Source organism: Uloborus diversus, chromosome 2 (assembly GCF_026930045.1).
Source record: "Uloborus diversus isolate 005 chromosome 2, Udiv.v.3.1, whole genome shotgun sequence".
NCBI lineage: Eukaryota > Metazoa > Arthropoda > Arachnida > Araneae > Uloboridae > Uloborus > Uloborus diversus.
In genome coordinates this window covers 51,069,969-51,142,057 of record NC_072732.1, presented here as the reverse complement: position 1 = coordinate 51,142,057, position 72,089 = coordinate 51,069,969, and the positions used below count along the sequence as shown (strand labels likewise).

The 72,089-nt window shown below is 32.8% G+C and overlaps 2 protein-coding genes and 1 non-coding gene across 3 annotated transcripts; 2 read left to right on the top strand and 1 right to left on the bottom strand.

Annotated features, from left to right (window-relative positions):
• The first annotated feature begins 12,623 nt into the window (after positions 1 to 12,623).
• LOC129216312 (dynein axonemal light chain 1-like) lies at positions 12,624 to 13,205 on the top strand. Its single transcript, XM_054850521.1, has one exon. The coding sequence runs from the start codon at positions 12,624 to 12,626 to the stop codon at positions 13,203 to 13,205; it is 582 nt and encodes a 193-aa protein (XP_054706496.1).
• A 10,857-nt stretch (positions 13,206 to 24,062) lies between these two features.
• LOC129216311 (cilia- and flagella-associated protein 299-like) lies at positions 24,063 to 47,730 on the top strand. Its single transcript, XM_054850520.1, has 6 exons — positions 24,063 to 24,164; positions 29,561 to 29,691; positions 29,871 to 29,961; positions 41,902 to 42,044; positions 45,126 to 45,258; positions 47,623 to 47,730. The coding sequence occupies exons 1-6, from the start codon at positions 24,063 to 24,065 to the stop codon at positions 47,728 to 47,730; spliced, it is 708 nt and encodes a 235-aa protein (XP_054706495.1).
• Trnat-ugu (transfer RNA threonine (anticodon UGU)) lies at positions 46,719 to 46,790 on the bottom strand. The gene has a single exon. It is a non-coding gene; the product is annotated as a tRNA-Thr (tRNA).
• Positions 47,731 to 72,089: the final 24,359 nt, after the last annotated feature.

The following is a 72,089-nucleotide window of genomic DNA, read 5'->3' as shown; positions in this document are numbered from 1 at the left end:
TTACTGATGTGTCACAGTTGATTATACTGTTTATATCCACTAACGTTCCAGTTTGGAAAACTACGGGAAAGTTTTGTGACAAAAAAAAAAGATCCTTAAATTTAGCGTTTAAGTGAATAATTATTACGGTTTTTTTTTTCTTCAATTTTTTGTGTTTTGCCACTATTTATTGTCACTGGTGAACAAAATGTCGCTTTGTGTGACAGACAAAATGGTCATAATGTCCTTCACTAGTTTTAAGAATTCATTGAACAGAAACTGATACACTTAGTCATGCTCTTGTTCTGATATCTTGCAGGGCTATTTCACAAAAAAGTCAACCCCTTGTCTCACACGTGACGGTTCATATATTTCATTAGAAAGTAATAATTTTAAAGGGTAATGACGAAATTTTTTGCTTGAGAAATCATACATAAATTTGTAATTTGCTAAACAGAAAAGTTTTGTACATTAATATTTTAAAGTATCATTTTAAAAGAAATTTATGTGGCGTCACGTACGAAACAAAATGGCCGTTTTCCGTGGAATGCCCCTGCAGAGGCATCCATAAAACTCATAATAAATCTACGTTCATCAGTAAATTCCAATGTTAACAAGTACGGGAGCTCGAGGAATATCAAAACACCTTTTCACTTCTCACCAAGCATAGCTCTACATTCGGGATGTCACACTAGATGCATCATCTGTGAGCCAGATCTTACCCTTTTACCCATTTGAATGCATTCAACTAGTGCTGGTGTTTCTCATGCACAATTTATAACAAATCAAATGGAATAATATCGGGTGAACGACAGTTTAAATGTTGAACAATACGTGGCAAGAATTTAAATGCCATCTTGACATTCTTCGGACTTTTCCCTTGCGTGCTCACATTGAAATTTACTGACCTAAGTAGTTCGTTAAAACTTTATAAATGTATTTACATGATATTAAATCAAACATGTGCTCGTTATGTTTATAAGAGGTATTAGTTTTTTTTACGAGGATTTCGTCTATTCTGGAAAATATTTTAATTGTTTTCAGTAAAAAAAATCTGTTTTCTAAGCGAACGAACAGTTTAGGGGAGTAAAATAGACTAACTGGAGTGGAAAGCTAAAGTGCAGTAACTGCAAATTTTTCGTTTTTCATTTCTTTGTATTTCTGTCTTCTATTGTACTTAACCTTTGTTCTACAAGCTTGCATGTCTGGTTTTCGCTGAAAATAAAGCACAAAAAAAAAAAAAAAAAAAAAAAACCGTCAGACTCCAACATTTTCAAATTGCTACTTTTCCGCATATACTGCGCTTTACCTTCCCATGGCAGTATAAAAGCAGGTATCATAAGGTTACCTTTTACTAATGATGATGCGATAAAAATGGATAAGCTCGAAAAATTATCCCTGAAGTGACAAAACTATGAAACTTTCAAGCAGCACAATTCTTCATATTATTATTGTTATTATTATTATTATTAGTTATTATTATTATTATAATTGGTTATTATATTATTATTATTATTATTATTATTATTATTATTATTATTATTATTATTATTATTATTATTATTATTATTATTATTATTATTATTATTATTATTATTATTATTATTTGTTATTATAATTATCATTATAATAATAATTATTAATATTATTATTAGTTATTATTATTATTATTATTATTATTGATTTATTCCTTAAATTTGAAATGCAGTGAAACCTGTGTAAGTTGACCACTTGCGGTGCAGTACTTTGGTGGTCAAATTATAAAGGGGGTAATGATTTCTTTTTTGTCATTTCTTGCACCATGTATTCATTTTTTGAAATTGACACTTACTCTTTCTGTTCAACTCACTTTCATTGTTTAGCATTACTTTGAAACAATAATTTAAAATGTTATTCAAATATTTTTAGAGATTATTTTCCCAGAATGACGTATAATGTATCATGCAAATTTAAAATTTCAGTAAATTGATAAAAAAAAAGTCTTATTGTTTTTGAAAAGTTACTCATTTGATATTAATAGTTCCTAATAATTCGGAGCTAATCAAAAATTACAAATTTTTCGCTTCATTTTTTTCTCATATACATTTATAACCCCATGATGATCTACTTTTCAACAAAATAACTCCTTATTGAAATTTAGTGCACTTAAGTAAAACCTGTAAAGTTGACCACCTTTGTAAGTTGACCACCTGTCTATGTTGAACGCTTTTGCCAGGAACGGATTTAATCCTGTCTTATATAATGAAGGAAAACCTCCGTATCTTGACCACCTCTCTATCTTGACCACCTGTCTATCTTGACCACTGATGAACACCAAATTTGGTTTGGAGTATTTTAAAAAACACTTTGTAAGTTGACCACTTGGTTTATTTTTTTTTAATTTTATCAAGCAAATTATTATTTATTATTATTATTATTTTTTTATAGATTTCCAAGAATATTTTTGATGCCAGACCAGCATTTTACCAACTAAATGAAACAGTGTCAACTTTACAGGTTTTACTGTATCTCCAAAAAGTATGATGACAGCTCGAGAACTATATTAATTATAGACTATCATCACATATCTAATAAAACTTAACACATACGAAAGAATTTCCGTCGGTTCATTTCAAGTGGATTTGCTAAATATAAAATGAAAAGAAAGCAACATGTTGGTAGTATGTTTTAAAGTGTATTTCTTCCTGCTTAAGGTCCGGCAGTGTTATCATAGGTTTGGCATAAAATGTTTATGTAAACAAAAATGATGAGCTCAGTCATTAAAAAAACTGATCTACTAAAGCTCCAATACTCTCAACAGTTTTGATATCAATGTTCTCATTAGAACACAGCTTTCTTTATGCCCATAAATCTAAGTTTCTTTTTTGATGTTTCAGGAAGTACAAATGAAGTTGATAAAGATATATTTTCATTTAGTGTCAACAATGTTATCTACTCTCCGTTAAAAAGAAAGTTGTTTGAGACGAAAAAAAAAAATGCTATGGTTGCATAGATAAAACAACAAACATTTACAATTGTATACAGTATATATGTCACAGTCAAAGCCGAAAGTTTGGCCAGTTTACCAATTGGAGGGTAACTAACTTCTCACTTTGCGGAGAAATGTGAACAGGTCCGATGAGCTTCAAATAACGAATACATGATGCTTCGGGCAACCACTGCATGTATTTAAGAGAAATCTCAGGACAAAACGCGATATGCTAGTATAAATGTAATGCAATAAAACTGAAATTCAGTTTCTTAAATTGTTCTACATTTTTATCAGCAAATTTTAACCGTTAGTGACCTTCTTATTTGAAACTCTTTGACATTCAATGATTCAGTTTGACATTTAAAAGTGCGATTTTACGAGAGGTTAATTTAAGAACAAAATTACAAAACATTATTCCTTCCAACATGCAATTTAGAATTTGAATAAGCAAAAAACAAACAAACACATAAAGTAAGAAAAAAACATTTTATACAATCCTGAGGCACATTATTTGTTTTTAAATAAAAACATTTTTTCAATGTATAAAATAAAATAAAAATTAAAAGTACATCCAAGTAGTCCTTCTAATCGAAAATAAAATCTCTTGCAACTCTTTCTTTTTAGTAAACAAACAAAACACTTTACCGAATGGGAAAAAAAATTGCACTTAAATAAATAAGTTTCATTAAAATAAATAAATAAATAAATAAATAAATAAATAAATAAAAATAAAAAACTTGCACTTAAATAAGTTTAATTAAAAATAAAATTTTTCGCAAATCAGATGTGCAGGGTCATTTAGTCAGATGTGCATACTAAAGCACATCTGAATTAATTTCCGTTTCCAAAAATAAAGAGTTTTAATTACAACTTTGAAATAAAAGTTCAAAAATACAAAAAAAAAAAAAAAAAATCTTAGCAAGCATTTATAAAGGTTTTGAAATTCACTTCATTTAATCAATTTTTTCTTTCTTTCGATACACATTTTTTTTAATTAACTTTATTCAGGGTTCAAACGGTTAGCTTGGAATGTGTGCGACAAAGCAACAAAAATGCTTGACGAAATCGCATAAAATATCAAACTTACGAAATTGTAACTGAAATACTCAATATTTTGCGCTTTTGCTCAACAGTTTAAACAGTATGATGCAGCCCATATTTCACACTACACTTAGAGTCCCCATTTGTTTACCACTATAATGCCGTGGGCAGATAAACGGCAGTACCTGCAGAACAATAGCGAAGTATTGGAATTAGACGTTAGTTTCGCGCCTTTTTTCAGCGCAAACCAAATGAGCAAGCTTGCACAAAAAGCTAACATACAACAGATAGCAACTAGTATGTTGTGGCCATCACGAAACTTTCTTCTATATTTTTCTTTTTTTTTTCTGATCCCTCCCCATGCTTGACGAGGAAGCAATATTCCCATCAAAAACAAAATTACACATGCAAAAACTTGACGACCATCCCAATATCTGAATTATTGCAAGAGCAAAGCAAAGAGCGAAAATTGAAAGTTATTTTAAAAGCCTTGCTTGAATTAATTACAAATATTTTATTTGTTAACAAACATAAGATGGCAACAGTTAAAAATTTTAAATCATTGAGATAATATTTCCGATCATTTCCGTACAATTAAAATCACGAGAAATACGCAGACGACAATCTATTACGATTTATCTTTCTTATTGTTGCCTTAATAAAGCTATTTTTATTCGCAAAAAAAAAAAAAAATCAACACCTCTTGGAGCGATTGGCGTCAAAATTGAACCAAAGCCTGTTTACGCATGGATTCACATATATTCCAAATTTCAACCAGAAAGTAGCATTACTTCTTGAGATAGGGTACTCACAATGGAAGAAAAGAACGGGCGATTGCGCTACCCCCTTTTTAGCTGTTGACACCAAAATAAAATCAGCTCTTATACCCACTAAGGGCTACTTGCCGATAAATTTTTCTTTCATTCCGTTCATTATTTCTTGAGATACAGCAGTCACAATTGACGACAAAAAAACGTTCTATAGCTCAACCCCCGTTTGAGTTATTGACACCAAAATTGAATCAGCACCTGTTCCTGTTAATGGCAACATATGGACCAAATTTTGTTTGATTCCGCCAGTTACTTCCTGAGGAATAGCAAGCACGCGTAACTCAAAAAACGTCCCATTGCTCCACCCCCCTTGGAGGAATTCGCGCCAAAAACCAATGGGCACAAGTTCACATACGGGCACATATATGTACCAAATTTCGTTCGATTTCATGCGGTAGTTTTTGCTGTAGAGCGGCCACAAAAAACTGGTCACACACAGACGTGACACACATACATACACACACACATACATACATACACACACACATACATGCATACACACACACACACAGACAGACAGACATTTTCCAAAAATAGTCGAAATGAACTCAGCACACCTCAAAACGTTCAAATCCGTCAAAATTCGAAATTCGAAAATTTGCACGAATCCAATACTTTCTTCTATATATTAGATATAGAAGAAAGTAAAAATGGAAAAAAAAAAGAAAGAAAGAAAGAAAAAATGTTTTGCAGTTACTGCCCTTTACCAGCCTACGGCAGTGTACGCGGATTAATCGGTAGGACGGGGTTCTTATGACAACTCTGTGTTTTGACCCAGACCAGGAGTCAAACAACCCCCTGAGCTACAACCCACAGAATTATTGATTTGGAATGAGAATTTTGATTCCTTTGAAACGATGACAAATTTAACATGAAACAATCGTTTGTGAACACGGTGGATGTTTGACGGGCTGGCATTGAACCTGTGACCCTCCAATTATGAGTCGAAAACTTTGCTAATCAGGTCAAAAAGGCTGCACATGTTTCATTTAAAAAAAAAAAAAAAAAAAAAAAAAAAAATCAAGCAAACAATGATAATAAACAAAAAAAAAATATTTTCGCCGCTGTACCTAGGACGAAATGCGATGTTTCTTTTCTTAGAATTCTATTCTTGGGATGAAATAAAGTCTCCCCGATTGCACATTATAATGTAAACTCTACGACAGCATTCCAGCTAGCAATAAAGCACTTTCTATTCACTTTCTCATATGTTTCAAAAGCATTATCATTTTCACAAGAGAGGCGAAGTCGATTTTACATTTTAAATATTTTTAATATGCGCTATTAATTCCTGATTTGAAGTGAATTAAATTAAAAGAATAATATTTTAAATTAATTGTTAAATCTATCATTTTTCCTAAAAGGTTTAGTCCATTTTTTCGTCAACGTAATACTATTATTTAACTAATATTCTAATCCTTATTAGGTATGTATAACTCAAATATTTCGTTGTAACATGTTTAACATTTCAAGAGAGCTTTTAATGCTATTCAGTGTAATGTCTGATTAGTAACAGTGTAATGTTGAATATAATTATAACATTAGGGTAAATTATCATAACGGCATATTTTCAAAAATTTCGCCATAATCAAAACAAAGCAGTTATCTGCTTTTCACGTCAGCTTGTTTTTTTATTTGATGGTTTTTTTAAAAACTACTATTTATAATTTGATTTAATTATTCTCTCTATTCTCTTTGATGGAACTGACAGTCATTTTCAATGCCTTATTTCGTTTAAAAGTTCATTTATAAGAAAACAATGTATATGGTATCATTAGACAAGTAGTTTCTATGCTACTTTGATCAAACATGAAAATAAATAAAACGAAAACAATCGCCAAGGACAAAAAGAAGCCCTGTGTAAAACTTATGACGGGAGAATATAAAGGGGGAAGGAAATTTTGGGAAGATTTCGATGATTGGGGATCAAGTGATGTTTCTTCATTGGCGTCAATTTTTTGGCTCCAGCGCCTAAGCGATAGATATTTTTCGTTGCAAATCTAAACAAAGTCATCGGAAACATCTATTCCCATAGTGTTACTATAAAGCAAAAGGGTTACCAATATAAAATTATTTACGCCAAAAATGAAACGACCGTGCCAGATTTTCAATTATCGAAATATCTCTGAAATTTCGTGTCGGCGAAAAGTAGGGTACACCATTTTTGTATGTTACTTACGGAGTTACTGAGAGACAAGGAGACAAAATGGCTGCAATAAACTCTGAAAATTTAGGCTTAGTGTAAATATCAACTTCTAATACCGATAGGAAAGCACAGTTTTTTAACTTCTCGCTTTGTATTCATTCATAAATACGCATGATTTAATGAAACATTTTTATTAAAATCTGTGACACGTGTTCCACTACTGATGATTTGCTTATTTTGCATAGAATTATCCCCTTGGGATTGTTGAAATGTAAAATTTAATATTTAAATTTTAAACCAAAGTTCAATAAACATGACTCAAGGTTATATTAAAGTGAAAAAAATACCGATAAATAATTAAAGTAGTCAATTAAAAGTGTAAAACAGTCCACAAAATAAATAAAAACAAGTCGTTAACTAACATGAAAAGCTGCATTAAAATTCAAAGCTAAAGTATGAAAAGAAAATATGGCAGCAGCTATTTCAGTGTTTTTTTTTTTTTTTTTTTTGCCGATTTGATATGTTTCACGTAATGATAATTCCCCACATATTTCAACAATGAATATTAAAATTTGAATTTCTATCAGCTAGCACAAAATTAGGATGCAATTCAAAAGAGTTGCTTTTTTCGTTACACAGTGGCCGCCGCTTATACGAATCACGTTCGTTCTAAACAGTTTTGATACCAGAAAGCTACTGATTCAATAAAGCGGCTAATTCAACAAAGCTGGATTTTATTCAGTTTTAGAGAATTTGATTCATTAAAGCGGTTGATTCAATTAACCGGCGTCCACTGTACCCGCAAGCTGCGTTGTCTTTCGGTTCGGAAGGTGTTTTTAAAAAGGAACTCAAAAAGTCGATTTCTACTATTCTAAGAATGCGAGTAAGATTTTTGAAGTTACTATGTTGTAAGGAAAAGAATCAGCGAACGTAAAAATAATCTTCGATAGCACGCAAACCTTTAATCGATAATATAACAACATGAAGCTGTATCCTGGATATGTAACACTGCGCAGAATTGAAGCATTTCGTTTTTGCGTTCTGTTTCCGTATTTATAGCAATGTATAAATTCAGCCTGGTACTGAACAGCTTTCACTACTGATTTTTAGTAAGTATGCTTTTACTTGTCACTTAGGACAAAAAAAGGAGGTTGAAACTGGTAATTATTTTAACTTATAACAGCCAAGCATGACGACAAATAATTTAGAATTTTTTCACAATCGAAATAGGAGAAACCATATTGTTATTGGCCATCATGCAGTTACTAGCTATTTTATCTTTTGTGCTAAAAAACTGGAAACCCTCTGGTCAAAAACTATAAAAAATATGTAAATGTATAATAAGTGTTGAAAATAATTCAACGTACGAGAAGTAGGGGACTACGTTAGGCTAGATTTTTTTCAACCTTCTACGGCCTACTGCTCTTGAGTTATGCGAGATACATACGTACAGACAAGAAAAATCTCGTGATAATTAACTTGGGATGGTCAAAACGGGTATTTCGGCTATCCATACTTTCGGAGGCATCTATACACGAACGCTTATGACGAAAAACTGGAATATCATTCTAGTTATTTTCTTCAAGTTTATTTTCGATATTTTTTTTAATGGCCATTAAATGTACGATTTCATGGCCGATAACTGTAATAATGTAACCAACTATTACGCGTTTGACATCTGTATTTTTGTGTTGACTTTATTCAGATAAAATATAAAAAAAACTGCTTAAAAACTATATGATTCATAAATACTTTAATCTCGTAGATATCATTTATGTATTTTAAATTTATGTGAAACTATTTTATTGGTTTTAAATTCTAACATACAGTCATGAGCTCGTTTAAGTGACTAATAACTATATACTATTTCCTCCTTTTTTTAGGAAAATGTTCGATTTTTTAAGTGAAAGACCGTGAACTTGATACACATTAGTATAATTACTGTAAAAAATGCTTTGAAAATTAGATGATTTTTACCCTTTTAATTTTGTGACACATTGTAACATTAATAGAGAAGACGCTGTTAAAACGAAAAAGTACTCTGCAGTAATTATGAAAGAGCCCCACTATCTCTATACTTTAATTGGGGCACACCTAATCTAGCAGCGTTGTAATGTTACGATTAGGAGCTATGTAGCCTCCGCAATGCTGCCAGGTTAGCTTTGCCCAACTATAGCCAATTGTAGCAGGGGGAAAATTCTTATTCAACATTTTCACAAATTTAGGCTTTGTGATGAATAAAGCAATATAATCGCGATAGAAGCAGGAAACGCAAATAAATTTGCGTTTCATTTTACTAAGAAGCTTATATGTATTCTAAAATATTAGTTATTGTGGTTATTTTCGATTACACGCTGGTCACTTGTCAAGTAGTAGCGACTTGTTGGATGTTACCGATTTCTACTAGTAAAAAGATCTTTCATTGTTTGCAACACACTATAATGATTTGGAATATTTCAATACACGAAAACCAACGATTTGAAGGAAACCTTTTTTCAAGAAATAATGTCTTACTATAAGCAAAACTATAATGATGGCATCTCAGGGAGTCAAGACGTAGAATAAAAGTATTGTTCAACTGTTCAACAATGACAGCTGTTTCAAACTGAAGGCTAAATTCTCTTTAAGCTCGAAATCAGTTGAAAATAATTATAATTCACGTTCTTGCTACCTTGGAAAATTTGAAAAAATTTCATCTCATCCAGAAAAAACAGGTCCTTTTATCGATATGTAATTTTGTTGTTATATGAGTATTTTTTCACCCACATATCAGAAGATCTTTGAAAAAACGATGCTTAAAAGTGGAATAAACTGATTAATAGAGATTAGATAACTAATCTGATTATAGAATATTGAGTTGTCACCAGTTATGAGAGGTTGCATACCAAATTTTAAAAGAATACGAGTACATCAAGAAGTACGTAACGTGAATTGAAAGATTCTATCACATACACAAATAGATAGATACTGTCTGACCACGGATTGTATAGAAAGACAAACATCCGTTTTACTGCCGTAAATGGACGAATCTTACTACTATTATACATGCGAAAGTTAGTCTGTATGGATGTATGGATGTTTGTTACTCTTTCACAAAAAAACTACTCAACGGATTTTGATGAAACTTTACAATAATATAGCTTATGCATCAGAATAACACATAGGGTAGTTTTCGTCCCGTTATGGGGGGCAAAACCCCCTTAGGGGGGCAATAAAACACAATTTTTGTATAAATTCTCTAATATTGGGATGAAAAAATACTTGCACATATTTACATTATATGTCCATCGAAAGCTCTGATTTTTCTGATGAAGATGGCACCTGTTCGATATTGCTAAGTAGAATAAAAAACGCGTTATGAGCTTTTTAGTTCCATGTTCGAAGGCTTTCCTCAACTCAATACAGTATTTAGTGTATCATCTCAACTGCCTGTCGATAGCGACAATTGTTGTATTGTTGACTATCTTTGCTTTTCGTGACTGTTCAAGGCTTTTCTCAAGTCAAATCTTGAAGTAAGATTTTTGCACAAGATTGGCAAATAATACATGATTTGGCTGATCATTTTCCACTTAAACGGAACTTCAATGCAATTATTGGTTTTTATTGTTATTTATGCTGATTGAACACTTACTCATTATCCAATCAACCAGCAGATCGCCAAAATTTTTGCAGAAAGATTTCCGTAACTGATGCATTTGGCAGTCTTTTCAACGTCGCTGTTTTTGAAGCCGAAGACTACGTCATAATGTTTCTCAGATTTCACCATGTAAACAAAATATCGCGAATCAAAGAATTTTCAAAAGACTTTTTTTACTGTGTTAAATAATCCAGCAACTAAATTAGGCAAATCCATAAACAGCACAAAAACTTCCATTAATTTTCCTTCTTGCACAATTTCAAACAATCACCAAATTTTACTACTTATTTTGGAAACATTTTGGATGAAACTGTTTAGCGCCATTTTATGGTGACCAAAAGTATCTCAGCATCTGGCGACGATATCTTTGTAACAGAAATTAATATCATATCGTTTTACAAAGTAAGGAAAGAAGGGGGGAGCATCATCGAAGGTACCCCAAAACGACTTTCGCAAATTCGGTAAAATCGCACCAAGAGCCCACAATGATTGAAATTTCCCAAAATAACTAAAGCAAGTATAAGGGGATTACGAGCGCAACTACTTTTTTTTAATCACTTCGTACTTCATTAGCCATACAGAGAAGATTTTAGACTCCATGTTTAAAAAAAGTATCAACAGATTAATCTTTTTAAACATGATAAGATTAATTTCATGTTTTGGAAAATTGTATATGCTTAAATATAGTGCTTTCGTTTCTAAATCAATACTATTTTGTTCTTTATACTTATTGCTATTTTAGTTTTATAGGTAAGGAAGAAACTCGCTTTTTAATCACGTCAAAAAGATGTGTTTTAAATTCTTTCACTTAAAACAGAAAAAAAAGCAAGTAACGATTCTTTCTCCTAATTATTACTGACCCAGGCAACGCCGGGTATTTTTACTAGTCTATAATATTTTACCGATGTCAGCTTTTGCAGAAGCAGAGTCTCATTGAAATGAGCGGAATACGCACATCAAATTTTTACTTTTCCCCCTTATTCACATAGATTCGTCTTTTCTGGACATTTGAAAATTCCATGCAATCCGTGGTTGGACAGTAGGTAGTTACAGTTGAGGCTGTTGTAAGCATGTTAAAATTTTGTGGACGTCTTTGGCAACAGCTTGCGTGTAGTATTAAATGTTTAAGGAAATATTGAGACAAGTCACAATTATTAACAAATTTAAAAAAAAATGCATCAATAAAAGCCCAGATTTTTCTGCAAGAGATAAAGTTTTTTTGAATTTCCCAAGATAATTAGAACATGAGTAACTATCGTTTTTAACTGTTGTCGAGCTAAAATGAAATCGAGTTTTCAATTAGAAACAGTGGTTATTATAAAATGCGGTCACTGTTGAACCTTTATTCAACGTCACGTTACTTGATCGATTTGATTGGCTGCTGCACGACGCTATCATTAGATTTTTATGCTCTAGTAAGATCTTTACTAATAATAAAGCTGAAAGCTCTGTCTGGATATCTGGATCTCTGTCAGGATCTCTGTGACGCGCATAGCGTCTAGACCGTTCGGCTGATTTTCATGAAGTTTGGCACAAAGTTAGTTTGTAGCATGGGGGTGTGCCCCTCGAAGCGATTTTTCGAAAATTCGATGTGGTTCTTTTTCTATTTCAATTTTAAGAACAAAACTATCATAAGATGGACGAGTAAATTACGAAACTATCATAACGTGGAACCGTAACATGGGCACAAGCCAATTGGCGAGATACGAAATTATCATAACGTGGAACCGTAACAATAGTACAAGCCAACTGGCGAGAAAATTCACCCTACATTATTTGTAAATATACAGGCGAACCAAAAGACCTTTTAATTTTTCTATTACGGGCAAAGCCGTGCGGGTACCGCTAGTACTAAATAAAAATTCAGTTACCCTTACCTACTTATGCTTCTTATTTTAATGCTAACGCTGAGATTTTTTAAAGATTATTTTAAAATCTTTGGTTCAAAAATATATTTCTACTTTTCAGATTTTGTTTTCTACACTTTTTTATTTTTTCATAAAATAAAAAGATCAGAACATGGGAAAAGGCATAGCAATGAAGGAAGCTTTGAAGAAATGGTCTGAGAAAATGGGAGAATCTCCTGCGGAGGCGAAAGTGGTAAAAGTCAATGGTTGGATTCCTCCTATTGATAAACTAGATGCTTCTTTAGGCACTTTAAGCAACTGTGAAAAACTATCTCTTTCAACGAACATGATAGACAAATTAACTAATCTGAATGCCTTGAGCAAAATTAAAATTTTATCCGTTGGTAGAAATAACTTGAAGTCGCTGAATGGGGTTGAAGCTGTTGCCGAGACGTTAGAAGAACTTTGGGCTTCATATAACAGCGTTGACAAATTGAAACCTGTTTCAAACTTAAAGAATCTTCGTGTTTTCCATTTGGCTAACAATACACTAAAAGACATCAATGAACTTAAAAACTTAGCAGATCTGAAGAATTTGGGGGACTTAGTATTGAAAGGTTGTGCTCTAGAGACCATTCTTGGTGAAAACTACAGAACCAAAGTTTCAGAAGTTTTGCCACAGCTGAAAAAGTTAGATGGAGTTGCTTTCGGAGGCCAAGCGGGACCAGATGAAGAGGAGACCACTGATGAATAAGATTGCTTTTTTCTTTTATACTCTTTGGAAAGTTTTTCCTAATTAGGTGAGTCTTAGTTTTACGTCTGAAAGACATTTCAAGCTTTGTACAGCAAACGAAGCAAGTTTAAGTACCTACTTATTTTCTCTTAAGAACGTTGCAAAGTTTTGTTTACTTTTATAATTTTTATTTTCGTTTCCTTGCGGCAATGCATTTAAAACTATTGAGAGCAAGTTGCAAAACTACTTAAACACATTGTAGCATTTTGTTCTCATAATGAAATATTATCCGATACAATCATATTAACAAACAATTGTTAGTTATATTGTGTTAAAAATGTTTGTTCAGAATTCTTGAAAGAAATGTTAAATATTAATAAAATTTGAATGAAAATTACTTTTTACTTTCTTCTATATCTAATATATAGAAGAAAGTATTGGATTCGTGCAAATTTTCGATTTTCGAATTTTGACAGATTCGAACGTTTTGAGGTGTGCTGAGTCCATTTCGACTATTTTTGGAAAATGTCTGTCTGTCTGTGTGTGTGTGTGTGTGTGTATGTATGTATGTGTGTGTGTATGTGTGTGTGTCACGTCTGTGTGTGATCAGTTTTTTGTGGCCGCTCTACAACAGAAACTACCGCATGAAATTGAACGAAATTTGGTACACATATGTGCCCCTATGTGAACTTGTGCCCATTGGTTTTTGGCGCGAATTCCTCCAAGGGGGGTGGAGCAATGGGACGTTTTTTGAGTTACGCGTGCTTGCTATTCCTCAGGAAGTAACTGGCGGAATCAAACAAAATTTGGTCCACATGTTGCCCCTAATAGGAGCAGGTGCTGATTCAATTTTGGTGTCAATAGCTCAAACGGGGGTTGAGTTATAGAACGTTTTTTGTCGTCAATTGTGACTGCTGTATCTCAAGAAATAACGAACGGAATCAAAGAAAATTTTTTTGACAAGTAGCCCTTAGTGGGTATAAGAGCTGATTTTATTTTGGTGTCAACAGCTAAAAAGGGGGTAGCGCAATCGCCCGTTCTTTTTTTCTATTGTGAGTGCCCTATCTCAAGAAGTAATGCTACGTTCTGGCTGAAATTTGGAATATATGTGAATCCATACTTAAACAGGCTTTGGTTCAATTTTGACTCCAATCGCTCCAAGAGGTGTTGATTTTTTACTTTCTTCTATATCTAATATATAGAAGAAAGTATTGGATTCGTGCAAATTTTCGAATTTCGAATTTTGACGGATTCGAACGTTTTGAGGTGTGCTGAGTCCATTTCGACCATTTTTGGAAAATGTCTGTCTGTCTGTGTGTGTGTATGTATGTGTGTGTGTGTGTGTGTGTGTGTGTGTATGTATGTGTGTCACGTCTGTGTGTGACCAGTTTTTTGTGGCCGCTCTACAACAAAAACTACCGCATGAAATCGAACGAAATTTAGTACACATATGTGCCCCTATGTGAACTTGTGCCCATTAGTTTTTGGCGCGAATTCCTCCAAGGGGGGTGGAGCAATGGGACGTTTTTCGAGTTACGCGTGCTTGCTATTCCTCAGGAAGTTACTGGCGGAATCAAACAAAATTTGGTCCATATGTTGGTATTAACAGGAACAGGTGCTGATTCAATTTTGGTGTCAATAACTCAAACGGGGGTTGAGCTGTAGAACGTTTTTTGTCGTCAATTGTGACTGCTGTATCTCAAGAAACAATGAACGGAATGAAAGAAAAATTTATCGGCAAGTAGCCCTTAGTGGGTATAAGAACTGATTTTATTTTTGTGTCAACAGCTAAAAGGGGGGTAGCGCAATCACCCGTTATTTTTTTCCATTTTGAGTGTCCTATCTCAAGAAGTAATGCTACGTTCTGGTTGAAATTTGGAATATATGTGAATCCATATGTAAACAGGCTTTGGTTCTATTTTGACGCCGATCGCTCCAAGAGGTGTTGATTTTTTTTTTGCGAATAAAAATATTTTTATTAATGCAACAATAAGAAAGATAAATCGTAATAGATTGTCGTCTGCGTATTTCTCGTGATTTTAATTGTATGGAAATGATAGGAAATATGATCTCAATGATTTAAAATTTTTAACTGTTGCCATCTTATGTTTGTTAACAAATAAAATATTTGTAATTAATTCAAGCAAGGCTTTTGAAATAACTTTCAATTTTCGCTCTTTGCTTTGCTTTTGCAATAATTCAGACATTGGGATGGTCGTCAAGTTTTTGCATGTGTAATTTTGTTTTTGTTGGGAATATTGCTTCCTCGTCAAGCATGGGGAGGGATCAGAAAAAAAAAGAAAAATATAGAAGAAAGTTTCGTGATGGCCACAACATACTAGTTTTTTTTTTAGCTTTATTAATGCAACAATAAGAAAGATAAATCGTAATAGATTGTCATCTGCGTATTTCTCGTGATTTTAATTGTATGGAAATGATCGGAAATATTATATCAATGATTTAAAATTTTTAACTGTTGCCATCTTATGTTTGTTAATAAATAAAATATTTTTAATTATTTCAAGCAAGGCTTTTAAAATAACTTTCAATTTTCGCTCTTTGCTTTGCTTTTACAATAATTCAGACATTGGGATGGTCGTCAAGTTTTTGCATGTGTAATTTTGTTTTCGTTAGGAATATTGCTTCCTCGTCAAGCATGGGGAGGGATCAGAAAAAGGAAAAATATAGAAGAAAGTTTCGTGATGGCCACAACATACTAGTTTTGTTTTAATGTATTCAGTACTCCCCCTTTGATCCGATATTGAAATAAGAAATTGTAAGACTCTAAATTCGAATTAAGAATTGTTTAGATTTTTTTCTCCATTTTGGATACACAAGTCCATCAACGTCATTTGTTACATTCTTTTACAGCATATAAATAATAGAAGAAGGTACTAATACGTGTAAAAAGTTTCAAATTTTGGTTCGTTCGTTCGTTTTGAGTTGTGCTGAATCCAATTTTACATTTTTTGGAAAATGTCTGTATTCCTGTGAATGCATTTTTGTGCCCACTCTAGACCAAAAGGTACTGCATAAAATCGAATGAAATTTAATACACAAATTTTCGTCACGTGAATTAGTAATGAATAGTTTTTGGGCACCAATTCCTTTAAAAAAGGTGTTGCAATTGAATGTTTTCTTTTCTGAAGACAGTGTTATCTCACGAAGTAATGCAGGGATTCAGATAAAATATGATTCATTGGTAGATCTACAAGTATCCGAGAACACAAGTAAAAAATACAGGTGCTAACTCCATTTTAGCGCCAATATATCTAAATAAGGGAAACAACTGAACGTTTTTCCTCGTCATTTTTGACAAACTCGGAAGGGATAAGTGCAGATTTATTTTTTTCCACTTGTATGCTCGAGGGTCGAGGAGGGTGGTGCACTCGAACGTCCTTTCTCGCTCATCGTGAGAGCTATATCTCTAGAAGTAGTGTCAGAACTCAAACGAAATTTGGTAACACTAGTGAACCTACACTAAAACAGTCACTGATCCCGTTTTAGGGGCCAATCACTTCGAGGGGTTGATTTTTGCCATCGTTTGCGGGATAGTTAAAGCCATCTTAAACAAATTGACCAAAATAATCAACGTAGAAAAGGAACTAAATTCGAGGGGATTGGTTTTTGCCATCGTTTAAGGGAGAGTGAAAGCCAGCTTAAACCAACTGACAAGAAAACCAAAGAAAAGGAACTAAATATAAATATTTTGACTTACAATTCCTTCGAGAACGGCAGAAAGTTGGGGTTCAAATCGGTACTACTAATAAAAGCTGTAATTATTTTTCATTTGGGGGTATCTTTAGAGATAATTATTGCTGTTCTTATTCTATTTGAAAATTTTCGGACCTGTTGTATTTACAGATGATTTATCTAATGGTGCTTTTGTGGGCAGTTGGAATTTGAATGTAAATTGTAGTTTACGTTGATTGAAAACTAAAATCCCTATTTTGATAAAGTATTTAGAGATCATTATTCTAACTGTAACGGCGGGTTATAGAGACTGTAGTAACCCTGATGCTCTTCTACTTATTATGGGTATTTTTAGGAACTGTTGTCTTTATTCTAATAGGGATTTTAGGGGCAATAGGAGTTGTTTTTCTTTTGGTTTTGGCTTTGTTTAAGTCTACCAATATGCATATTACATTTTTTTCTGCGCCTGGCACAGCGGATCCACGTGCTGTCAGCTTAGTTATTTTATTTTTTCGAGCCACAAAGGGTTGAGGAATGTTAATCTTATCAGAGATAGTTTTCATTTAGTTTGGAACTGTTTTTTTTCCTTTGAAGAGAATTTTCGAGGGACTGATGATATTGTTCAAATGATTCTTTTATTAGCATTTGTTTTCATTTTAATGGGAGTTTTTAGATTATTTTCGCCAGCTTTATTTACCGTCGCTTTGCTGTATTTAGTCTATTACTATACATGTGGAACAAGGTAAAATCATTCGTACTAATTTTAATTTAAACATTTTATTAATTCTTTTTTTTATTTGCAAACATATATATTAGGTGTTTTGCTAGATTTGTTCAAATAAATACTTCAATAGTGCAAACATGTTACGTTGTTGACGGAAAGTAAACCCTTCGTTTTGTATGTATTTTAATGAGATACTGTATTTCTGTTGATGTAAATTTCAGGTACTTCACGACTTTTCACGAGACTTAAAACTTTTAAACTGGCAATCCTCTGGTGGGAATACTTTTTGTGACTTTTTCCATGAAATAAATTGAACGCACGCTTTTGAAGATCAATAAAATAAAATAGGATGCATGTAAATTTATGTGTTCATTTTCTTTTAATAAAACCGCACATTCTACGCCAAATGTTCACCAACTTTTGTACGAGCACTACCCACTTTAAATTTTCTGCGTGATAGAAGCATGTTATGTAGGTCGCCAAAACTGGTGACTTAAAATTTATTATTTTTTCCCTCATTTTATACCCTTTTTAAAGCATGTAAAAAACTGCACCGTTTGAAATTGTTTCAAAGTTGTATAATAAACGAAATTGAAACGTTTAACTCAAGTTGCCTTCCTTGAACCGTCAAATAAGCCGTTCATGAGTACTATTGCAAAAAAAAAAAAAAATCAATGACATAAGGTTGGTGAGCCATAGTTAAGCTTTGATGAGTTTTCATAATTTTCTGTTTAGATGTATTTGGCTGAAAATTTTATGTTGAATTTTATCTGTAACACATATTAAGAGCAAGTTTTTTATAAGATAAAATAAACTGTTCTTACAATACAATTTCAAAATTGTAGCTTGTAGTTCACCTTTGGAGCAAAGTGTTCGAAAATGTGGGGAAAAAAAGAAAAAGAAGTTATCGGCAAACTATTTTTACTTCAAGAAGGGCAATACAAATGTCAAGGCAATACAAAGACATTACAAGGTAATACAAAGTACAAGGGCACTGTAAGAAAAACAAAATACAGTACGCATTTTTTCAATGCCGCGCTCTCATGGCTTCACTTGCTGTGGATTTTTTTTCTATGGAAAAAGAACAATGTGTAATGTTAAAAAGTAATACATTGCAGTAGAGCACCGAAAACTACTATACTACTTTAGTTCACATATTATTTTATCTAAGGCAACCCCCTTGGGTGCATGCATATGGTTACCATTTGCAATTCCCGTAAATTCATGACGTGGCTGAATTTATTGCAGATAAAGTAAATTAAAGTGAATGAAGCCAAACAGAAAATGAAGGGTCTTTCAGAAAACATTCATTATAACACAAAATTCTAAGAATTTAAACACATTTATTCAAACACAAGTTACTCTAAGCTGAATACAGGCGCCCTTCGTCTAACACGGTTAATTCGTTCCGTGCAGTATCGAAACCGTGTTGTACGAGACTTTTTTAAAAATATTTTTTTAACATATTTTTTACGCTAATAAATCATATACATAGTAATGTACATCATGTCAATGTGTATCGTGTTGTATCGAAACCGTGTTTCGTGTTGTATCGAAACCGTGCAATTCGAGACTGAGAAATAATGTACTAAATCAAAGAATGTGTAGTGTACTGTGTTATATCGAAACCAAGTATCATAAAAACAAAATAAATACTTATTAGAGTTATCAAACATTAACAAAATGTATTAAACAAAAATGAAATTCCATCTTTTTTAAAGATAACTTTCGTGTTATATCAAAACCATGAAGTATTAAATTCAAGTTTCGTTCCGTAATATCGAAACCGTGTTATAATAATCGCAAATTTGGTACCGTACATCGAAACCGTGTTGTACAAGTACCGTGTTATACGAGGGACGCCTGTATTAGAATTGCTCCTCCTCGAAATTAACACCGCTGTAAACAATTGTGTCCTAACAAGGTAATGTCTTGAACTTCAACCATTTTCACTCCAGATCTATGTTTTACAGTGCAGTATTATCGTTTTGTGACAGAAAATAAAACTACTTCTATTTTTCGGGATGGTTTTCCTTAGGAACACTGGCCATCTGAGGCCTTCTATATACGTAAAGGAGATCTTTTGTACACATGTATGTATCTAAGATTGTATTTTCGGCAATGCACAGACCTAGGGCTTGACAGATTGGGATGAAATTTAACGGAAAATTGTCATTTCCTGAGAAAGCTACTGTGTGTAGCACCAAACTAGTTTCATTTTGAGTTTATTTCAATTTGAAGAAAAAATATAAAATTGGCCGAAGAAATGACATATATTTTCGATTTTTGCAGCATATAGAAACTTTAAAAAACTCCACCAGATGAACTTTATCCGAAATTTTTGAAGCAATTAGAGCACGCCTAATCTAGGTTTTGAGTAATTTTCAGATTCTAAAGCGAGGTTCACATAGAGATTCAACTGTTTAAACTGCAAGTGTTCGTCAAAACAAATAGACTTTATTCTGAAAATAAATACGTGAACAATTTTTTTGAATTGAATATAAAAATGATTATCCTTTTATAACCTTCTTTCCCGCTTTACTTCTTCCATTTGTATTTACATTTATCTTTACAAAGAGAAATATATAACTATACGAGTAAAATAAACTGTTTTTTAATGTTGGAAAGCGATTTTGAAGTTCTTATCATTAATTGTGTTAAGAACGATTACCTTTTGGTTCCATGATATTTGTAGAAATGTCTTCAAAGCTTTAATAATTTGTTTTTTTACAAAATTTATTTTTCGTACTTTAAAAGTTGTTTTTATGATATAAAATCAAACTATTGTCGTTTTTTCCCTATTAGAAAATCGTCCGTCAAGGTATGACGGGTCAAAATTGTTTCTGCATTTGAACGAAGCAATTACCTGTTTAGTGATATTTTAATAGTTGAAATTTAACCCTAACTCGAGTGGATTAACCCTAAATTCTAGTACATACCGTTTATTTCTGATCACTTTTTCTTTTCTTCATTCCTCTGAAATGATACATTCTTACCAGTAAAACAGTTAAGCTACCGGAACCAGTTCAGCCTTGTCAAAATAAAGCATTTCCCCGCATGTCAAATATTACCAAAAAATATTAACAAATTATCATGTAATTCCGCGAGTTTCATTTTTGATGACGTCAGAGCGCTACTTGATCAGTGAATTCGCTATTATTATTTCCCAACTAGCTTTTACCCGCAACTTCGCTCACGTTAATATACTATATTATTTTAATCAAATCAGGTTAATAATCAACACAGGCAGATGTCGAAACGTTACCAAAAAAGGTTCTCCCCAGTTTCTCCAGGTTCACCGAGATTTCAAATCACCCCCCCCCCCTCTTTAATATATCAAAAATGTCAGAGAAACTGGGGAGACACCTAAAAAATACGTAAATTAGGAAAATATTTAAGAGTAGTAAGGAAGTTTGTATGGGTAATTCTTAAAAATTCCAATTCGAGTGAGGTTGAATAGCTAAGGCGTGAAAGAATTACAAACAAACTAACAAAGTCACTTTCGCATTTGTAATATAAGTAAGGATTATAATTTTTTTTTCTTTGAACATAGTCTAAAACCTTCTCTAAATATGACTATTGAAGTACAAACTGTTTAAAAAATGTAGCTGCCAGTAATTTTCCTATACTATAGTTATTTTGGGATTGCTTTAGTTATTTGGGGAAATTTCAATCATTGGGGGTTCTTTATGCGGTTTAAAATGTTACCAAATTTCACCAAATTAACCCAAAAATAGTTTTGGGATACCTTGGATAAGGCTCCCCCTCCCTACTTTGAAAACTGTCTGTTACTAATTTTCGTTGAAGAAATATTATCGCCAAATATTGAAATACTTCTAGTGACTATAAAACGATGCTACAAATTTTCATCCAAAATGTTTCCAAAAAAGTAGTAAAATTTAGCAATTGTTTGAAATAGCGCAAAAAGACAAATTAATGGAAGCTTTTGTGCTGTTTATAGATTTGCTTAATTTAGTTGGCGGATTTTTTTTACATGTTAATAAAAGATAAAGATTCTTTTAATGGCGATATTTTAGTTACATGGTGAAAACCGAGAAACAGTATTGCGTTGTTTTTAGCTTCAAACACAGTGACAGTTGAAAAAATTGCCAAATGCCTTAGCTATTGAAGTCTTTCCCCAAAAAACGTTGGGCGAGATTCCTGCTGGTCAATTGGATAATGAGTCCAAAAATAGTCCAGTCAACACAAATAAATTAAAAAAAAAAAAAAAAACATTTATTGCATCAAAGTGGCATTAAAATGGAAAAGAATCAGCCAAATCATTTTAATTTTCGCCAATCTTGTGCAAAAATGTTACTTTTAATTTGACTAGAGAAAAGCCTTGAACAGTCACGAAAAGCAAAGATAGTCAACAATACAACAGGGATCACATTCTTGAGTGCCCGGCCCTTATCCCACATGTTCTGCAGCTGGGTATGGTGCCACTGGCTTCAGAACTTCGAGAGGTCCTCTACAGCACAGATGCGTTGCAGCTAGCGGACGCAGTCTTGAGGACACACGGAGCCATTTAATTGTCCATGGACACGACAAAAAAAAAAAAAAAAAAAAAAAAAAAAAACAGGGAGTTGAAATGATACACTAAATACTGTATTGGGTTGAGGAAAGCCTTCGAACAGGGAACTAAAAAGCTCATAACTCGTTTTTTATTCTACGTAGAAATTTCGAACAGGTGCCATCTTCAGCAGAAAAATCGGAGCTTTCGATGGGTATATAATGTTAATATGTGCAAGTATTTTTTCATCCCCAAATTAGAGAATTTATACGAAAATTGTGTTTTATTGCCCCCCTAAGGAGGTTTTGTCCTCCATAACTGGACGAAAACTACCCTATGTGTCATTCTGATGCATAAGCTATATTATTGTTAAGTTTCATCAAAATCCATTGAGTAGTTTTTGCGTGAAAGAGTAACAAACATCCAAACAGACAAACTTTCGCATATATATAATAGTAGTAAGATGTGTGAAACTTATCTCTACATAGTATAAAATGAAGTCTCCAAAAAGCGTCTGTGTGTTTGAACTCGCAAAACTCGAGAACTACCGGCCGATTTTGCTGAAATTTTCACAGTTTGTTCCTTTAAGTCCTGAGAAGGTTTGCAGACCAGTTCGAAAACAATTCGATGAATAGTTCTTTTTTTATTCCAATTTAGGCCCAATTTTCACATAAATTCCCGAATATGGGATGAAAAATTACTCGCAAATAGTAATATTACATATCGTTGGAAAGGGAAGAATTTTCCGCGTTCTACGCAATTTGTTCCAATGCTCTAACTTAATTGCGGCGGGAGTTTTTTACGTTTTTAGCTTTAATTTTTTTAGGCTTAGCTGAAATTTAGGCACTACTTTCTTCATTAAATCCATCAATAAAAAGTGAAGGAATCGTCCCACAGTTTTCTTTTTGACAGCATTGGAAAGAGCTGTTTTTTTTTACTCCAAATCTAACACGACCTAAGGTCGAAAGTTTAACCCTCTATCTCCATTAGAAAAAAAGTTACAAGCGAATTAAATGAAGTTCAAAAATCTGTTCTCTATTTAAATTTTTAACAATTTTATTTCGCGTTTCCACGGTAACGCTTTTTGAATTCATTGCTTATTTCCATCTTTCTCATTTTCAATTCTTAAACTTATTTTATTTTGTGTTTCCATTGTTACGCATTTTAAATCCATCTTTCTCATTTTATTTTAACTTCTTAAAAGTATTTTACTATCTGTCGTCATTGTTTGGCGAGAAAATTTTGCATGATGTTTTTTTTTCTTTCATTTAATCCTGGTTATTGAAGATACTTCCCTTGACACACTGGTTTTTTTCAAGGTAGACCGGGCAAAGCCGGGCAATGCATCTAGTTAAATACAAATCATATTGTTCTTAAAGTTTACATTTCAAAGCTGTTTATTTGAGCCGCAATTAATTATTATAAGAACGCTTTAGGGATACTTCAGTGAAATGAATGCACAATTGATTTGGACTTCTTCTTTTTCTTAATTTCGAAATAAAAATTTAAATTTAGTGCTTTTTTTATTCGAATGTAAAGTAGGTAAGAGTTTCGACTTTTTTACCTGATATTATATTAAGAAATAGTTTCCAAGTTTTAATCTTATTAAAAGCAACACTACCTTAATATAATTAACAGTACTCATGCCACTAGTTAAGTAATTATAATAAGAAAACTGGAATCGGAACATTATATTGGTTTTTTTTTTAATGTATTCGATAATGTATCAACGTATTCGATAAAATCTCAAGATATGTCTATGCGGAAGAAAATATCCAGTCAGCTATGCCTCAAAAGATCAGAAATCTTTCCGTAGATACGTTATGTTTGGAATTTAAAATAAAAAAAAAATCGAAAAGTTAAACTTCAGTATTATGTTTTTTAATTTTGTTTCAGTGATGACATTTTACTAAAACACATTTTCTTTGAATGAAACAAAGAGAAAATGATGAATCGTGAAGAAGAAATAGAGGCTGCTGTCAAATCTTTCCTCAATTATGAAGACTACCTTGATTCAATGTTGACAAAAGACGATCTAACGTTCTTGAAGGTAAAGTCTGGTATTTTTCTCTACTTTTATTCAAGCTAAATTATTCATTTAAACTGTAAGAAAACACCATTACGATTGAAAAGTTTTGAAATGTTACCTACTTTACTATGTGATGTTGCCAACACATATTTTAATTCCAGATAAATTTGTACGTATAGGGTACAACATGTCCGACAAATGTGAGACTATTTAAGTTAGGCGTCATGATCGCTATTTCAGCTATTACTATCCGTTTCTTCAAATGTACAAATGCTGTACGTAAACCACAACGCTTTAATTCAGCATTTTTAGATAGAGCATATTTTTTGCTTCCCTCCTTTTTTTGCTGGTGGGAAACGATTTGGTGAGTTTAATTTCTTACCTTAAGTATATGTCTGTAGACTATAAGGATTGTTATGAAGAAATAGTCAATGTATAGAAAAAATATGATAAATTCCTTAAGGGGTCACAGTACCTTTCAAACATTTTTTTTTTAAATTTAAGTTTATTTTATTTTTCTTTGAAACCATAACATGCAGACTTATTTCGTAATCATTAATTTATTTCCAAAATTTCAAAATATTGCCTACTTTTTTTAAAAATTCAAAAAATTGAGGAAAATTTCAATTTTTTAAAATTTTTAAGGCTTTTTTACTTTTGAAGTAATTAAAAAAAGTTTTTTGCTAAACGATCACTACAATCATCTCTAAAAATCTGTGCATTCATTTGCTTATGAGTTTATTAGAAAATTTTCTGTGATTAATTATATAAAAAATCAAAGTTTAAAAAAAAATTGTTTTTAAAGGTTTAACATGCTCTAAACATTTGAGTAATTTATAAAATGCTCATAAAATGCACAGTTTTGTCAGATATGTTATCCCAATTGCAAAAAGTACTACTTTAAAGCTGTATATTTAACAGAAAAAAATCCTTATGGATTCTAATGACATGAAAACAGAAAAAAAACCATCATCGAGAAAAAGCAATATAAAGTTTTTCTTTTGCATAAGAACACATAGCAAGCATGGCTTAAAACCACTCATAACTTTTTAAATATTTGAACAAATTCCCCTGTGTTCAGAATAGTTTTTAGTTTTGAAATAAGCAATAAAATTTTTTTTGATTGTTTCATCATTTTAGAGGTACTGCAACCCCTTAAAAGTTATGCATTTTAGTCGAATTGTTGTAGTTTTAAACTTTCTAAAATATCCTTTAAATCTATTGTTGTATTTAATAACCAACAGAAAGTTTCGTGGTGGTCACTCAGATAATCTGCAAAGAATGAGTAGAGAAAATAAAGTTACCATTTGTGAAATGTTACTATGTAACTGTAGCTTCCGCAGAGCTTAACTGCTGGCAAGTGAAAAATAGTGCTTTTTAACGAATTTCAAAAATTAATTACTCATCAATTATGAGCGATAGATTTTTTAAAAATTGTTTTTTAATTTAAGGTGTTAAAAAGTAAGATTTTGAAAAGTTTCATGAAAATCTGAGTTGGTAAGGTTGAGTGTCTTGCTGATTAGATATGGACTGACCCCAACTCTAAGAGAAGTAGAAATGTTGATTGGCTAATGGTTTTGCAAGTAGTTAGTTTGAAGAGTGCGGCTGTTTGTCAGAAGTGTAAACTTAACTTATTTGTACGGCTGGAACGTCTAAATTATAACGTGCTGCAGTTATGATAACATTTTCACATTGTTTAGAATGACGGAAATGAATATTTTCACGAAGCTAGCGCCAAATCTAGATAACGGATTGATTAAATTGGAATAAATCTCGTATAGATAATTTGATTAGAATACTCTACACTTCACAAATACACCTTTACGATTTCGAATTAATATCATTTCAATCAATTTCTCTTAGAGAATATTACCCTTATTAGCGTAAAAACTCCTTTTATTAGCACGTTGCTCCGTTTTAGACACAAAAGGTATTCCCTATTAAACTTACTGGCAGCACAACAGGGTTGTTTCCTTCAGACAAAAGACAAAAGTACTACTTTTAGTCACCAAAGTTGAAGCAAAAAAATGAGAAAAAAAAACCCCAGAAAATATTTTCATTTTCCTAACATTTAATTTTTAATTAATTTTTTAAAATGTCAAATTTTTTAAACAAGGCGTGGTCTTTATGACGTCACAGGTGATGAACTCTGGGGCAGATCCCACTGGCACGCTAAATGCTTACGCTTGCTGTATCTACCGCGTTTCCAGGTTATGAAAATTCAGAAGCAAATTAAACATTGCGCTCTTCGCTTGCTATCAACCATATCCTTGCCAGTACATCTGAGTAAAGATGCGAATTAAATATTGCGCTCTGTGCTAATGGCATTAACGAATGCACTTCATCACTTGTGACGTCATGTTCAGAAGCGTAATTAATGAAATTGAATCTGCGTAGCAATTAAAGTAATTGTTAAAAAATATTAAACTTTGTCGAATTATTTTAAAAATGGTCAAATGCTATGTTTTCATGCTTTTTCAAAAAAAAAAAAAAAAAAGAAAGAAAAAAAACTTTTAAAATTTTGGAAACGACCCCATTACCAAAAAAAACACTCAAGTATCTGAAGTGTGGAGATCCTTCTCACGCGCAGGTGGTCGTGTTAAAGGCACAAATTATCTTTTCCTCGTAGAGTGGAAAAAACTTCTGTTATTCCGGTAGCCGAAATCACTGAACTCCAGTTGCATTGTCATAAGCTTATGCACCACACAAACAAAAGAGGATGGAGAAGAAAAAGAAAAAAAAAATCAAATTCCATCTTTGTTAAGCGGTGCGAGGGTAAAGAAGAGAAATTCCATTCTCCCTCCAGAAAATATTCCTGTGGCCTGAGGAAATTTGCCCACCTGCAAAAACCACGATAACACGTGTGTGTCTTATTTGTTTTTTCTTTACTTCCTCCTTTTTTTAGTACTCTCAGTAAATACTTTACGAAACCTTCACTCAAAAATGGCATTTCGGTTTTTTTGCGGTGTCATTACGTCATATGTTTCTTCTTCAAGTTTTCTTTTTTATCCTGCATGGAGTACCTAGGAATCGTCTTCGAGTCTTTCATTAACGCAAAAAGATAAAGAAACGTGACACTTCGGAGGCACTAAACCCTGGATGGAGGAGAATTGCAAGTGTGCTTTGCCATAAATTATCTTGACCTTGCTCGCTTTTTTTTAAATTCCTGTTTTCAGCGGTGTTTTAGGGACAAAGGAATTTTTTTTTTTGCACAGTCACGTAAGTATTTTTACGACGATTAAGCTAGCAGGATATTAACTCGATTGGGGATTAACTCCTTAATGGCGTTGAAACATTTAGACTGATGAAGAAATTGAAATTTTTGGAATCCTGCAAGTAGCAAATCTTTTCTGCTAAAAGGACACAAAAGATGGCAAGTTCAATATTTTGTTTGTAATTAGAATAATATAAGTCTTGGATAAAATTGGATAAAATCAATTTTATCCAAGACTTATCAATATAAGTCGACTTCAATCTAATATAAGTCTTGTGATACCTAATGAAAAGCAAGACACATTTTTTGCTTCAGCCAATAAATTTCATTGAATGTTTAGTTGTTAGAAAAGTATTAATGAAATTTTTTTACGCAAAGCAAGTTTCAATTTCTTCTTCTTTTTTTTTGTGGAACTGTTTAAAGAGTACTGCCCAAATAACTAAATCAAAAAACTTTTTTGCACAGCTTTAATAATAATAAAGCTCAAAGTCTCTCTATCAAGGATGTCTGGATGTCTGGATCTCTGTGACGCGCATAGCGCCTAGACAGTTCTCCCGATTTTCATGAAATTTGGCACAAAGTTAGTTTGTACATTAGGGTGTGCACCTCGAAGCGATTTTTCGAAAATTCGATTTTGTTCTTTTTCTATTTCAATTTTAAGAACATTTTCCGGAGCAAAATTATCACAAGATGGACGAGTAAATTACGAAATTATCAAGACGTGAAATGGGAGAGCGAATGAACATAGCCAATTGGCGAGAAATTCATCATCCATTATTTGTATATATACAGGCGAACCAAATGACCATATAATTTTCTACTACGGGCAAAGCCGTGCGGGTACCACTAGTAATCTAAATAAAGAGACCTCTCGAAAAAGGTTTGTTCAAAACAAATCCGTCCTAGAGTTCAGGATTTGTATGATCTTTAATTTTCCTTGTAGATCTTTAATTTTCCTTGATTTGAAATTCGGAAAAAAGTTTTTTCGAACCACACCCTAGTGTCTAGGCGAGCGTGCGTGTTGTAGTGTTGTACGTCTGCGTATACTTGTGTGTATGTACGTAGACGTGCATGCGTGTAAAGACGTGTTTGTGTATGTGTGTATGTGTGTGAAGGACATGGATCCCTCCGACTAGGAGAAGCAACCAATTTGTTCTTCTGGTTCAGGGACTGTCAAATATATAATTTGACCAGGTATTTCTAGAAATACGAAAAAAAGTAAAATAAGCAATGGTAAAATTACTTTATTCAATCTCAGCATGACTATCATAATGATAGTCATGTTGAATAATGAGAGGAAGTAGAGTATCATTCCTCTCATTACTCAAGAACAAGCAAGACTTTTTACTTTTCCAGAGCGTACATTTTCGGATAAAGCGCAATTTAGTTTTTTTTTTATTTTTGCTGATTTTTTTTTTCACTTATGCAATGTTGTGTGAAAACGTACTTAATTTAGCAGTTGGATCTTTTCCCTCGTTGGATTTATTATTACATACCTCTACCGTTTTTTTCAGTTTTGACTGTGGGAAATCCCACCGATATTAAAATCAGGTGCGACGCTGAAGTATACAAGAAATTAACTATGAACTTATACCACAGAACAAAAGAAAACTGAAAAAGGATGTTACACTGAAAAACAATACTAGATTTTATGACTTTATCTAATGAACCACAAACTAAGATTTTTCAGGGTTTTTGAAAAAAAAAAAAAAAACCGGTTTCACACTCTATGTTTCATGCAAAACGTTAACGTAAATAAATGATTATTTTTCAAAGTGGTAAAATGTACTTATCACGTTAAGAAACAACAATATTTCAAGCCTTCGGAAATGATGTTAATTTTATTCTTTTAAAAATGTGATTTGCTAGTCTTCGATCTAACCTTATCCTTGCTTTAACAGTTTTTTATGCTCCTTATATGCAGGAATGCCTAATGTCTATTCCCCCCAAGAATACGGCGCATACCACACAAAGAATCCTAAGGATGAGAAGACCCCCCCCCCCCAAAAAAAAAGAGAAAAATACCCCAAAATTCACCCTTCTCAAAAATTTCAATGTTGCATTCTGTGCCATGATTCTTCCCCCTCCCGATGGGCACTCCTGTTATGTAATACGATATGTTTATGGAAATTAATTATTAGTATCAAATTTGGTGTGAAATAATGTAATGTATATATATATATATATTTCTCTTTTCTGAAAGGACAAAGAAATATGCCACGAGCTGCTCACACTAGGATACCATTCTAACAAAAGAGTCATATCTAAACAAGATTTCGAGCGAAAGAAGGAAGAACTGAGGAAAGATATCATAGAAAAGAGCAAGAAGGAATTGTAAGTCCCTATAGTTGAGGCAAACCTAGCCTGGCAGCATCGTAATGCTTCAATCAGGATCTGCATAGCCTTCACAATGTTGTCAGGTTAGGTTTGCTCCAACTACAGTCTTTAAGACAGATTTATCGACTTTCACCCTGATTGTGATTTTAATAATTTGTTTATTTATTTGGTTACAGAAAATTGTATAGTGATGGTGTCACCTGTCATGGAGCTCTGATGCAAGCACTTGCAAAACGAGAAGAAAGCAATGTGATGGGACGCATTTCAGTAAGTTTTAATATTTTTATGTTTTTAAAACGCATCGACGCATAGCATAATTACTCTAAGTGTTCCCTCGTTGTTATCGAACATTTCTTTTGCTATTGCAGATTACTTAAATCCAATAATACTGTTTCTGCGTATGAAATCAAGTTTAAGTTTTATTAGAGGAGCCAGTTTGTTCAGCTTAAAATTGAAAAATAGCCTTTAAATAAAATACATCATAAAAAGGTTTTGGGGTTAGAGTGAAGCAATAAGTTGGAATCGTCAACAGTTAAAACAATCGACACAACTCAAATCACGAAAGCATTTTATATGCAATTAGCTTTTAAACGATAATTACACTTAGGAAAATCTTCAACATTTGGAGAAGCAAAATCATCTGGCAAATTTTACTGGGTCAACATTCAAATAAGCTTGTATTGAAAAAAAAAGAAAAAAAAAACATTCTCTATTATTTAGTCATATAAAATTTTATTTGTTAAAGATGTGTTTTATGATTTTTAATTTCGAAAATGTTATTAATACAAACCATAAGCAACTGCTGATGAGGCGCTAGCGGAACCCTTAACCAGAGATAAAGCTATGGCTTTTTTCAAGGCGTGAAATTACTTCTTGATATTTTTTAGAATAGTGAAATTCAATTATACAGCAACAATTGTTCAGACCATAATAGTTTTGAGTCCCATCTGTCTAAGGGTGAAATGGGAAGTAGCAAGGAAAGAAAAATGCGTTCTATTTTGATTTTGCAATCGAAAAGTTTAATTGCTGGATCTAGTCAGGGACATCCGAAGAGCTGACGGCGCCCGGGGCGAAAGTTTCCTGCCACCCCCCCCCCCCATACACAAAGAAAAATCAAGTTAGTTATAATATCAGTGCATAATACGTACTTGAATTTTTTACACATTAATGAACAGAACAATCAGAGGGCTAAGCATAATATAAATTACAAGCAACGGTAAGATTAAAAAATTAAAAAAACCCCCGACTGAGTCGCGACTGTAAAATCAAGAGGGAAAATTGAAAATCCTTTTAAAAGCCTTATGTTATTAAAAATCAATGTCAAGTATTTTATATGCTATTAAATAGAAACTGGCAACAGATAAAAATTTTAAATCGTTGCGTTTTATTTCCTTGCCGGCCAACAACGCATTCGGTTATCAATCCCGTGAATAAATGCTTAGCCGTTATTAAAATCTGATTTAAAAAAATGTTATAACTTGAACTCAATTCTATGAAACATGGAAGTTCCAAACACATTCTATCAGACGCGGAAAAAATTCTCTTTATTTTGGTATTAAATTTTAAAATTTTTAGCTATGTTATCACTGTTAAAATGGCGAAAAACCTTTTAGAGGTTTTTAATTGATATCTTCGTTAATTAATGTCATCCAAAGATGCAACCTTGCTAAGAACACTCTCGATTAACTCTCCTTTCGAACTTTTTTTTTTTCAAAATCGGTCCATCCGTTTAAGCGCTAGAGTGCCACAGACACACAGATACACAGACACGTCAAACTTATAACTCCCTTCCTTTGGTGGTTGGGGGTCAAAAACCCAACAATGAATCTGTTTCTGGGCGATTCTCGAAAAAATGTCCCGTTAGCAAAGCAAAGTTTTTATTTTTTCCAGCTAACCAAAGCCTTCAAAAAATAATGCTGTTGGGGAATAATACATACTTTAATATACTATCAAAGCATAACAGTTAATCCCATATTTAATGGTTACTTGAATAAAATAAAAAAACTCAGCGTTACGCATTTTTCGAGAATCGCCCTTCGAATATTTGTGAAATATTAATGTCCCAAAAACTTTTCGAAAAATTAAAATGTTAAAAATCTAAATATTTATCTTGTGAAATGTTATCCCACTAGATAAAAAACAAACAATTAAAACTGAATTGACTATTCATATTGATCAAACTAAGAACACGAATAAATAATTTGCTGATTATAAATAGAAAATGTATTTTTCGAAGTAAATTACATCAAAATTAACTTTCGATATGGACTCATCCAATGATTCTTTTCAAGAGTTTTTTGGTTTTGCTCGTACCAACTTATACCAGCTTCCATATATGTTATAAACAAAGATGTTATTCTTTTGCATCAAGTATTTGTAAGTTTTAGGGAGAAGCCCACAAATACTCAACAACATTGAAAATCGCTCAGAATTGCGTTTCTGGACTTTGGAGCTTTAATTCGAAAATTCACTGGCCCTAATGTTACAAAATAGAGCCTTACAAATTGCGTTTTAAGACCCGAGTTTTAGAAAGTTTTTGTGCAAGGGTCCCCACGCCGCCTTTCTTTAATCTCACAAGAAATAGGTTTTATAAACGACACTTACAAAAATTTAAATGGAATAGCCACTGAATGTAAAACATTGCTTAAATTTTTTGAACCATAATCTTGAACAATTTTCCTTGGAAATGCTCCAGATCCTCCTATCCATAAAATCTTCAAAGTTTGTCTAAAGTTGCGTTTTTGAAACTTCAATTTCGAGAACTTACAGGGGGGGGGAGAAGGAATTGATGTCAATCTATTAAAAAAAAATCGACCAGAAACAGTTTCTTTAGTTTCCTCCCTTACCCTAACGTCGATAAACATGGACTATAATCGCGTTTTTAAGGCCAAAACTGCTTTTTTAAAACTAAAAGTTTCAAAATTTTGACCGAACATCTTTTGACCTTTTTTCCCTATTCGATATTTTTTTTTTTTTTTCTGTTTTTTGCTCTTTCAATGCACCTCCTTAAAACTTTTTTCTGGTTACGTCACCGCACGCCTGGGCAAAATTTAAGCAAATTTGGTGAGAACTAGACAAAGAAGTGCCTTTTGTTTGATTCTAAACAGTTATATTCTCAGAAATTATATCAGCTTCAATTATACAAGAGAAACTAATGTTTTGGAGACAGAGAGAGGAATATTTTCGTGTCCCAGGAAAAAATAGAGAATCATCACAATGATTCTCTATTTTGTGTGTCTATGACTGTGTAATAGGGTGGACCGAAAAAATCGAATTTCTTCGGAGCACTTAGCCTTAGTGCGGAAAATTTGTGACTCCCTAACACTAATTATTCTGAAAAATTTTAATACTCTGAGTGAATATCTTGCGCTCCGGTAAAAGGCTAGGATTTTAGAGATTTTTAGAAAAAAAAAAAAAATTCCAAAATCAAATCCGCAGAAAAATTAGCCTTAGATCGGATAATTTGTGACTTTCTATCACTAATGTCAAAGCAAAATTTCAAAGCTCTGAATTAATGTCTTCCGCTCTGGCAAAAGATTTGAATTTTAGAGATTAAAAAAAAAAAAAGAATATTTACAAAAAAATTTTATATTTCGAAGAATGTTAAGTCTTAGTAGGGGAATGTTTCAACTTCCTATTACAAACTACTACGTAAAATTTGAAGCCTGTGAGATAATTATTTATACCCTGGAAAGTGACCTAAAATTATATAATCTCTCTATAGTAAACTAGTGGTACTCGCACGGCTTTGCCAGTAGTAGAAAATGAAAAGGTCATTTGGTTCGCTTGTATATTTACAAATAATGGATTATGAATTTCTCGCCAAGTTGCTATATTCATTTGCTTGCCCATGTTATGGTTCCACGTTATGATAATTTCGTAATTTATTCGTCGACGTTGTGATAATTTGCTCGGTAAAATTTTCTGAAAATTGGAATACAAAAAGAACAAAATATAATTTTCGAGAAATCACTTCGAGGTGCACACCCCTATGCTACAAACTAATTTTGTACCAAATTTCATGAAAATCGGCCAAACGGTCTAGGCGCTATGCACGTCATAGAGATCCTGACAGAGATCCAGACATCCATTCATAGAGAGATCTAGACATCCAGACAGAGTGACTTTCAGCTTTATTATTAGTAAAAAAGATATAGATAAAAGTAAGGTTTCAAAGAAATTCTGGAAGGAAGTCTGGCGCGCCTGCGTCCATACGCCCCCATAGCACCTACCCCATAGCACCTACAGCCTTGAAATTTTGTACAAAATTACATCAAGCTCCGGGGGTGTGCACCTGGCTTTTTTTTTAAATTCAAATGAGTTTTTCTGTAATTAATTTTTTAACCTCAAATTTAACTAAAATTGCCTGATATTGCCAGTTAAAAGTGTGAAAAATTACTTGCATATTTTAATATTATATATTGTTGGAAAGGGTAGAATTTCCCGCGTTCTACGCAATTTGTTCCATTGCTCTAATTTAAATACGGCGGTAGTTATTTGCGTTTTTAGCTCGAACTTTTTTAGGCTTTGCTAAAATTTAGGCACTACTTTCTACATTAAATCTAACAGTAAAAAGCGAAGGAATTGTCCCACAGTTTTGTTTTTGACGCCACTGGAAAGAGCGGCTTTTTTTTACTCCAGATCTAACTCGACCTATGGTCGAAAAACTAAGGGGGGAAAGAGTTACAAACCCTTAAAAATCAAGTTCGAATAATCTCATCTTCATTAAAATTATTGATGTTTTATTTGGCGTTGCCATACTTAAGTTGTTTCTCGATCCGCTTATTTTTTCTTTCTTATTCACAAACTTTAAGAGTTTTGATTTTAACGGAAAATCTTAGGCTCGACTCAATTCAAGCCCCGAGCAAATATATTAGTAGAGACTACGAATATGAAAGCGACTTTCAAACGCGCAAAACTGCAGTTTTGCAATGCTCAGGAGCCGCTTAGCCCTTAGGGCTCTGCAAGTTGGTACAAGTTACTTTGAAACCCGGGGAAGGGGTGCTTTTTAATCCAAAGAGCACAATGCGTTTTCAATCTGTTTCTTTTTCATTGACAATTTAAATCTTTGCGAATCAAATAAGATTGCGAAGCAATCTTCGGGGGTTGGTGAGCGTTTGCGAGCAGGGAGCAGAACCCCCTAGTTTCATAAAAAATCCTTAAATGAGACTAACACGTAACAAAGTTCATACATACCTAAAACTCTGCAATGTTTAAATGAGACTAACACGTAACACAGTTCATACATACCTAAAACTCTGCAATGTTTTTAATTTTTATCACCTCAATGACAACATCAGACCATCCCTTAAATTGAAATGGGCTCTTTTTCGTTGTTTATATTTGTAAAGCGATAATTAAGTAACGTGATTTAAATATTTGTCAGAAGTCGTATGGTGTTTTTTTCGTATTGTCTAAATGTCTAAACAGAAACATGTCGTATTGTCAATATGTCTAAACAGAACCGCTCAATTTTTTTTCTGCGGAATATTTCTAAATGTGGCCTTTTTGGATATGTTAAAAAATTTAACTACATGCTTCCAACACATGGAGATGTTATAAAATGTTATACTTACGAGAGGTGAATACTTTCTTTGGAGATGGGGGGGGTAGTAATATGGAGCCTAATTTCTCTATTATTGCTAATCGTGTAGCAGGAGAAGTTGTTAATTTGTACAAGGACTTGTGCATTCCGGTAATTTATAAACAACGTGTTATTGCAATGATACGTATATTTATCATAAAAAATATGTAGCCATAAAGGATGTTCTAAAAAGAGTCAAACGCAGCGAGAATACAAGAGATCGACCTTCGAAATTTGAGGAGGATGCAGTGAAACTCTTTAAAATAGCTGCTTGTAAATGCTATAATTTTGATTCATATGCATGTCCTAAAGAGAAAAAGTTTCGTTTAAGGAAAGGTTATTTCTCTCCGATCAAAGGACTACTAGGTTAATGTCCATCGGTGCAGTGGATATTAGTGAAACAAAGAAACTTCAAAAGAGAGCTAAAAGAAGGTCACAAGGCTCGATTCGCTACTCGTTCGGTGCATCTACTTCAACTTTAGTTAAATCGGAGAACCAAGAAAAATACTTCCAAGATTTGGACTCGAGAATTTCTAGTAGATTAAATCTTTCTTGCACTAATAGTTTCAGCGAGAAACCTTCTTCATCTACATTTTATCAAATGCAAATTAAACTAAAAAATACAGCTATGACGAGTTCGAGGTTTAAGATTTCCAACAGAGCCGCAGTTGCGGTTGCTTCTAGTGTTTTGCAGGATGTTGGTATGATTTCCGAAACCGACACTTCTCTTGTCATCCACAAAAACAAAATATTAAGGGAGAAATCGAGAATTGGAAAGGAAATTAACACTATTTCCACAAGTGAAAACGACACTCCTTTACTCAGTTTTTACTTTGACGGCCGTCGTGACGAAACACGGATGGATGAAAGAAATGAGACAGGTAAGTTTTATGCGCGATCTGTAGTAGAAGACCACTACTCTCTTGTAAAAGAGCTTGGGAGTCAATATGCAACCCCCAAATCAGGATCTAGTCTAGACATCATGAAAAGCATTCATAGTTATGTGGAAGCGCACGGCAGTGGATTTGAAAACCTTCTTGTTATTGGAGCAGGTGGAACAGTTGTAAACACTGGAGTAAAAAGTGGAGTAATTCGTCTATTAGAGCAAAATCTTCGCTGCCCCCCCTCCCCCCCAGTGGGCTATTTGTATTTTACATTTTAACGAACTCTAATTGAGACATCTCTTCCAACTCGTTGATGGCCCAAAATCTTACTACGGTGAAATTGGAAAAAGCCTATACGACTGTAAAAATCGTCCCATAGTTAGATTTAAGCCAGTGGATTGCAAGTTGCCTGACGTTGACCCGATGATACTGAGTAAGAATCAACAGTATTTATTGCAAATACCTTATTCCCTTAAATCAGGTGTATGCTCTCCGTATCTTGCTAACCGCGAACCGGGTGCTCTAAATATGTCTCGTTGACTGACAACAGCCAATAGAATCTTGAGATTGTACATTTCAACTATAAAACCATCAATTGAGTTGAAAATCTTGGTCAAGTTTATTTTAAACGTATATTCTCCATCCTGGTTTAAAAGAAAAATCGACCATTCTATTGTGTGGGAAATCATTCCTGCATCAAGATACTTGCCAAAAATGTATCTTGACGTAATCGATCCTGTCATTGCTAGGAATGAATTCCTCGCTTCTCCAGAAAACGTTATGTTAAGTATGCTAACAGAGGAATATCAGGGAGCTCGGCATTCATAGAATCCTAAAGGCTAGAGAGAGAGAGAGAGAGAGAGAGAGAGTGCATCTCCAGATAAAAACTGTGTCAGCACATTCCGTATCCCAAAGCTTAACTTTTGAGGCGACAGATTATGTTGATTTGATAGACTGGAACACTTGCAAAATTACATCTCCACCTGTTCTCCGAAACGTCCCTTCACAAGATCTACGAAATATATTGGTTGAAGGAGTTCCATGCGAAAACTGGAAGTTCATTCAATTCCCTCGCCACACACAGGCCGTTGAACGCATCGTGAAGTTGGTTTCGAAGGCATCAAATCAAGTATGTGGCCAAGAGAAAAGGGACGAGTATATTTTTGCTGTTTTAAAATCACACAGCAATATGCCAGCATTTGAGCATAAAAGTAATTGCAAATTACAATACATGATATATTTATAACTCTAAATTACAAAGTGTGAACTGTATACTTCAAACTTTTAACAGTGCATTAAAAAAAAAAAAACTTTCAAAACCATTCTGAAATTTTTTCCATAATGAATAAAAATCTGTATGATAAAAGCAGTTCTGAATTTTTGCATACCTCTCAATGAGATTTTCTAACTGTATAGATATACTTTGATATCTAATTGACCTTATTTCTACATGCAATTAGATTTTACTTAAAGACCTTCTAAATTTTTAATTCTCTCTCCCCCCCCCCCTTTTGCAATAGTTGTACAATAAGGAAAAAAAATAAGTTTTTTAGGCTCTTTCGACTGAAGTTCAAGTCTCTTGCCAAAATGGAAGACATTAACTCCGAGTCATAAAATTTTGCTCTGACATTCATGTTAGGATGACACAAGTTTTCTGCCCTAGGACTGATTTTTCTGCAGATTTGAAAATGTTTTGGAAAATTTCTTTTTTTAAATTTTTTTCTAAAAATCTCCCAGATTCAAGCATCGCGGAAGACATTCACTCAGAGTATTAAACTTTTGCAGAATAATTAGTGTTAGGGAATCACAAATTTTCTGCACTAAGGCTAAGTGCTCCGAAGAAATTCGATTTTTTCGGCCCACCCTACTGTGTATCTAAGAAACAAGAAATGAGGAGGCGCCCCAAGGCGTCCCTCTTTTCCCCTCATTTCGTGTGAATATCGTCGTGTTTCGTCAAAACGAGAGGTGCCTTGCGGCGCCTCCTCATTTCGTGGCGCCCGGGGCGATTGTCCTGCCCCCCCCCCTTTTGGGACGTCCCTGGATCTAGTACAGCCTTGGTTGAACGATATTACAATCAGTTGTTTCATTCTATTCTCAAAAAAAAAAAAAAAAAAAAAACTACCATGAGGTTGTTTCCTTCAGTCAGAAGTAGATCCCATTTTAGTAGTGTCACTAAAATGGGGAGAATAAGCAAAAAAAAAAAAAAAAAAAAAAAACGTGGACCCAGAAAATACTTTTATTTTCACAACAGCTATTTTTTAATTAATTTTTTAAAATGTCCAATTTTTCAAACAAGGCGTGGTCTTGATGTCATCACAAATCTCTTTGGCGCATCTTTCTACCACGTTTCCACGTTATGATAATCAAGAAGCGAATTAAAATTGAGCTTTACGCTTGCTATTAACCATATCGTTGCCAATACACGTAAATAAAGATGCGAATTAAATATTTTGCTCTGTGAATGGCAACACTGAATGGCATTTCATCATTTGTGATGTCATCGGACAGAAGCGTAAACAATGAAAGCGCACCGATTTAAGTAATTTTTTAAAAATATTAAACTTAAACAAATTATTTAAAAAATGGTCAGATACTATGTTTTTAAGCATGCCCTTTCAGAAAAAATACTTTTAAAATTTTGGAAACAACCCTATTTATTTGTTTGCTGATTCTGCAAGATCACTGTAGAATCAGCAAATGCAATGTTCGATCATCGTTCGATCATCGTTCGAGCAATGTTCGATCGTTATACAATTTCGAAGAAGTGCTTCAATATTTTGCTACTTTTAGTGCTGCGTAAAAGAAAAATGGTTTTAAAGCTAATCTAGGCTTCAGATATATTTTAAAAATATAAAATCTTTGCTTCACAATCCTCAGTAATTCTTTTTCTTCTCAGCATCAGTTTAATTTAACTTCTCGAAGGCATCCGCACTTCTCTAGATTTCCGTTCCGTTTTAGTTTGCTATTGTAACTTGTGCTGCCATCTAACATTTGTTTAGTAAACGAGAAGAAAAATTTTAAAATACTATTCTTTTAATCGGGGAAAAATATGATTTTAAAACTACATTATTCACAAATCACAACTAATAAATATTTCGCTGGAAAAGTAGCTTGTTTTACTGGATTCAATAGTAGATATGCTGTTGAACTTATGTTGCATACAATTAGAAGCTTTTTAAAAATTTGACATGAAAATAAGTTGTTTCTGAAAAGATAATAAATTCTTCTGCGCTAACTGCTAATTAAATGCTTGAAAATAATGAATTAGTTTTATTTACTTTTCTAACTGTAAAACACATTTTTCACAAATTTCAAAAGCAGGAATCGATTGACATAATACGACAAAGACGACAAACGTCAAAACAAGTTAATAAACATTGCAGCAAACTGAATATCGTCCTTCAAAAAATTTAAATTTCAAATTCATAAACCACACCACAACATAGGAAAACATTTTAAATTGCAATGAAATACATGGTTGTGGATGTAAAGGAAAAGTAATAAAGGTGCAATCGTCCCACAAGTTTCATACTACAAATTTCGCCACACTGCATTTCTGATAACTCCAATGGAATAAGCAGCAACTACTTCATTGAAGTTTATTATACCTCTTCATAATGGTTCACGTCAGGTTGCTTGCTATGTTTCATGAAGAATTCTCTGAGGAACAATTATTCGTATTTCATTGTATCTAACTCTCCAATTTGCGTGTGACATATTTTGGTATAAGCATTATTTTTTAAACTATATTCCCGGAATTTTCAATTTTCAATCTTAATTACATAAATTTGTATATAAGGAATCATTATGACACATAATATGAAGTATCAACTTTCTAAAAATATATTTTGTATTTAAAAAAAATGATTTGCACGTGTCACAGGAATGACCGAATGGTGTCAAAGTTTGAAATTCCTTGAGTATAGTGCGAGTGTATACGTAAAAAGGCCACGCTCGTGCAAATGGATTAATAAATTAACATTTACTGTGAAATGTTGAATGGATGATTATGTTGTTGAATAAACTTGAACTAAAACGTGCAAGGTCGTAGCCAGGATATTTTTTCGGGGAGGGAAATGTCGAGGCAAAGGTGGTTCCAGGACATGTAATCAAGTGGGAAAATAGCATTTGAAAATTATGTTTTTTGTGTTTGCAAAAATTAAACAACAATGTATTTAAAAAATTCGTATAAAATAATTATTTTAATTAATTACTTCATTAATATTTGATAACTAATTTATATTCCATCGGAATTATTTATTAGGGAGTTCACAAAATAAGAGGACTACGTACGCTTTTATGGTCTATAACACTTGATACATTGTTTATTGCATGTTTGCAATTACAAACGCATGCGTAGGGAGCTTTTAGAACAACTTTCACGCAAATAAGTGAAAATAGCCACGGTTGAAAAGTAATCTACACTCACCACCTCAAAAAATAAATTAATATTCTTAAAGGCTTACTTCATTAAAATCTACAAAATTAAGCATGTAATCAAAAGTATGATAGGATTAAAAATGATAGTTTTGATCATGTTAATCTGTTACGTCTCTTGTTGAAGTGTATATCAAAGAATGTTTTTAAAATGTTATCCGTAATAAGAGTCATTAGCCAATTGGTAATGGACCAAGGTGTGAAAAATGAGGACTTTTTGAAATTTCTTAAAAAAACATTTGTATGGTGGTGTGGAGGGAGGGGCGAAAAAAAGAAGAGGTCTGAATGAAAGAAGATTTGCATAACAAGTCCAAGTGATGGTGAAGGAGGAATCAAAGGAAGAGTTTTGATTAGATTGTCTTCGTTTCCTTATTTTTTGGAGATAATTTAAAATTACGGGGGAGGATTTGTCCCGACGGTCCCTGCCCTGTCTACGACCCTAAAAACGTGATTGATTAAATGACTTCATTTGCAAAAGGAGTGGTTTTTAAAAAAATGAGTTGAAAAAATTTAGATAGATCAATAGACAAGGCAAGTAAGCAACGAAAGATTTTACAAATGCAAAACCAACACCAAACGTAAAATTTTTACAATATTTGGCACAAAACGTTTGTTTTATCGTGATGAACTTATTTGACTGACATAATAATTCGTAGCTTTATTTGTAGAAAAATGCAGAATATCCTCTTTAGAGTTAGTTTTGTTTGCTCGGATTGTGCTATTTGATAAAGTGACTCTTGATAAAGTATCATGTCCAAAAATAATAAAATTGAATTATCTAGAGATACTAGATAATTTACTTTTATATTTTTCGACATTTACTAGTGCAATAGTTTTGGGGCATATTCAACTCGATTGGCTTAGATTTAAACGAATTCTATACCAGTAGCATACCAAAGAATTTATTTCTGGGTGGGGAAAGGAAATTTCTGGCTGCTGTATGGATGGATGGAATTCGATCAAATCGAATGTGATCAATTATGATAGATTTGAATATGTCCCTTTGTCGAGCTTCTGTTATTTGATGATGTTTCAAAATTTAAATAAACCAAGAGATTTCACCAAAAAAAAGGGAAAGAAAAAAACAGAAGTATTGTTTCGCAATCTCGACGGGTTTACAAAAATATTCACTTTATTTCATTTTACTGAAGAACATTTGCAAATTGAAATTAAATAGTTTAAAACTTAAATCTCAAAAGTACTCCATCAAATGTTTTCTCCTCTTTTTTCTAACTTAAAGCTTTAAGAACCGCTTTTAGGAAGATTCTACACCCTTGAAGATTTTATTTCTCTGTTCTATAGACAATCATCTTTTTGAGGGATACCAATGATAAACGTGAAGAAGTATCCGCTTACATCGATTACGCTCACAGGCTGTCCACAGAAAACTGGGAACCTTACTTTGATGGGAGAAAAAAACTCTTGCCTGTAGAGACCGATATTAGGTAAATATTTCGCTGAATGTTCATAATGTAGTAGTATATAGAACCCGGATTATATGCACAAAAAATCATTAAAATATACGCACAATTATTCGCAGAAGCAACAAAAAAATATGTTTTAAAGATTAAAAATGTATACTAATATTTGTTTTAACCCACGTACTGTTTGACCATGGATTGTATGTAATTTGGCAAAGGGGCGAAATTAAAATAACGATGGGATTTTGATACTCACGTTTTATAATGTCACTAGTAGTGATGTGCCGGATCATTAAAAAAGTAGATCCGCGGTTACGGATACGGATCCGGATCATTAGTGTCAAGATCCGCGGATACGGATACGGATCTCATGTTTTTTTTTTTTTTAACCAATTCAACTATCCAAGTGTAAAATTTGTTACGGAAGGTACTCCCGTCAGAATAATGGCCGTTTCTTCAAAAAATGTCAACTGCGGCAAAAATATAATCAAGACTATCATTTACTCTTTCAAGAAATCTCCGTTAAAATTGAGGGAGTGTTGGAAGGAATGGGTCAGCGCTGCATTAGTGCTTAGATGGAATGTGAAAAATTATTTCTAGCTTACTCGGTAGATGTAGGATACAGGCGCAAGAGTGTAAAGCTGCTACTGGACAGGCTAGAAATAATTTTTCGCATTTTATTTCAGTATAAATGCAGCGCTGACCCATTCCACCGAACTTACTCCGATCGACGGAATACAGAGCCGGAAACACCTTTACAAACAGTAAATAGAGAATTTAGTCTCACTTTTTTTTTTACAAGGATGCCGAGAAAAACAAAAATGAAGAATAATAGAAACCCCAAATCAATAAAAACTAGTATTAAACTAAAAATTTAAAAAACAAAACATGTCACTGAGAGCCAACCTCATATTAAGATATATTTCGCGGGTCAGATTACACATTTGTTAACAAATAAGAATTGACAGCATGTAAGAATTTTAAATCATTGAGTTTTTTCTCCTTTTCTTCCGACTGTGAAATCGCTACCAATCACGCGTATAAAGGCTAAGAATTGCATTTAAAATTTACTTAACAGGATTATAGCTCCTACTGCATATAAGTTGGAAGTTTCAAATAAATATCAAACGCAGAAAATTGGTTGCCAACATTTTTACGTACGGGTAAATTTTTACTACCATAATTGTGAAAAACTTTAAGTCGGATTTTTTTTAATATCTCCGTCCGGTAATTAAAGTTCTACGAAAACGAGGTCAAGCCAAGAACACTTTCGATCAAGTCAACTTTTGAACGAAAAATGAAATATCAAAATCGGTTCATCTGTTTAGGAGCTACGATGCAACAAAAAGACACACTGATACACACTTTTAAAACTTAGTTAACTTTCCTTTTTGCAACGGGGGGGGGGATGCAAATTGGCTTCTGAATTGATACCTTATTATTTAAATTGGGAATAATACCCAATTTAAACGGAATTTAAGAGTCTTTTGTTCAAATAGTTAAAAATTTTTAGAATAGAAATGATCCGTTTAAGATCCGTCAAAAAAGTAACGGATACGGATACGGATACAGATCTTTATTTCCTGAACATCTGAAACAAACCAACTAACATCCCTATAAACTGATAGATACGTCTATTTCCGCCTATAAACCGGATATTAGCCTTTCCATGTAATCGATGGTCAGACAGTACAGGAAAGTAATTCAATCTGAATAAAAAATAATTTGACTTTATTTTTGCATCAATTATTCCCACAGAAAATGAAGCGCAAATTAATTACTTTCATTGCAATAAATATCTGTGTGTCTTTCAAGGTTTTCTTGAGTTAGATATTGCCGCTTTATCACGCTTCTATTAACTTCACTTGTATGTTTGTATGCATGTATCTATGTAACAGAATATTGCAACTTAATTTTCGATCAGATTCTGATCACTGCTATCAGATAATTTTAAAATTTAGTATGTGACTTAAGACCTGACGACAATGCAATATTCTGCAATCAAATTAATAGATTATCTATCAATTATTAGATTATTCTAATTTTAATAAACATTTTTGCATAAATTCTCTAATATGAGGACGAAAAAATGCTTGCAAAAATTTGAACTAAATATCTGTAGAAGCTAAGATTTTTTTGCATCATATAAAGTTTGTTAGAATCCAAGGTGATTAAAGCGTGGATTATAATTGTTTTTAACTAATTAATGCTAAAACGTAGGTGAACCTTCAATTAGAAATTTATTGTTGATCATTGTCGAACCACGTTAAAATGTATCTCAAAATTTTTTAGCTGCAGACATCTGTACCTCAGAGTCACTCTAGGTCCAAAAATTGCGATTTTCAATTTATTAGTGCATTGTATGTAGATTCCAGTTCTGCATCGAGCCATATGAACGTATTTATAAGGGAAAAAATCTGTGAAAAAATTATGTGACTTATTTTTATCTCACTCTGAGGTACACAAATATGGCTTCTACACACACTCAATATGTTGAAGAAAGTAAAAAATAATGTATGCAGTATTTTTTTTTAAAATATACTACGTTATTTGGAGTAGGGTATGAGCAGGGTCAAGGGAAAGCATTTCCTTCCCTGGCTTTGAGAAATTAATGTGTTTTAACATGTGTGGGCTTGGGTTGATATTTGTGTAAATTTCTCTCAAAGACGATTTTTGCTTCGTTGGTTTGCTTTATTTCGAAGTTGATATGAAGATCTAGTTTTCGTAAGCCTATCTGCTTCTGATACAATTTAAATAATTTCATTCCGACTTCTATTTGCATGCCTTCTTTCCCGTTGTACTTGCAGAAATATTGCTAATGATTTTTTTTTTTTTTGGGGGGGGGGAGAGGGTAAAGTTTTGCGAAATAATAACCACAAGCAAACTGGGTAAAGTGTTTTCCCCAGTAGAAGTTTGGCGGTTTTGCTTCACCATTCAGCAAAAAAAAAAAAGTTTATATTTTGGTGCCAAGCCTTCTACTATATATTAACCACAAGTAGCATAACATCCAAGAGATAAAAAAAACCATGCAGAAAGTTTTGTTCTGTATTGAATACTTTTTTAGTCTTTTTTGGATAATAAGTGCTTTATATTTTTCTATTCAAGCTTTTATAACTGGAGCAAGGAGCAAGCGTTCAGCACCTGTAGTCCTAATTTTGGTGTTTTGACCGATAAAGATTCCTGTAAGCTGCTCTTCATTTGTAAGAAAGATGACTACATCATGGATGTGAACCCTAAGGTAAATTACGGAATTAGAAAAAGAAAACTTTGACGGAGAATCCGACAGTATTGTTGTTCTGAAAATTATGAACAACTTTTGAATGTATAATTAGTTTTTGGCGAATGATTTTGTAAAATATTAAAACTTGAAGTACGTTTTGCCAACGTTGAGAGTTCGTTGTTGTTGCTAATGCTACTCGGAAACCCTAGCCCGAGTAGCAAATCAAATCGAATTCTGTTAAAACGTATTTCCGATCATTGTCGATCTGCTTATTTTGAACTATGAAACGCTGACATTATAACATTAAAAATCAAATTACAGAAATTATTTCTTAAACGTAATTTTTAAACGAATTTGAAGAAGGTGCATAGCGCCTAATCTTCCCCATTCAAACTTACTTTTTCTGACTTACATTTAAAAAATTTTTTGTCCTTCTGCCTTGAGCCCAAAATCAAACCTGAGCGGAAAACGTATATTATCACCAAATATCTTGTCCTAATATATATATATATATATATATATATATATATATATATATATATATATATATATATATATATATATATATATATATATATATATGTCAATCCGTCTAATCTAATAATAAATATATGGTATATCTTCCATAAAAATTTTCATTATTCATATTTGATTAAAACATAACTGCTATTAAACAATCTCAGTTTATTGAACATTTTGCTGGAAAAAATTGTTAATAATTAATATTAAAATAAAAAAAAAAGTATAGTTTGAGTTTCAGTTTCATTTATACAGTGAACACAATTATTGGAACATAATTTAAATATAGGGTATGATGTGCTGAGTGTCCCTAGCTCCTAATGATTTTTTTTTTAAGTGACTTTATGAAGCAATTTGGTTACTTTTACTTTTATTTTTTACGCTCAGTCACGGTGTTTAAGTCAATCGTTAACCCTCTTGACAACGAGCCTAAACTTATTCAGGATGTTCTATAACAGGCATTCTGACATGCTGGTCCTGTCAATGTGGCCCGGCTGCGGACCGCGGGAAAAATTGATCGATTCAGCATTACCAGTCAGCATTAAAATAATTTCCATAATACTTTACATTTACATAACATAATCTTATAATGTGGAAGAAATATTAAAACTATAAATCGAATTAAGTTTCAGTTTACCTTTCAGTCGTCGTAAGGTTCAGAAAATAACACATTTTTTTAAAAAACTTATGTTTATTTTGTTTTGGTACATTGCATGATTGTACAGGTTATAATAAATAATTGTGATAAATTAACTTTTTTATCTAAAACTTAATTTGATTTATTGTTTCAATATTACCTTCAAAATTATAAGCTTATATTAATACTCATTAGTCTGTCGGCCAGTTCTGCGACTACCGTTTCTTTGAACCGGAACTGTTACCAATTTGTATTGTTTGTAACATCTTGCAAATTTTGCTTACTATTCCTAAATTTAACACTAAAAAGATACAGGTTTCCCAGCCACCAGTGAGGATCGAACTCACGACCCCTGGTTTACAAGACCAGTGCTCTGCCACTGAGCTATGATGGCTCTGCGCTGGCGAGCGTTGAGAAATTATGAAAATTTAACTCGCTCGACCAATGGAACGCTTTTTTTTTAATATCGTTTCTTTTTCAGTTCACTCTGGCTGCCACAGCGCAACGTCTCACAAAAAGTAGCATAGCTTCTTTGCACATGGGCAACACTGGTCCCTCATTACGTCTTGCATTTTTTTCCGAAAATTAAACTTGATTTTATAATTAATTTTATGCGGTTCTTTGTAAGAGTTTAGGAAGTGATGAAAGTAATTATTATTTTACTTATGGGCTGTCCGTAAATGATGATACGATTTGAAGGAGGGGGGCAGGGATCTGTGAATTTGTTGCAGATGTGGCACAAATTCACAGATCCCCCCCTCCCCATCCAGATATGCAACAGTCTCCTTGTGTGTGGCAACACAAGAAGAGGGAAGGAGTAACAAGAAGTGTGACATCCCATATCTTTTGAAAAATATTATATATTTATGAAGAACTGCGCGTCAAGGGGAGTGAAGCGGGTAAAGTGAGATGTGACATTTTGTGACGGGGGGGGGGGACATTTTTTTGAAAAAAAGTGCCACATCATTTATGGACATCCCCCTGCATTAAATTATTATTGTTTGTAAATGATAATGATAATTTTACAATTTTTTATTCTTAAATGTAGTTCTGTAAAATGGAGTAAAGTATTTTTATATAAAACAAAATTTTCACGCTCTGCCTACCAAAAAGATAGTGAAACAGTGTTCTACGAAGTTTCATTTTGAGTGGCCTTGTGGTCAAGAGAATTTAAATAGTTGTAGAAGCCGAATGAATGCATGAGATAAAGTTATTTTGTTTTTTAGGGTCAGCGAGGTGATGCTGATGAAGGTTTCTTCAGACATGATGTTCACGATCCAGAATATTCTCAAGCAGTCATTTTTGATCATGTTGTTTCCAGACCTGTAATTTGATGCAAAATGAGTACTTGTGAGCTAAAACAACTCATATAAAAATGTTCTAAAACTTTACTAAATCGCAATATAACCACACGATAAGCAGCAGTCACCAAATTTTATCAGTTATTGTTTTTGTACAAAAGCGATAGTTCTACACAGGGTCGTCATACGTCCCGGATTTCAAGGGACAGTCCAGTTTTTTGAAAAATTGTCCCGCGTCCTGGGGAACTTCCATATTGGACGTAAGACGTAGGTCCCGCATTCTAGCTTATAACAATATTTTACCATACGAGACAGTATTTTAAGGTAAAAAAATAAAGTAAGACGAAAAATGTGACTAAACTAATTAGCACCTGTTCCTATCAACGTCGATCTGTATAAGAAACTTCGTTCTGTTGCTTGTTTTATTCTTTAAATTAAAAGTTCCTTCAAAAATGTACTCATCCATAAACATACTGAGAGGAATTTTTCGAAAGCTTTGAAACGTGATTGCTTATCACTCCTTTTAAAAACACCATAACCAGTAATTGCCCCTAACCACAAAAATATCTCCCCCCCCCTTTCACTCTTAAGATCCTGTCCTATTTACTGTTCTTAAATTTGGCAACCCTGGTTCTACATCATGGATTTGTTGATGAGTGTTCGAGTGAGAAGATTTAAGGCATTATAGATTTGGACAAAATGTTTCGTAAAATAGTCTTTGTTAAAATTGTTTGAATAGTTAATATTGTTTGTTGAAATAGTTGAGTTATGACGAAAATTTCAAAATATTCTACTGAATTAGCGACCTCTGAAATCTGACTAATAAACATTTTAACATTTATGTACGGGGTAGCCCGACCTGTAAATAAAAATCTCCCAGTGACTGAACACCTCGTAATTTTTTATTTGAAAATAAAGTTTCAATTTTTTTTCCTCGGAGGAATTGGCAGTATTATCTTTATTCTCTTCATTTCCAAACACAAAACGATTAGAAATATTGTTTTTTCGCCGGTTGGGGGCCCACATAATGAGCTTACTGATATTCAGTCACTGAATGGGTGCACTTTTTTTTTAATTTGAATACCGCTAGAAAACCTGACGCAGATCCAAGAAAGATTTCCCATTTTTTAAAAAATAATTGTATAAATCAATTAAAATGTTAAAACAGTCATGTGCAGAATGCAAAAGTTTTCAAAGGTTTTATAAATTTGTGAAAATGAAATTGCTCTAAAGTATTCATTCATTAGTCTACCCTATATACCTTTTTAGAAAGTTGATCAAAATGCCAGGATTTTTACTAACATCTGCCAAAAATAAATAAATGAATCCCTTCCTATAACGACTTCGCTAGTACGTATGCAATCATAATAGGTACGACTAGAAAATATTGTTTGTTCTTCGGTTGGGGGCCCACAGAATATGTCCACTGGTATTCAGTCTTTGAATGAGTGCACTTTTTTTTTCACTTTGACCCCCTAAAAAACCTGACGCAGATCCGTGAAAGATTTCCCTACATAAATCAATTAAGATGTTTATACAGTCATTGGCCAAATGCTACAGTTTCCAAAGGTTTTATGAATGTTTGAAAATGAAATTGAGCTAAAGTGTTCATTCACTAGTCTAACCTATATACCTTTTTAAAAAGTTGATCAAAATGAAATGATTTTCACTAAAATCTATCAAAAAGAAATAAATAAGTCACCCTCCTATAACGACCTCTCTAGTATGCATGCAATCATAATAAATCAAACATGAATATTACATTTTCAAACCTTACAAACAAGCATAAGAAATGAAAAATTTTACAGATGACTTACAGAATATTTTGATATTTTTTCCTTCTCTATTCTAAAATAAATGAAACGATTAAAAACTTCATCGCTTGACTTATGTCGACGACGCATTTTATGGCGTCAGGAACAATTAACACGAAAGCGGGAACCGCGCTCCATTTTAATTAAAACATCTCAAAAAATTTATGGCACCAACGGTTCAATTTTATTTAAAACTGCCTCGATGCTTCAGAAGATGGCAAAAAATACATAAAGAGAGTGAAAGTAAAAGGGAGAAAACCTAGAAACGGTCGCATCTGGAAGAACATATTTTATATCCAGACAAGAGAAATGGTCAGGGCTATTCTCACATCTTGCAGGAATCGTCCGGTTGCAAATTCAAAAACCAAGCTCTTTCCGCCATGTTTGGACCCTTTTTTGTTTGGTCGAACGAAATAAGAAAAAAATAAATTTAAATTTATTGGATATACGTTGGGGATATGATTTGTGGATTTCATTATTTGAGGTTTTTAGTATAAAAATCAGCTCAATCCATGAATTTTCAAAAGTTTTTGTGATTTGTGGTTTGAAACTTTTTGGTCGATACTACGACACGATTTGAAATGAATCCCTCTCAATCAAATCGAAAGCCACTGCTAAAAATCCGTTTTACTTTAAAACCAGCTCAATCTACGCTTCTACTGAATGGCCATCTTAAATATGCAGGCATAACGCCAAACACATTATTATATTAAATTGCTTATCAGTTCACATTCTATGATTTTACTGTTCTAAATACATGGCATAAACTTGAGATACTGCATGAGTTCAAATGGAATTTGAAAGGAAATAAATAAAGTAAACGTATTTCAAAGAAAGCTAATTCCAAATTAGCCCAACAGTAAATAATCACACTACTGCTAACTAAAAAAAAAAAAAAAACCACACACACAAACACACAAAATAATTAAGAAATCAGACACCGATGGTTATTTAAACAAAAATGAATTCCTTTGGACTCAAAGCGAGTTTTATTTTTTGTTTCTCCTGTAAAAGTTTTAAAAATAGAATGACCAAGTTTTCATACCAAGCGTCTCAATTATAAATCATATTTAAAAAATAAATACATTAGAAGTAAGCAGAGGAGACCGGGCACAGTGAAACGAAAAATATAGAACTAAAAAAAATCGGAAGTTTTGATCTCATAAGAAAAATTTCAGTGTGGATTTGTAATGCAACTAAAGTGTACAACCTTCTGAGACACAAAATTTTTCTTTATTTTTTTAAAAAAGTGTAGAAGAAGGAAACATTAAAGTTTTTGCCACTGTACCCCAAGCTTGGGGTACAGTAAGAGAGCATACGGGGCATAGTGAGACAGCATATAGGTTTGAGTGAGACATCACAATATGTTCAATATTTAAAATCAAAACTAAATCACATTGAACGAAAGATTCAATTTTCATCGTACATACAAATAAAAATTAAATTTTTGAACCACAAAAAAGTTTGACTTCGCTTTGTAGAATTTCTTTTCGTTGGAGCTGTTAACAACAATTTAATACTTTTATTCGAAACGGATGCAACATCTTGTACATATAGTCAAATAAAAACCTTTAAAATGGCTTCTTTTTGAACATTTAAAACATAAAAACACTTCTGTTTAATGCCAAGAACAAAGTCTCCTTCAAGTAACTCACGATCTAACTCTTTAAACCCAGAAGGTATGATTTTCGCGCGTGTCACAATAGTGTGACAAATTATTAGATCTAACATTTACTTTCTTCCTCCTCAACGGTTGTCTCATATTAGCTTACACTTTTTCTATATTTTTCGACATTTTTTTCAAGAAATTCTCTAGTTACTGTGTTTCCGTCTTCTAAAATGTGTTTGGTCGAACATCAGTAGCAGCAATACTTTTACCCTTTTTACACTTTCTTCATTACACAACTATTTTTTTCTTCGGCATTTGGTTGTCTTCTAAAACTATAAAAACCTAACAAAGCACTCACTGCTACACCAGAGCAAGATGACTCTTTTGTATCAGTTTTGTCTATGGTGTACAGATTTTAATGATCTACTTTATCTGAGGCGTGACTTGGAATCAAATGGTTAGTTACAAAAGAATATTTCATGGAATCGTCGGAAAATGTGCCGATTTTCACCTTACGGGGTCCATTTCGCATTTTCGATGCGGTAAAAATGCCTGTAATATAAATAAACACCAAATTGAAAACTCTAGGTCATAAAGCAAAATTAAAAACATCCCTTTTGAATCAGAATTTATAATTGGGTACAGTGGGACAGTCTCACTGTGTCCCAGCTACGGCTGTCTCGCTATACCCTACTCCGCTTATTTCTTAATTCAACATTTTAAAGAGTAGTTTTAGAGTCCCTTAAATCCTTAGAATGATAATTCGCTACATAGGTAGAAAAATGAAATTGATAAAATGGTTAATTTTTATTTATAAAATAAAATTCTATAAAACGATGTATACAAGAGTCGAAAAATAAATATTGCTCACCTGAAATCAGAAAAATAACAATCATTTGAGGGCAGAGAGAAGCAACTAATTCATATCATAGAATCCACCCGGCTAATTGCTGCAGATTCATGGTACTAGCGCCATTTACTAACTATAATTTACAAATCCAAAAAATCGCTTTGTCTCACTGTTTCAAAGTTTCACTGGGCTCCGAATTCCTCTACTCTATTGCAATATGAATAAAAAACCACACACACATATTTTTTGAAACATGATGACACGCATAAGAAACTGGATGTACCAAAGTGACATAAAAAGATCAGAAAACTCATTTCTGTCGTTTTCTGCTCAATACCTTTGCTCTAACCACAGGCTATATAAAGAAAACAAAGAATATAGGGGAAGGTGGCCCAGGGCAGGTAAGCCTTCGGACGCCCCCCCCCCCCCCCATGGTGTGTAAGCGGCGATGTGTACGTATGTCGTGTTTACATGAACTCCACCGAGTTTTAATCAGTCACAACTTTTTAATAGTTTTTTTTTATAATGGCAGGTAGCTAGCCAATTATTCTAATCATTTATAACTATATTTGATTGGAAAATGTACCAAATCACAATTAGTTAAGGTTACCCGCTTTGGGCTCCCTGCTTGGGCAAGGCAGGTTTTTCAAATGTTTCTACAGTTTGATAATAAATAAATATTGAGTTTGAAATAATACAAAAAGCATTTTTCATTTTGAAGTTCAAGAACCCTGCTAGGACATAAAACCAAAATTGTTGCGATAAAAATCCAAAAACTACAATTTTCGAGCGTTCTTCGAAAACCTACCCGCTTTGGGCCACCCTTCCCATATATGTGTGTATGTGTATGTTCCCTATACAAATACACAGTTATCGTCCGATCTCGACCAAATTAGGCAGGGAGGCACTTGATCACCCAAGAAGGAACGAAGGGGGGGGGGTGTCAGGGGTGTTTGAACGCCAAAAAAGTACCGAACCGGTACTTTTTTGGCGTTTTTAAAAAAGGATTTTATGTGTATTTATGGAGGGTTGCGTTTAATTTATTCAGGAAATTTTGATTTGCCGTTTTCTTTCTTTAAGGATGATTATTTTGACAGGAAATTTTACAGTATTTTTTTTTTCTAATTAAAACCTGATTGTTGAACATGCGTCACTTGACATAACTTTTATTTTCGAGGTAGACCTTGCAAAGCCGAGCAATGCAACTAGTAATAAATAAACAAAGAAAGAAATAAACAAAGAAACGAAAAAAATGAGAAAAAAATAAATAAATAAAAAATGCATTTCGTTGTCTTGCAGCTGAACTAGCAAATGTTAAAAGACACAAATTTTAATGATGTTAATTTGAAGTCTTCTTTCAGGGTATTATTTTCTTTTTATTTTTTATATCGCAGAAAAAAAAACTTATTTTTTAGACAATAATTTGATCTTCGGTGTGTTTGTGTTCATGAGATTCAACATGCAGATTTTATGAATCAATTTCATGTTCTTCTAGCATGTTCATGTTCGCAATATTTTTTTTTCTAGAAAAATTATACGAGTCTTTAGCGCCTCCATCGCTTTCTTGTGCAAAGAGGTTCAACTGCTAAAACTTAAAAAAAAAAAAAAATTTTTTGCTCCCACCTTGTTTTTAGTTAAAAACAGTTAGACATTTCGAATCATATGAAATAATATCTTGTCCCTTGAGCAGGGGCGTAGCTAAGGGGGGGGGGGTTTGGGGACAAACCCCCCCCCGAAAAGTTAGTCTCAAAAAAAAAGAAAAAAAGAAGAGAGAAGAGAAAGAAAAAAAAAGAAAAGGAAAAAATTCCAAGCGATTATATATATATATATATATATATATATATATATATATATATATATATATATATATATATATATATATATATATATATATATATATATATATATATATATATATATATATATATATATATATATATATATATATATATATATATATATATATATATATATATATATATATATATATATATAAAAGAAGTAACCCCCCCCCCCCCCGAAAGTCGGGTCTAGCTACGCCACTGCCCTTGAGTGTTTATGCTAACGAGATCAGTAATGATGCTTTTCTTGGAAAATGAGAATTTTTTTTTCTCCACATCATGTTCATAATTAAAAAGACAATCGGTGGAAAACAATTTGGGAATATATGAACAAATATTTTGTTCCTGTCTTGGTGAACAATAGATAAAGAAGATCCACTGTGATATTTTTCTTGAGAAAATTCTTGCTCCACATGTTTTCATGTTTCCGAACTCTTACTCTTTTCGTGTTAGCATTTCAACTTTAACGACAGTAACATTCTAAAAGTTCTTTCTATGTTGTTATAATACCAGAATTTAAAACGTGTGCTCAAGTTTTAATCACTGAACAAAAATTGGGTTCTTGATTCAAAAAACAACTAAAACCAAGTACTTATAACCCGCTAATAAAAACATACCGTATTTCTACATATTTAAAATAATAGTTCGCATGGATAGCATCAAATACACTTTTTGAAAACTTTCAAAAATGTTCTATTGTATTTAAAAACAGTTTTACAATAGGTTAAACTATTTTTAAAAAAGAAATTACTCTAAAAATACAAAAATATGTTTTATGTTTTTAATTGATAGGGATTTAATGGGATTAAAAGAATTTTATTTGAGTTGAATACAAAGTACAGTGTGTCACTGTACAAGTATACGAACGTAATTTCTTTTTAAGTTCACAAATTGATCTGGATTACTCGGAAATTCGGATTAACGAATACCGGATTAATGAGATTCTACCATAATTATGAGTTCTTATCAGACACAGGTGAGAACATTAGAATCGACCAAACATGGTTGCACCCGAGGTATAACTTTTGGTGAAATCTTACATTAGCAGTAAACTTCATCCTGAGGCGATAAAGAAGCAAAAAAGAAAAGAAAATCTTCTATCCCTCTTGAGAGCAATATCGGTTGAAGAAAAAATAAAGCTTCGGTGAATGATAGGCCTTTAATTGGCGCGATTTGAGTTTGGGAATCGCCAAGATGATGGATTGGCGATTTGGGATTTGGCAACGTCCACCATTTTCCTTCAGGGCTCACATAAGAAGGATAGAGATAGAAAAATGTCCGTGGCATTATTTATTTTTGCGGAGGGATCCCAGAGCTCGAATGAAATTAATACGTCGTAAACAACTGCAAGAAGAACAAGAAGAAATGATCGAAATAATGTCGGGGTTTACGTAAAAATAACTTTTCCAATAAATTTCTTTACAGCTTACAACAACTGGAATGTTTGACGGTGGTGGAATATGTAGCTGAACTTTCTGGAAAGGGAGCATTTTCTGTCTTGTTTGGTTTCTTGAAGAAGCTATCATTCATAAATATTCATGAAATGCGGTAAAATTTTTTAGTTCAATTTATTAAAATGCATTTCAAAACCCAAACATAAAAAAATTTAAGACTTTACACCTGTGAAATTAATTAATGGAGGTACAACTTAAAACTGAAATGTTTTTTAAAATGGAAGTAAATATAAAATATTTTTCTACGCTGGATGCAGACTTCCTGCAGTCAAACTATTCATTTTTAAGTAATGTATGTTTGGGTATTTCATTATTAATTTCAAATTTATTTAATTACGAGGACAACGAAAATACGTTTATTTAAAGAAGATTTCCATTAGAATTGTACGGGTTTAAATAATAATTTTGCAAGAAAAACTAAACTTTAAATGAGTTATGTTTAATGTGATATGACTTAAGTAATAAAGACGAAAGCAAAATCAATTAACAAGAGCGAAATTACGATGAATATTATCTAGCGTGAAGATTTCGTGTTAAGTAAATACAAAACTTCAAAACAATATTGGCTTGATTGCCTTTATGTACATTGCGAAGCTTTCTAGTGCTTTGATCACCTGAAACTGAATTAAAAATACAAATAAGAAAGAGAATTATTTGTTTAAAAACATCCATAATTTTGCTTTTGAAAGTATTTGCATTCCTTAAATTTAAGTAACGAATATTTTACTTAACAGCAGTTACTTAAAACTGTTCTTTATTAGAGTAATTCAATAAAGCAAAAGTAAATCAATGCTTTGCATGTTTTCGGTTTAGAATGGTTGTGTGCTTTTCTTTTTATTTTTTTTTTATTCCTAGCGTATGATCAAATTTGAAGGGCTTTTTGACAGCTGTTTAGAAATCTTTATTAATAATAAAGCTGAAAGTCTCTCTGTCTGGATATCTGGATCTCTGTGACACGCATAGCGGCTAGACCGATCTGCCAATTTTCATGATATTTGGCACAAAATTAGTTTGTAGCATGGGGGTGTGTACCTCGAAGCGATTTTTTGAAAATTTGATTTTAATCTTTTTCTATTCCAATTTTAAAAACCTTTTTTCCTAGCAAATTATCATAACGTAGAACCGTAACATGGGCGATCAAATGAATATAGCAAATTGGAGAGAAATTCATCATCCATTATTTGTAAATATACAGGCGAACTAAATGAGCTTTTAATTTTTCTACTACGAGCGTGCGGGTACCACTAGTGAATAAATAATTCGGCATTATATAAATTAACTTAAGTTTTCATTTATATACTGAAAATATTACTACTAATCATATATGAACTTCTTAAATTGAAGCAATTACATTCACAGAAAATTGAACCATATAGTTACTGAGCAAAATACGAAATTTTAGTTCATTTAGTTTGACAGTAGTCCATGACAGCAACTGCTTTCCGTTCCCATTTTGTAGAGTAGTTTTGAGCAGCAACTGGTAGGGCTGTTCCAATACCGTTGACTTTAAGATGCTTGAGAATCGATATTGTATCAAATCCATGGTACTGATGTTGAGAAAAGAGAAGTATCAATACCTTAAGTATTAAATTAGTAAGGTATCTAATACAAATTTTGTTATTTTGTGAAACTAATAACTGTTTTATTATTTACTAGTGGTACCCGCACGGCTTTGCCCGTAATAGAAAATTAAAAGGTCTTTTAGTTCGCCTGTATATTTACAAACAATGTATGGTGAATTTTCTCGCCAATTGACTTGTACCCATGTTACGGTTCCACGTTATGATAATTTCGTAATTTACTCGTCCATCTTGTGATATTTTTGTTCTTAAAATTGGATTGGAAAAAGAACCACATCGAATTTTCGAAAAATCGCTTCGAGGTGCACACCCCCATGGTACAAACTAACTTTGTGCTAAATTTCATGAAAATCGGCAGAACGGTCTAGGCGCTATGCGCGTCACAGAGATCCTGACAGACAGAGATCCGGACAGACAGAGGGACATTCAGCTTTATTATTAGTAAAGAAAATAGAAAAAAATGTTTTCCTTAAACTTGTATGTTGGAGGATCATGGTGGTCCGATCGGTAAGACATTGAACTCGTAAATGGTAGTTTGGGGTTCGATGCCAGTCGGTCGGAGATACCCCATGCTTGCTAGTGATGATTGTTTCTCGTTGAATAAGTTCGTGGTGGCAAAGTGTTCTCCAAGTTTCCATTCCAAATCAATGCTTCTGAGCGTGCTGCACCCGGGGATGCTTTCCTCCTACTCTATATCAGGAAACAGAGCTCTCACCAAGACTGTAGTGTAGTGTCATGTATTTGATAGAGCACTGCATTTCCCAAAGCTATTTTGTCTTATTAGGAGCATGGGTACTCAATTAGGTCAACTCTGAAAAAATCTAAAAAGTACTATCAAACTAAAAAGTATAAAAACATTTTTATTGTGAGAAAAAACGTATTAAACTACGTTTGCTAAACTCAAAAACTATCAAAAATTTCATATTTACTTCGTTGAAAAGGAAAAAGATCAATCGTCACATTCGGGGAACAGAAAAGTAGTTATTTTCTGTTAATTTTTTTTTGAGCAACCAGCGATTGCTAATTGTTCTCACTTGACTGTTTTGATGTCCTATCATTTTATTCTCCCGCCAGCACCCTCTGCAGCATCACCGTCGACCGGCTCCTCACGATGCTGCTCCTATAGCGAAAACCGTCTCCAGGTTGCGTCAATATACTACACACACGCGCATACATACACAACTACACACACACATACACACACATAAACTCATACACACACAAACACATACACACACGCATACATACAGACACCCACACCTACACATACACACACATGCACACAACTACCAACACATTCATGCCTGCACACAGACACAAACATATATGCCTACACACACATACCCCTTACACACAAACACACACGCCTACATCTAGGGTGTGTCTTATAATGCACTTTTAAAAAAATTATTGAATTTCTTATGGGGCAATACTTTAATTGCTTATTTTTGATGAAAAAATACACACATAAAAGTTTAATAGAATTTGAACATAACTTAGGGGGTGCTACCAGTGATTAAAATTACATTCATTGTAAAAATTTTTTTGTAAAAATCAACTCTTGACATATTTTTAATTAACATGAAATTAGGTTGGTTGGGTAAAACATAACACAAATACCTATTTCGTATATATATACCAGAAAATAATAAGCGTATTTCATGGTTGTCATTTTATGTAATAATGTCAAAAAAGCATTTGAAAGTTCGGTAATGCCATTCATATCACAGGTTTACACTTTCGGTCTTTTACTTTCAGCAATATTGTATTTTTTCTCTTTGTTAGTTCCATGTGACAATACAAACTTTTCACTGATTGCTACTTATTATCCAGACTAAATAAATAAATAAAATATAAATAAATAAAAAGAGAGAGTTGACAAATTTTGCAGCAGTGGTAGCACCCTCTAAATATTATTCAATTTTTATTTTTCATATATGAGAATTTTTTTTTCATCCAAAGGAACAAAATGAGAGGGTGCCTCATGAAAAAATAACACCTTTAAAAATAAGACGCACCCTACTACATACACACACACACTAGTGATTGCGAAAAACATAATTTGAATTCTAGAAACCAAATTTCAAATTAATTTTTTTTAAATTTCCTTTTCAGTACAGTTCGTGCACAAATGTGCAACATATGCAGCACAGGGTCATATCCTCTACCCGATCCACCGGTGTACTAATGAGATCACCGCACTATTATGAAGAGTCATCAAGGCTTTATATTGGGTTACAATCTACTTTTCTAGTTTATCAAATCACTAGAAAAATGACGGTACACAGCGACATTTTTTTTTCAAATTCGTCAACTACGTAAATTAGGCTTCAAGATCAATAAAGAACTTTTTTTCCACTAGTAAACTACAGTGAACTATGAGGATACAAAATTTACTGCAAAATAAGGTAAGGTAGTCTTGACATACTGTACGTGCATTCTTTTGGGCATGCACTGTTGCCTGTTAATAACAAACTGCTTTTTGATAATGCTTTATCGATAAGTAGACTTTCTGATGACAAAAAAAAAAAAAAAACTTAGACATCTTGAATTCAAATTATGTCTTTCGCAATCACGAGTGTGTATATGTAGGCGTGTGTTTGTGTGTGTGTGTGGGGGGGGGTATGTGTTTGTGCGTAGGCATGTGTGTGTGGGTAGTTGTGTGTATGTGTGTTTGTGTAGGCATTTGTGTTTGTGTCTGTGCAGGCATGAGTGTTTGGGTAATTGTGTGTATGTGTTTGTGTGTGTAGGTGTCTACATGTATGCGTATATGTTTGTGTGTGTGTGTGTGTTTGTGCGTTGGGGGTATTTGTGTTTGTTTGTAGGAGGTATGTGTATGTGTGTTTGTGTCTGTGTGCAGGCATGGGTATGTGGGTAGTTGTGTGTATGTGTGTAGATGTGTGGGGGTATGTGTATGTGTGTAGGCATATGTGTTTGTATCTGTGTGCAGGCATGAGTGTGTGGGTAGTTGTGTGTATGTGAGTATGTGTGTGTGTGTATGTGTTTGTGTGTGTGTAGGTGTATATATGTATATGCGTGTGTGTGTAGGTGTATATATGTATATGAGTGTGTGTGTGTGTGTAGGTGCGTGTATGTATGCGTGTAAGTGTAGGATATTGACGAAACCTGGAGACGGTTTTCGCTATAGGAGCAGTATCGTGAGGAGCCGGTCGACGGTGATGCTGCAGAGGGTGACAGGAGGAAAATAAAATCATAGTACATCAGAACAGTCAAATGAAAGCAATTAGCAATTATGATTGCTCAAAAAAAAAGGACCACGATCTTGAGAATTGTTGTTTTACTACTTACATTAAAAAAAATTGATGAATGGTTTACTAGGTCCCTATGGCCTTATTTGGCGCATCCACATAATACCCATTTCAGTATTGAATTCTGTCCTATTTTCGAAGACTTCATTCTATGACTATCTTATGACTACAGCATTATCAGTAAAAAATTCTTAAAACCATCAATTTGGAATATCATTGAGTACGAATCACATATCTTGTAAACAAGCCATGTTGATATTACAACAAATTTAAGCAGATATTTTCTGTCGACAGCAAAGCGGACATAAACATTTATTTCCAGCACAATATTTCCTTTCTATTTTCCATTTCCCGCTCAATCTTCTTTAAAGGACTCACTGCTGATGTCTAAAACTGAGCATCGTATTTCTAAATGAAATCCAATAAACAAACATATATACACAAAAATTTTATCATGTGAGGACAAACAATTCTTGAACCCAGCCTTTATATTTCTCCGTTTCAATCTTTTCTTTAGAAACTATAGTCGATTCATACCTAACCTGGCAGTGTCGTAATGCCGTGATCAGGATCTGCGTAGCCTTCACAATGCTGCCAGGTTAGGCTTGCCCCAACTATAGCTATTTAAGCAAAGGTTTTTACAGTATTGCTTACATCCTTATAACAGAACTTAAATATCGGTGTTTTACAAGAACTAAATCCATTTACATATTAAAGCCCCAATTATTTCCTCAGTTGTTAATTAATGGTTTTGTTATAACTTTAAAATTATCAGTAACGAAATTATAATGGGATGTGATTGAGACCAAATCACTAATCTTGCAAGAAAGCCATGTAGATACCACAACAAATTTAGGTGAATATCTTCCCCGACAACAAAGAGGAAATAAACATTAAAGAACGTTAAGCTCTTGATTTATTTCCAGCACAATATTTCCATTCTATTTTCCATTTCCCGCTCAATCTTCTTTAAAGGACTCACTGCTGATGTCTAAAACTGAGCATCGTATTTCTAAATGATATCCAGTAAACAAACATGAATGCACAAAAATTTCATCATGGCAGGACAAACAATTCCTCCGCCCAGCATTTCATATTTCTCCGCTGACATCTCTTCTTTATAAAAGAGTGTTTTGCATGGTAGGCAAATGCATATTTAGAGTGACCATCTATAATGTCTTTTTCAAATGGTAATGTGATTGTGCAGTCTTCCTCGGACTTGATGGTTAAGGGAGAGAATATGCTTGCTCAATCAGTAAGGCCTCATATGCATATGAATGGCATAAAAGGGATTCTACCATGCTCTGGTAAGGATGATGCCTTGACATATGGCGACATCAATAACGCCAGACTCTTGTGGTTGCAACTTTTGGCATGAGAGCTTGTTTTCTGAAGTTGATGGTACCAGATTTTTTGCATCAAAATGTCCTTTAAAAATTCTTATAGGAGTTATCTGAGATTTAATTATTGTTCAATTATTCCACGAGGAAGATCTCGGGTTTTGTTGCTCTGAATGTACGGCTTTGCCAGGTCTACTTTGAGAATAAAAATTGTGTCAAGTGACATATATCCAACAACAAGGTTTAAATAAAAGAAAAAAATAACGCCATGCAAAATTACCCTTCCAAACAATGACGACAGATATTAAAATACTTTTAAGAAATTAAAATGCGAAAGATGGTTTTTATGAGCGTAACCATGAAAACATGAGATAAAATTAGTTTGAGAAATGAAATGCAAAATAAGGAAATAAACAATGGATTCAAAAAGCGTAACCGTGGAAACGCGAAAATAAAATGGTTGACAACCTGAATCAAAATGACATGTTTCGAAACTGATTTAAAACGCTTGCAACTTTTTTTCCTTTGAAGATAGAAGCTAATTTTTTCGACTATAAGTCGAGAGAGATCAGGAGTAAAAAATGTCGTTTTTTTTCAAATGGTGTCAAAAAGAAAACTGTGGGACAATTCCTTCACGTTTTATTGATAGATTTAAAGAAGAAAGTAGTGCCTAAATTTCAGCTAAGCCTAAAAAAGTTCTAGCTAAAAACGCAAATTACTCCCGCCGTTATTAAGTTAAATTGTATAGAGCGCGGAAAATTCTACTCTTTTCAACGATACATAATATTAATATGTGCAAGTATTTTTTCACCTCTTTAATAGCTAATAATAGGCAATTTACATGAAATTTGGGCCTAAACTGGAATAAAAAAGGAACTATTTATCGGATTTTTTTCGAATTATAGCCTATGTTACTCAGTAAGAAAGCACCTTTCATATAGTGAATGATTTTTTCAAATATTGGCAGTGGTTCCGGAGATTTCCTCGAATATATAAACACAAAAAAATCCGCCCTCTCTCTTTATAATATTAGTATAGATAATGTTATGGTGCTTGATGACGTTATAAATGAGTATCATGCTCAATGGATTCGTACTCATTTGTATCTCTATATTAATATAACGTCAATGTACGTATTATATAATATGAGCTAATTACTTATTCCCGAACGGCTATATCCAAATTTGAACAAACTGCCATTGAGAATATTAGAACGTTTTATTTGATTTGATTAGTAGAGTGCATTTGAACTGAAACTTTCATCTAGTCAGAGGATACGAAATCTGTAATACTCATGGCATAAATAAGAGCCCAACAGAGAGCGTAGCTGAATGCAGAAATAGGATTAATCGACACCAAATGCAATGACGTAATGACATTGACTTACCTATGCTAATATTCAAAAGCATAATTGCGGTGAAATGCCCGAAGCTTAAACTTTTTACTGTGGAAACATTAATGCAAAAATCGAAATGAATATCACAGGCTATCATTTTGGAAATATGACTGAGGTAGACTTTCGGTTATGATAGCTTGAAAAAGACATTATGGAAGTCGAGCAGAGTTAAGTTGAAGTGGTGATACCGAGTTTTTTAAAACTTTGGACCCGGAGAGTCATTGAAATATTCCGCCAAACAAGTAAATTCGACAAAACAACATTCCATTAAAATTTGGAATAATGAACCAGAGAAATAAAAGCAAAGCTATCGAATTATATCAAAAGTTTAATCAAAATGTGTAATATTTCCCCTACTCTGTTACTCATAGCGATTCTGGCCAAGCGACTACCTCTTATAATTCGCCGAAAACTAGCCAAGCTTCTGACACTGTAAAGTAGTATTTGTTTATCCTGCTAAAAGAGATATATTTTAATTTAAAAAAAACAGCGTATGAATGACTAGAATATGTATTGTCACCTCAGAGTTGCTGTAGGATGTCTTACTGTTGTTCTCAAGTTTTTTTTGTCTTACTAGTGCTCAAAGGCGACAATATGTGTATTCTATAATATACATTAAAATAACAGAATTTTTAAAAACGTTTCTGGGTCAGAAAGGGCAATTTAAGTATTCTTGTTGTTTTCAATTGTTCCAAGAAAATGACACCACAAACAAAGAAAAGTGCGCCTAGAGTCATGTAGAGAATGTTCATCATTATCTAGCTTTCAAACATAAATTCGAGTGTTGAAACATGCATATTTTTCTTAATTGGAAACTTGGGCTTGAAATGACTTAAGCCGCACTTTGCTTCGTTTGAGGGGTCATTTTCTTGGAATAATTGAAAACTACAGGAATACTAAAATTGTCCTTTCTGACCCTGAAATGTTATTTTGTCCTTTTGAGTGCGTTATGAAAAGTGCTTAATATCATTAAAAAAAATATGTTATTATATTCTTTTTATAATGTAAATGTATTTCAGGAATAGAATAATTTTACCATCAAGAAACTTCACCTTATTTTCCTATGACTAAAGTAAAAAACTAAAGGAAAAAACTAAAAGAAAATAAATCCATGTATGTGTATAAAACTTTAAGCAATTGGCACTAAATTAATCCTTGCTCCTCTCTAGGATTTATTTGTGTGCTAATTTATTAGAATGACTTAAAATATGAAAGGTTTCCTAAACTAATTTATGTTTCACAACAAACAAGTTACTCGTGATAAAGATCCTAACATGTCTCTTTACTTAGCCCCGTTACCGATTATTGGTATGAGAAGATAAAAATCCTACAAGTGCAATAATAGTGAATAAATTTCATGCTTGCTTACTTCAGAGAAGCCGTCAGTCAAAAAGATTTCATTATGAATATTACTGTTGTTAGGCAAGGAATTTTTGTAATAGTGGATTTTAAATCATTTAATGGGGAAATTACACTAAATTTACTGTTTTCCATCCTAACCGAAATGGTAATTTTATTTTAGAATTTAATTCTTTAGCGTTAAATTAAGCCTTAAGCTTAAACACATCATTTAGTGAAATCTCGACGTCTCTAAGTGGTCTAATTGCTGATATATAAGCAAAAGCAGGCCTCAGAATCCTCGTGACAAACAAACCAAGTATATTCAAAATGATTAATAGGCATTTGTGGGTGTTTATGTGCATTTCAAACGTGTTACGAGAAAACTTTTGGATTTAAAAACATGAAATTTGGTATAGTTTTCTAGTTTTTATGACCTTTGTACTCCTCGGAGCCCGATTTTCGATAATCTAAATTGAAAAAAAAAAAAAAAAACAAAAAACAAAAAAAAAAAACTCAATGCACACTGTATAGTTTTTAGCTCTTTTCACCCTCACGTATCCCACAGGAATTAAATCAAAATTTTATTTTCTCGCCTGATTGTAATACAACTTAAACGTGATTTAAAAAAAAAAAACTTGTAAATTCAGTGATTTTTTTAAATGAATTTTCGAAAAGGTATTTCAAAATGCGATTTTACAGAAGTTTGGTTTTTCTCATCTCATACAGCGATATATTAAATAGCCATTTCATCGATCTCTAGCCGTATAATAATGTAGAAATATTTCTCATTCTTACGAAGAAAACATAGTTTTCAAAAACATATGTAAGATTTTTCTCTTTTCTTCACATTTTAAAAAATGCAGAATAAGTTTTTTTTTCCTTTTCAGATGAATGATGCTTTTACCCTTTTCCCTTCTCATGCGGTTACGCAATAATGTCACAGAAAAATAAACCCAATCTACCTAACAGTTTCAATGCTCTCACCTAGGATCAAAAGAGAATGATCAAAATGGGGTGAAGTTTGTTATTTACTTTAAGTAATTTTAATTTTAATGAATTAAAAATTAAAAAACGTGCATAAAATTATTATTTTTAAAATATATTATTTTCTTTTCTGAAATTTTATTATCTGTTCTGAATTTTCAATATATATTGCGGGAAATATTTTCTTATACAGATATATGTACAGTATTGGACAAAATAGTGGGAGTTACAGAAATTTTAAAACTTTATTTACAAATAGAAAGTGTTACGTTTCATATTATTCAAACTTGTATAGGTCATTTTTAAGATGACTTACAACTACACACTAAATGCAATTCAAAAAATAAAAAGTATTTTCAATGCAAAAAAAAGTAAGCGGCAGTAACTGTAACTTAATAACATGAAAAACAATCTTCGTTATACAGAGCAAAACACAATGGTTTTTCCCAACTGTAAGCATGTCTGTTTTTGCTGCAAAAAGTGCAGACACATATTTGTGCTTAGCACGAAAGTATAATGTTTCAGCTTTTGAATTTTGTCTGGACAATTTTAGCTGTTTTTACATTTCATCGAATTTTTTATTTTGATTTTAGAATAGCACATTTATAGAGGTTTTTCTCACAGCAATGTAAAATAAAAAATAAAGAACATACATAATTTTTAAAAGCGTTGAAATGTTTAATCAAAAACTATCGCAAACTTTTTGTACTACACTAAAAGTTATTTATTTAAGAAGAAAACTCTTATCTTTCGGGTAGAAACTAACTATATGAGAACAATAATGAGAAATTTGAAAAGGGCTCTTCATTACCTCAAAACATATTGCTAACAATGAAGTGTCTCAAATATTGAAAAAAAAATGACCTGATGTGTGCGTCACATGACTTCCTTTTACTCCAATTTAATGTCATTTTCCCATTATTGGTAATTTTAATGTGATTCAATAGTTTACTCTCTAAATATCACCGACAGTGGCCAATTTGAAACCAAATTTTAAAAAAAAAAATCGCCAAATTTGTCGCCATGTTGGCGACAAAACTTGGCGACCAAAAGACTGGCAATATATTGCCAAGTGTCCGCCAAATTATAACACCACTTGAGTTTGCATCGAAATTAACAATGATTCCCCCCCCCAAAAGGGGCAAAAGTTCCCTTTAGAAAAATCCGATTGCAACCAAAAGAAGAGGTGCACAACTAAACCCCACTAGGAGTCTACGTACCAAATTTCAACTTTTTAGGACATACCGCTCTTGAGTTATGCGACATACATACGCACATCCGCACATACATTCATACATACATACAGACGTCACGAGAAAACTCGATGTAACTAACTCGGGAATCGTCAAAATGGGTATTTCGCGTGTCTATACGTTCTTAGGCACTTATCCATGTGTGGTCGAGTCGAAAAAAAAAACTCAACATTCGTTCGGGGTTGAGCAAAATGGAAATTAGGGTCGATTTTTGAGTGAATTTTTTTTTCGCGAATACAATGCTTTCTTTTTTGTAAAAGGAAGTAAAAATAATGATAAAATAAACCTAATCATAATTGATTCAAAATTTGAACTTAATGCCCTTTCTTACCACAAAACTGGCACAAAAATAGTTTACATAAATTATGCGCTGCGTCGTATACACGGTGCAATCAGTTGTGGCACATCATTAAAATTGCACAGCTTAGAAGATATTTTTTGAACTTTAAGTCTGATAAGCGGTTACTTAACAGTGTGGTCCTGTCAGATATTAAATATTGCTAATGAAAATGTAGGAAAAGTGCTTTAAGTATTCACAGCATAATTACAACTTAAGTTACCAAAAATATGTGGAAGACTATAGTTACCACACAGTTCTGCTATTTTTGGCTTTCTTCACGATTTCTATCTTGAAACTTTGGCGCGCACAGGACACTAAATAATATGCGCTAGGTTACCAGTATTGATGGGAGTAAAGTTACACGAATTCTCTGAAGTGCATCTTTTCTTCTACATCATTGCTTCAAAAACTCAAATTTTTGGAGGAACCTTGCACTGTGGTTTCAATAGAATTCAAAGCGCATGCGTAAAGATCAGAATCGGGGCAGAGCAGGTGAACTCTTATTAAGCGAAACGAAAATCGTCCTTGGTAGCCGATCGGTTAAAGCGGCTTTTCTGTCAGCGTCGCGTATTCGGACCCCACTCAGATCATTTCCTCTATTAGTGCAAAAAAAAAAAAAAAAAAAAAAGGTTTGTTTGTGTATTAAATTAAATAAATAATTGGTGTATATTGGTTGTCAAAAAGCATGTACTTGAAAAATCGTTCAAGAATGTAGGATGAAAGCTTAATTTTTACTAATGTGTAACCTTTCAAGCAATTACTCTGTAAGCATACAGAAAATACTGGTATAACCTTACACAAAATGAGTGAGGAATTACGCTATACTTACATTACTATGGTGTAACCTTTACACCTAGCGATGTGTAACTTTACACCAGTCATATCAGTTAAGTCACTCCAGAACAGTAGAGGCAGCCACCGATTTTTATTGAGTAAGGTTGCACATTTTTTTTTACAGTGGAGCACGCTACACAAAATTTTCCTGCTCGATAACAGAAAAAATATTTTTGGATTATCGTCTTCAAATCCGAATTTTTCCAATCCAAACGGGGATTCGAAAAACCAGACTGTTCGGTCGAAGTCAAAATGTCCTGCGGAATTAGATTCCAACCAGTCCTCCAACTAAATCGCTCTAAAAAAGAATGCATACTTTAAAGCCCTGGTCACAAGCAAGTTTTAAGCGAGTTCAAACAAAATTCCAAATCGTCATTAATTTTCTAATTCATCAAAATACCATTTTCTAAAAGCCCTTGGCGAATTTCAGTTGGCATGTTATTTCTTTCTGCAGCAACCCTTCCAGATATTAACGAAAAGGGTCTTTTCCCAGCGAGGATGTGTGATCTGACATACAATCACAAAAGCAATAGCGGGAGAGAATAGCTCAGTTGGCAGTGAACTATACTTGGAGGGTGAAAAATGACCCGCTGAGGACATTTGTTTTATGCCACGCTATTCTTTCAACATGCCGGGACATTTTTTTGTCCATTATTTCCACTATATTATGCGCAGAAAAAGAGGAAACAATTGAGTAATGAATTGGGACCGAATCCGTCTTTTTTCGGAACAGTCGTGGTGTAGTTGTTTATGCTTGATCTCGACAGCTGCGTGAAAAAAATGATCCAGTGTACTTTTTTCTCCCTTGTAATAATTTATGCTTTTTTTTCTGCGTTCGAGGCGTGAATGTATTGTACAGGAATGTTGTTTTCTCTTTCAAAATATTAGCAACAATATCAAAGTTATACACGTGATAACAAACTTACTAATGTTTAATGATAAACTATTTCATAATTTAAATTTAAAAAAAAACTTAAACCGTGAATGTGTTTCGCCTCTCGTGTAAAATTTCAATTAGAAATTCCGTCTAGAACTAGGCGAGCCAACTTTCCCGTGTACCAACTTCGGCTTTCTTACATTAGATCAATCTTCGCTTGATAGCAAAGTATTTCAAACACACCCTTTTAACATATAAAGAGAATTTCTGAAAACAAAATATACTTCTCTAATTTACAAAAAGAAAATAAAATATCATACGATATATAACATTTATTTTGAATGGGGTCGTTTCCAAAATTTTAAAAGTATTTTTTTTCTGAAAGAACATGCTTAAAAACATAGGATCTGACCATTTTTTAAATAATTTGTTTAAGTTAAATAATTTTAAAAAATTACTTAAATCTGTGCGTTTCCATTGTTTATGCTTCTGCCAATAACATCACAAATGATGAAATGCCATTCAGTGTTGCTATCCACAGAGCAAAATATTTAATTCGCATCTTTACTCACGTGTATTGGCAACGATATGGTTGATAGCAAGCGTAGCGCGCAATTTTAATTCGCTTCTTGATTATCATAACGTGGAAACGTGGTAAAAAGATACGCCAAAGAGCATCATTTGTAACGTCATCAAAACCACGCCTTCTTTGAAAAATCGGACATTTTAAAAATTAATTAAAAAATAACTGTTGGTAAAATGAAGTTATTTTTGGGTCCATGTTATTTTTTTTCGCTTATTCTATCACTTTCAGCGACTAAAAGTACTACTTTTGAATGAAGGAAACAACCCCATTCAGTTTTTATGTTGCTATTTGTGAGGAAGCATGAGGTAATCTTCGTAAAATCTCTGAAATTTCGATTGACATATTATAAATCAGTCTCACAAGAAGGATAATAGTTATAAAGTTGGAAAATCTAATATTTACTGTACAATCGGCTTTAGTTAGAGGTTTTTACTTTCTATAAATAAAATCCTTCAAATTTCTCTTGGAACAAGGAAATCGCGAAAACGAAGACGCCGTGCAAAATGCCGTTAAAACCAAGGTTGCCATGACATTGAAAGCGAAATTTTTTAACGTTATTTTCAATGACGATCTATCGGGACGAGATTAATGGCGGTTTGGCCCAATGTTGTTAAAATCGTTGTCTTTATTAACAAATTTAACTGCATTTGCATGTTATCATTAGTATTAATGGGGTGGTTTCCTTCAGTCAAAAGTACTACTTTTAGTCATTGAAATAAATAGAATGAGCAAAAAAAAAAAAAAAAAACTCAGAAAATACTTTTTTTTCCCAACAGTTTTTTTTTAATTATTTTTTTTAAATGTCCGATTTTTCAAACAAGGCGTGGTCTTGATGACCTCACAAATGATGCACTTTGCCGCATCTTTCTACTACGTTTCCACGTTATGATAATCAAACAGCGAATTAAAATTACGCTCTCCGCTTGCTATCAACCATATTGTTGCCAATACGCGCGAGTAAAGACGCAAATTAAATATTTTGCACTGTGAATGGCGACAATGAATGGAATTTCATCATTTGTGATGTCATCGGCAGAAGCCATAAACAATGAAAGCGCTCCGATTTAAGTATTTGTTTAAAAATATTAAACGTAAACAAATTTATCAAAAAATGGTCAGATCCTAAGTTTCTAAGCATGCTCTTTCAGAAAAAAATACTTTTAAAACTTTGGAAACGACCCCATTCCTATCAATAATGACTCTTCTATGCTTCTAGAAGTTTATCGTATCCTTCAGCTCCTTTGAATAAAATCAAATTTTCTTTCCAAATTATTTTTAAAAAAATGGAAAAATAATTTCATAAGATTTAATGCATTTTGAAAACTTTTGACGAATTATTTTGAAGAGGAGCGTTTACAAAAGTAAAGCAATTTGTTCAAATCACCGTTAAAAAGAAATCTCTCTTGTGTCTAGAAGCTGGTAAATTTCAGCTTGAATGGTGAACGTGTACTGCAAGTCGTTTTCACGAGTTGCAACCATGCAAGCAGCAAAACTACATGTACAGAGATTTGGAACGCTTTCTTTAAACGTTAAGAAACTTCAATGTAAAATAACAGACATTTTAAATACTTTTTATAAACAGAGTTTTAGTCGACTTGGGTCTTTTTCAAGCGAAAACCTAATAACTTTTGTGCTATGACCCTTTCAGATTTTTTTCTTCTATTTTTTGTTTTTATTTTTTAGGCCTTGTATAAGAAAGCGAAATATTATGGTGTTTTTATATTTTCATGCATTTTTTGGATTTTAACTACCAATATACAAACAAATTTTATAAAATACTTAAAAGGGCAGCTTTTGAAGAAAAGTGCGAGACTTCTATAAGTTGCGGGACTACTATAAGTGTTTTAAAAAAAAGATATAAAAAAGCGATGGAGATGCGAGAGAAAATAGGCGCGTTTAGTTCTCGAATATTAATTCGTTCATTTATTTTTATGCCCCTCCAGGACATTTAAAATATATGAAGTTCTAATTTTCTGTTGCATTAGATATTAATTAAAACTAAAATAAGAAAAATCTTTGGAGGTTTTTATTTTAGGATTTTTCTTTTTTCGTTTTATGAATCATGTTTTGATTTTGAGAAATTATTTTAAATAGCTTTTAACATAAAACATTTTATGTCATATGACATACAATTACGACATCTTTTGTTTTAGGATTCCGTTCCTTATTTCATTTTAGCAGAATCCTTTGTTTCAATTTTTATTCAATCGCAATGAGCTAAAATCGCCACCGTAAAAATATATTTATTGCAAATATTTTTTACAGTAATTTAAAAACTAACTTTTACAAGTTAAAAAAATCGTAATTCAAACAAACTGTAACTGTAACGTTTCAAAACACAGAGAATAAAATGTGATTCTTTTATTGTGCATAGCTATACGTCGTATAACATATTTCTTGGTTCTGGTAACCATGTGGAGGTTCTTTATTCTGTATTTTCTTGAATTTACTTTTGGTAACAAAAAATTTGAAAAGGAATATAACCTTTTTGAAGACAGTTTGAAAATGCAGATCTTAAGTGAAAAAAATTCTAATCCTGGTAAACTATAACTGTAAAGTGGCACAACACGGTGAATAGAATTACTTAACTGTGCAGTGCATAGTTATACATCGTTCAAAATATTTGTCTTTTAGGTGAAGATTCCTCATGTTGTAATTTTGTCGATTTATTTTCATGGCAATATATTTGAAGAGAGACATTATCTTTTTGAAGGTTATTTGAAAATGTAGTTTATTAGCAAGAAAACTCTTAATTCTAATAAACCGTAACTGTAACGTGGCACTTCAGTAGTAAATAAATTATAACTCCTTAATAGTGCTATGCTACAGCATTATTATTTGAAGGGTACAACATTCAAAACATTTCTCGGTTAGCTGAAGATTCTCCATTCTGTATTTTTGTAGATATATTTTAATGACAAAATCTTTGAAGTGGGACTTTATCTTTTTCAAGGTAATTTGAAAAAAAAAGTCCATTTGTAAGAAAAATCTTAATCATAATGAACCATAATTGTAGTGTGGTAC

Excerpts from the sequence above, each read along its gene's own strand:
- LOC129216312 (XM_054850521.1), top strand. The coding sequence starts at position 12,624 with ATGGGAAAAGGCATAGCAATGAAGGAAGCTTTGAAGAAATGGTCTGAG.
- LOC129216311 (XM_054850520.1), top strand. The coding sequence starts at position 24,063 with ATGAATCGTGAAGAAGAAATAGAGGCTGCTGTCAAATCTTTCCTCAAT. Across the intron at positions 24,165-29,560 it reads ACGATCTAACGTTCTTGAAG|GACAAAGAAATATGCCACGA; the intron begins GTAAAGTCTGGT and ends CTTTTCTGAAAG. Across the intron at positions 29,692-29,870 it reads GAAAAGAGCAAGAAGGAATT|AAAATTGTATAGTGATGGTG; the intron begins GTAAGTCCCTAT and ends ATTTGGTTACAG.